Genomic DNA, 72,089 nt, shown 5'->3' on the forward strand with positions numbered 1-72,089 from the left:
GGAAGCCCCAGCACCACCGGATACGCAGGAGAGTCTATAAGATATAGCTGAATAGTCTCCTCATGACCCTCCTGCGTCCCCATCCTAAGTGGAGCTGTGACCTCCCTAATCAACCCCGATCCCAACGGACGGCTATCTAAAGCATGTACAGGGAAGGGACTACTGACTGGAAGGAGGGGAATCCCTAACTCAGCACAAAATCGCCGATCTATAAAATTCCCAGCTGCGCCTGAATCTACTAGCGCCTTATGCTGGGAATGAGGTGCAACCTGTGGGAAGCAAACAGGTATGGTTAGGTGATCAACAGAGAGCTCTGGGTAAGTGGGGCGCCTACTCACCTGGAAGGACTCCCCAGAGCGTGGCCTGCCGTCTCTCCCCGTAGGAGACCCCCCCCAGCACCTGGCCACAGTGTGTCCTCCACGGCCACAGTAGGTACAGGGGTTGGTTCCCCTGGGGCTCCTTCTCCTCTCCTCTCTAGCGCCAGCACCCCCGAGCTCCATAGGACTAGGCTCGGAGGTGCTGGAGGGTGGAATGGACGACCCCCACTCAGGACGTCCGCGTGTGGCCAACAGGGTGTCGAGGCGAATGGCCATGTCAACTAACGGTCAAACGTGAGGGTGGTGTCCCTGCAGGCCAACTCACGACGGACGTCCTCCCGTAGGCTGCAGCGGAAGTGATCTATGAGGGCCCGTTCATTCCACCCTGCGTCTGCCGCTAGAGTCCGGAACTCCAGTGCAAAATCCTGTGCGCTCCTCTTCCCCTGTCGGAGGTAGAATAGACGTTCTCCCGCCGCCTTCCCCTCAGGTGGATGGTCGAATACAGCCCTGAAGCGACGGGAGAACTCCGCATAGGTGATCGTCGCGGGGTCTATTCTCCTCCATTCGGCGTTGGCCCACTCCAACGCCTTGCCGGTGAGACAGGAGATGAGGGCGGAAACGCTCTTGTGTCCCGAGGGCACCGGGTGTACGGTGGCGAGGTAGAGTTCTACTTGTAGGAGGAAACCTTGACACCCGGCAGAGGTACCATCATACGCCCTCGGGAGCGAGAGCCGAATCCCACTGGGTTCCGGAGCGTGGACTAAGGGACTGACCGGTGCTGGTGGTACTGTGGGAGGAGGCGTGGGTGCCCAACTGGTCTCCAGGCGATGCAGGGTATTCATTACTCCTTGTAATGCGTTGGTGATCTGGGCTATCCTGTCATCCTGTCCGCGGACGCGCTCCTCCCATGACTCGGTCGCTGCTGCTGCTCCTGCTGATTCCATGAAGGGTGTGTAGTTCTGTCAAGGACGGGCGTAGGTGTGGTGTGGAATCAATTGCAGGATGCAGATGCAAGTCCAAAAACACTTTAATAAAGTCCACAGAAATAACGGCTACAAACAGAGCCAGTCGAACAAGGAAAAAATAAACGCACTCAGCGTAAAAGTACAACAAACGCACAACGTGCGGACTCTCTAATAACATAGAGCACAAACTGACTGGCAACACCTGCTGACATAGAACAACTACACACAACCACAAGACAGAAACAACGAGAACTTAAAGGACACATAATCAAGACGAAATGAGCAACAGGTGTAACAAATCAGACCAAACCAAACACACACAGAAACAACGAACGGTGGCAGCTAGTACTCCGGGGACGACGACCGCCGAAGCCTGCCCGAACAAGGAGAAGGAGCAGCCTCGGCCGAAACCGTGACACTCATTCAACAATTCGAGATGAAGTTGCGTGGAAAAAGGAATGGGGGGGGGGGGGGGGGGGGGGAATATACTTCTCCCATGGGCAAAGAAATTCAAAAGGGGTGATGATATTAATTAATAGTAATTTCGATCCGAATGTGCAAATTGTCCAAATAGATACGCAAGGTAGATGGATTATTTTAAATATGTTATTGGACCATAAACAGATATGGCTCATTAACCTTTACGGACCAAATAATGATGATCCACACTTCTTTGACAATATATATAATAAATTATCAACCCTGCAAGCAATTCAAGACAATATTATTATGGTGGGGGATTATAATACTGTTTTAAATAGCTCAATGGACCATAAAGGAAATCACACCACAAACAATCACCCACATGCTCTTAAGGAAATTGTGAATGTCATGGATACATTAGAACTAGTAGATAGAGCATGGCGTTTGCAACGCCAGGGTTGTGGGTTCGATTCCCACGGGGGACCAGTATGATTATTTTTTAAAAATAAAAACATGTATTCACTAACTGTAAGTCGCTCTGGATAAGAGCGTCTGCTAAATGACTAAAATGTAAAAATGTAAATAGAAATCCTATATGGATGGTGTTAAGAGATAGATGGGAGGTGTTGAATGGAGTTGAAGGATGGGACTAATAACAAATAACAACAAATAATAACTAATAATGTAAGCATACTGTGTCCATAATAAGTATATAGGTTGTATGTTGGGAGCTTTTGGGAAAGAGCACAGTATTATTTTTTTAATTTTCTATACTGGCCCCCCCGTGGGAATCGAACCCACAACCCTGGCGTTGCAAACGCCATGCTCTATCAACTGAACTACATCCCTGCCGGCCATTCCCTCCCCTACCCTGGACGACGCTGGGCCAATTGTGCGCCGCCCATGAGTCTCCCGGTCGCGGCCGGCTGCGACAGAGCCTGGATTCGAACCAGGATCTCTAGTGGCACAGTTAGCACTGCGATGCAGTGCCTTAGACCACTGCGCCACTCAGGAGACTACTTTTGAATGCTGGCGGGGCTTTCACTCTAGTGGTAGCATGAGACGGAGTCTACAACCCACACAAGTGGCTCAGGTAGTGCAGCTCATCCAGGATGGCACATCAATGCGAGCTGTGGCAAGAAGGTTTGCTGTGTCTGTCAGCGTAGTGTCCAGAGCATGGAGGCGTTACCTGGAGACAGGCCAGTACATCAGGAGATGTGGAGGAGGCCGTAGGAGGGCAACAACCCAGCAGCAGGACTGCTACCTCCGCCTTTGTGCAAGGAGGAGCAGGAGGAGCACTGCCAGAGCCCTGCAAAATGACCTCCAGCAGGCCACAAATGTGCATGTGTCTGCTCAAATGGTCAGAAACAGACTCCATGAGGGTGGTATGAGGGCCCGACGTCCACAGGTGGGGGTTGTGCTTACAGCCCAACACCGTGCAGGACGTTTGGCATTTGCCAGAGAACACCAAGATTGGCAAATTCGCCACTGGCGCCCTGTGCTCTTCACAGATGAAAGCAGGTTCACACTGAGCACATGACAGACGTGACAGAGTCTGGAGAAGCCGTGGAGAACGTTCTGCTGCCTGCAACATCCTCCAGCATGACCGGTTTGGTCATGGTGTGGGGTGGCATTTCTTTGGGGGGCCGCACAGCCCAACATGTGCTCGCCAGAGTTAGCCTGACTGCCATTAGGTACCGAGATGAGATCCTCAGCCCCCTTGTGAGACCATATGCTGGTGCGGTTGGCCCTGGGTTCCTCCTAATGCAAGACAATGCTAGACCTCATGTGGCTGGAGTGTGTCAGCAGTTCCTGCAAGAGGAAGGCATTGATGCTATGAACTGGCCCGCCCGTTCCCCAGACCTGAATCCAATTGAGCACATCTGGGACATCATGTCTCGCTCCATCCACCAACGCCACGTTGCACCACAGACTGTCCAGGAGTTGGCGGATGCTTTAGTCCAGGTCTGGGAGGAGATCCCTCAGGAGACCTTCCGCCACCTCATCAGGAGCATGCCCAGGCGTTGTAGGGAGGGCATACAGGCACGTGGAGGCCACACACACTACTGAGCCTCATTTTGACTTGTTTTAAGGACATTACATTGTCACGCCCTGACTCTGGGGACTCGTATTTGTTGAGTCAGGGTGTGTATTTTCTGTGTGGTATGTTCTATGTTGCATTTTCTATGTTTAGATCTAGATCGTGTAGATCTATGTTGGCCGGTGTGGTTCCCAATCAGAGGCAGCTGTCGCTCGTTGTCTCTGATTGGGGACCATACTTAGGTAGCCTATTGGCACTAGTGGGTTGTGGGATCTTGTTCCGTGTTAGGTATGTTGTTTGTGTACCTTGGACTTCACGTTTCGTTTGTTTATTGTTTTGTCGGTTGTTTATTCATTAAAAATAAACATGTACCCATATCACGCTGCGCCTTGGTCCGTCCCGTCTGTAAGCGATCGTGACAGAAGATCCCACCAAACGAGGACCAAGCAGCGTGTTCAGGAGCAAACGCCGGGAATTCAACAGGAGGTTACATTAGTAGATGTCCTCCTCGGTTGGGGGAGAATTACGGAGGAGGAGGCCGTCCGTTATCGGAAGGCGATGAAGGAGGATGCCCAGGTAGGAGAGGAGAAACGGCGCCAACAGTGCCGACGACGGAGACCCGAGAGGCAACCCCAATAAAAATTTTTGGGGGGGCACACGGTGTGGACGACGAGGCAGCAGGAGGCCGTTAAAGGGCGGATCTGCAGGTTAGGAGAGGAGGCCACCATGTTACGGGGGCTATTGGTTCAGAGGGAGCAGGAGTTATTCGGTCAGAGGGAGGCACTACAGGAGGCTATAAGGGAGAAGGAAAGTGTAGAGGCACGGCGAGAGGAGCTGGTTAGGCAGCAGAAGGAGCGGGGGTTAATAAAGGAACCCAGTCCCGCTCCTCGCACCAAGCAAGTGGTGCGTGTCGCCAGTCCGGCCCGGTCCGGCCCGTTCCTGCTTCCCGCACTAAGCCAGTGGTGCGTGTTCCCAGTACGGCCCGACCCCTTCCTGCCCCTCGCACCAAGCTTAGTGGTGCGCGTCGCCAGCCCGGTCCGGCCTGTTCCTGCCCCTCGCACCAAGCCAGTGGTGCGCGTCGCCAGTCCGGCCCGTCCTGTTCCTGCTTCCCGCACTAAGCCAGTGGTGCGTGTTCCCAGTACGGCCCGGCCTGTTCCTGCCCCTCGCACCAAGCCAGTGGTGCGCGTCGCCAGCCCGGTCCGGCCTGTTCCTGTCCCTCGCACCAAGCCAGTGGTGCGCGTCGCCAGCCCGGCCCGGCCTGTTCCTGCCCTCGCACCAAGCCAGTGGTGTGCGTCGCCAGCTCGGCCCGGCCTGTTCCTGCCCCTCGCACCAAGCCAGTGGTCAGCTGCTCCACTCCGGAGCCAGAGCAATCCGCTTCACCGGGGTCCAGTCCAGCTCCGATCAGCGGCTCCACTCCGGAGCCAGAGCAGTCCGCTCCACCGGTGCCTGATCCAGCTCCGGTCAGCTGCTCCACTCCGGAGCCAGAGCAGTCATGGTTTTATTTAAAGTAATGTTCTCAGAATATTAAGAAAACGTTCCATAATAACCACAAAACATTAGTAACGTTCTAAGAATGTTATTTAAAGGGCTAGCGCAGTCATGTCAGTTTGGTTATCTTAGAGATGAAATGATCAAAGACCAGTTAATTGAAAGAACCTCAAGCCCACTCTTGCGGGAGAGGCTTTAGCAAAAGCTGTAGCCATAGCTTCCCAAGTGTAATCAGTAGCTAACTGTGCAACTAAGGTCTCTGAGGCACAGACTCATGATTCCAGTGCCGTTCAAGCTGTGCAGCAGTCTAAGTGCTCATAGTGTAGCTGTCACTCAGACAGTGACATGAATGCCTCAGTGCAGTTGATGAGACCCCAGATGCGTCAACAGTGTGCCAACTGTGGTTCCAATAGACACAATGCATGTGCCCTGCTCATGGACATACAGTGGCGAAAAAAAGTATTTAGTCACCCACCAATTGTGCAAGTTCTCCCACTTAAAAAGATGAGAGAGGCCTGTAATTTTCATCATAGGTACACGTCAACTATGACAGACAAAATGAGGGGAAAAAATCCAGAAAATCACATTGTAGGATTTTTTATGAATTTATTTGCAAATTATGGTGGAAAATAAGTATTTGGTCACCTACAAACAAGCAAGATTTCTGGCTCTCACAGACCTGTAACTTCTTCTTTAAGAGGCTCCTCTGTCCTCCACTCGTTACCTGTATTAATTGCACCTGTTTGAACTTGTTATCAGTATAAAAGACACCTGTCCACAACCTCAAAGAGTCACACTCCAAACTCCACTATGGCCAAGACCAAAGAGCTGTCAAAGGACACCAGAAACAAAATTGTAGACCTGCACCAGGCTGGGAAGACTGAATCTGCAATAGGTAAGCAGTTTGGTTTGAAGAAATCAACTGTGGGAGCAATTATTAGGAAATGGAAGACATACAAGACCACTGACAATCTCCCTCGATCTGGGGCTCCACGCAAGATCTCACCCCGTGGGGTCAAAATGATCACAAGAACGGTGAGCAAAAATCCCAGAACCACACGGGGGGACCTAGTGAATGACCTGCAGAGAGCTGGGACCAAAGTAACAAAGCCTACCATCAGTAACACACTACGCCTCCAGGGACTCAAATCCTGCAGTGCCAGACGTGTCCCCCTGCTTAAGCCAGTACATGTCCAGGCCCGTCTGAAGTTTGCTAGAGTGCATTTGGATGATCCAGAAGAGGATTGGGAGAATGTCATATGGTCAGATGGAACCAAAATATAACTTTTTGGTAAAAACTCAACTCGTCGTGTTTGGAGAACAAAGAATGCTGAGTTGCATCCAAAGAACACCATACCTACTGTGAAGCATGGGGGTGGAAACATCATGCTTTGGGGCTGTTTTTCTGCAAAGGGACCAGGACGACTGATCCGTGTAAAGGAAAGAATGAATGGGGCCATGTATCGTGAGATTTTGAGTGAAAACCTCCTTCCATCAGCAAGGGCATTGAAGATGAAACGTGGCTGGGTCTTTCAGCATGACAATGATCCCAAACACACCGCCTGGGCAACGAAGGAGTGGCTTCGTAAGAAGCATTTCAAGGTCCTGGAGTGGCCTAGCCAGTCTCCAGATCTCAACCCCATAGAAAATCTTTGGAGGGAGTTGAAAGTCCGTGTTGCCCAGCGACAGCCCCAAAACATCACTGCTCTAGAGGAGATATGCATGGAGGAATGGGCCAAAATACCAGCAACAGTGTGTGAAAACCTTGTGAAGACTTACAGAAAACGTTTGACCTGTGTCATTGCCAACAAAGGGTATATAACAAAGTATTGAGAAACTTTTGTTATTGACCAAATACTTATTTTCCACCATATTTTGCAAATAAATTCATTTAAAATCCTACAATGTGATTTTCTGGATTTTTTTTCCTCATTTTGTCTGTCATAGTTGACGTGTACCCATGATGAAAATTACAGGCCTCTCTCATCTTTTTAAGTGGGAGAACTTGCACAATTGGTGGCTGACTAAATACTTTTTTCCCCCACTGTACATGTAGACGATGTCAAATACAAACCATTTTGCAAAGTGGTGTAGGTCAACTCCAGCCCCCTTTGCTCCAACGCTCAAGACCCATGGACACACTCCCTGCTGTCATTCACACTGTTGGTTCAAACCCGAATGTGTTTTCCACTTGCGCTGTATACCTGGGTAACTCCTGCATTCCTCTCGTGCTCCTCAACATGGCCACCAACGAGCAGTTCTTGTCCCACCTGTTCCCCCAGCCGCCCAGCCTTAGCCTGTACGGATATAGGCACAGTGATTGATGTCATCGGCTTTATACCCTCACCTGTGCAGTATGGCAACAAGGTCCTCACTCAGTTCCCCTTCCACATCAGGGCAGGACACTAATATCTTAGGTCTAGACCTGTTAACCAGCCTGGGGTTCTCTCTGTTGGACAACCGTGGCTGAACAACCGTGCATGTGGCCTCCCCATGGCAAGAGTAATGGCTCACCTTCTTCAACGGCGTAGGTGCCCTGACAACATTCACACCTAAGCCCCTCCTCGACCCTACGGTGACTCCAGTCATTCATCCTCTACGCCGTATTCCGCTGGCTTTAAGCGAGGAGGTCACTAAGGATCTACACAAGCAGCTGGAGGATGGATTCATTGAGAATGTGGATGCCTTCCCATGGGTGTCCAACTTGATCATCGCTAAAAAGATGTCTGGAGAGCTGCGGGTCTGCTTGGATCTGAGAACGGCCAACAAGGCCGTCATACCTGATCGGTACCCACTGCAGACCATGGAGGAACTGACCACTCACGTCTACAGGTCGACGGTCTTCACAAAGCTGGATCTTCGCAAGGGCTACCTCAAAGTTCCGCTACACCCAGAGAGTAGGAAGCTGACAGCCTTCGTCACTCATATCGGAGTATTCCGCTACACAAGGATGCCTTTTGGTCTCAGTTCGGCCCCCAGCTGTTTCCGGAAGATAATGTCCACCATCCTTGTCGGGGTCACTGGAGTGGCTGTCTACTTGGATGACATCGTCTTCCATGGCCCCAACACTGCTATCCATGACGAACATCTGCAAGCAGCCTTCACAGCGCTGAGTCAACACAACCTCACACTCAACACTGAGAAGTGCCTGTTCTCAGTGCCAGAGATCGACTTTGTCGGGTTCCACGTGTCAGCCCGAGGGCTCACACCGCTGCAGTCAAACATGAAAGCCATCCATCGTGTGCTGGAACCGATATCTGCTATACAACTCGCCTCATTTCTTGGAATGATGGGTTACTAAATGCGCTTCTTGCCCCAGTACTCAGCCATCACTTCCCCTCTGTGTCAGCTGTTGAAATAGGAGGTGTACTGGGCCTCTCAAAGAAATGCTGTCCACTTCAACCGTCCTGATCCACTTTAACCTCACCAACCCAACTCTGGTCACCTGTGACGCATCAGCTACAGCAGTGGGAGCAGTCCTCTCTCAGCTTCAGGACGGTGTTGAGAAGCCGGTGGCTTTCGAGTCTCGCACATTGAGCCCCACCGAACAGAAGTACTCTGTTGGAGAGAGGGAGGCCTGTCTGGGTCTGCGAGCGGTGGCACATTTACCTCAACGGACATTCTTTCACCTTGTGCACCGACCACCAGGCCCTCACAGCCTTGATGTCTACCTTCGGGTCGGGTCACAAGCCCCTCCACATGTACCGCTGGTCAGACCGCCTCCAGCAGTATAACTTTAAGCTGCAGTTTAGGCCGGGCAAGGACAATGTGGTGGCCTACCTCCTTTCGTGCTCAGTGTCCCCAGACTCCACCTGTGCCCAGGTTGACTCAGAGGAGGACCTCATCCAGCTCCTACACTCACCTCTCCAAGACACAGTGTCGCTCAAGGAGCTCACCCAAGAATCAGCCAACGACCCCATCTTCACGACCTTGCTGGAATACGTAGCCAATGGCTGGCCGGCACAGCCCCCGTCAGAACCATTTGCCAGATTCGAACATGAGCTGTCATGCTGGAATGACACGTCTGGCTTGCGGAAACTGCACAGTCATACCAAGCAGCCTCAGAGGACGAGTGTTGGCCATGGCTTATGAAGGCCACCTTGGCATTGTGAAGCTGAAGCAGTGCTGCCGGGACCTGGTGTGGTGGCCTGGAATCAATGATGATATCGAAGGGCTAGTACGTGACTGTGCTCCATGTCTTGTCAGTGGAAAGACAGGCCCACCTCCACCACCACTGCAGCCACTGGCATGGCCCTCCCGTCCATGGGAACATATCCAACTGGACATCTGCGGTGAACTCTACAATGTGCCACATCACCAACGCTTCCTTGTGGTTGCGTATGACCTACATTCAAAATGGCCAGAGGTCACACCCATAGGTTCTGTCACTTCAGGGGCCATCATAAACGTATGCTCTTTTCTTGCTGGGGACTGCCTGCAACTCGACCACGGACAACGGCCCTCAGCTGGGGGAGGGGAGGGGGGGTGAGGTTCAATCAAACCCTGTAAAACTGACAGAGCTCAACTAGCTCAGTGTTGCTCCTTCACTGAGTCCGTGTTGCAAACTCTGCTGCAATACAGAGCTGCTCACCACTCCACCACCCGAGTTTCTCCTGCCAAGCTGATGCTAGGACGTGAACTAGAGCTGCCCCTATACAGGCTCCGACGCTCTGTTGGCAACCCGACAGCCTCAACAATCAAATCAGCAAAGCAAGGCCAACAGTTTAAAAGTCAGGAGCGCTACAACAAAAGAAAGAGAGCACAGCTTCCTGGAATCCAAGTGAGGGATGGGGTCAGGGTGCAACAACCACACCGCGCAGACAAGCTCCGCACCTTCTGGTCAACACCGTGTCAAGTTCAACTTCAGCTGGGCCGAGCAACGTTTCAACTGACTGAGGGCTCTTGCTGGCATGCCAGCCGACTGAGGAAGATGCCACCTCCTGCATGTCCCCACTCTGCCATTGATGCCACCCTGAGTGGTTCACTACCAGTAGCACACACTCCCTTGGCCCCGCCTGAAGTACAAGTGCCAGCCCCACAGGCACCTATTGCTGCGCTGCAGCAACCATCCTGGGCCTGTAAGGGTGCGCTACCACCCTGCTTACCTTCAAGACTTTATCACCTCCTTTCATGCCTAGTTTAAAATAGGGGGGGAATGTTGTGTTTTGTTCAGCACTGATTGTTTAGCATACCATCCATGATTCGTATCATCGATTGGACAGTCTTTTTTGTTTTTATCGGAAATCACTAGGTGATTTGGTGGTTCAGTGTTAATTCAATTCACTTTTGTCTCAAGTCTGGGAATGCTCTCCTACTCTGGGTTTTTCTGAGCCTTGGAGAATGAGCGAGGCTTGCCTATTGTCAGAGAGACAAAGAGAGAGGATTTAGGTTTTATTTTAAGCTGAAAGGACATGTCTCCTTTGCTTCTCTGTCGTTCTGTAGCCGTCATCTCAAAATGAATATGTCCTGGTTGATTTAATTATGTAGGCTTAGAGTAATTATTCCAGTCTGACTGACGCATGTCTCAATGTGATAATCAGTGAAGAACAGTTTCTCACACACAAACACACAGGAAGTGGATACAAATGAGTGTGTCATATCCATGGTTACCATGTCCATATTCATTATGGTCAAATAAAAGATTTCAGAGACTATCCGAGAAAGAATAACACGCTTTGTTTGATACTTTTTCTTGATCACTAAAACATGATGTGAATTCAATGTAAATCCTTAATTAACAATAGATAATGGTGATTAGTTAGTTGTTATACTGCATTCTTACAAACACTGCTTCACTATATGAGTTCATTAGTCTTTCCTTTCCTTTATTTTCCTGTCATACTACTTCTACTCCATGGTTTGAATTCACCCTGGAATCCCAAGCACATTTGCACTTAAGACCGAATACATCAACGCAAACTGTGTTAGAAGCTCTCCTTCCTCCCTCTCAGTTTTTCTGTACGCCCTGCAAAACACTTGTCATTGCCAAGGGAAGCCTCTCTGTTCACAGTTCTTACACCAGTTTGCCAAAGCCTTATACTTATGCTATATCCTTGGTTCAGAGAAGTCTTCTCCAGCTCAGGAGTAGAGACTGCATTCACTGCCTGGTATGGCAAATGCACCGCCCTTGACCACAATGCGCTACAGAGGGTGGTGCGGACGGCCCAGTACATCACTGGGGCTGAGCTCCCTGCCATCAGTCTATGTCATGGAAAGAGCAGGTGTTCCTAATGTTTCCACAAATGTTCAATGGGATTCAAGTCTGGGCTTTGGCTAGGCCACAAAGACTTTCACATTCTTGTTCTGAAGCCATTTCAGCGTTGCTTTGGCTGTATGTTTGGGGTCATTGTCCTGTTGGAACATAAATCTTCACCCTAGTCTAAGGTCATTTGCTCTTTGAAGCAGGTTCTCTTCAAGGATTTGCCTGTATTTGGCTCTGTCTTTCACGTGCCTTTTTGCAAACTCCAGGCGTGCTGTCATGTGCCTTTTTCTCATCAGTGGCTTCTGGCTGGCCACTCTCCAATAAAAGCCAGATTGGTGAAGTGCTGTAGAGTAGGGTGACCACATTTAAAATACCCAAATGTGGGACAACAGGATGATTTTGCGGGACAGTGTAGCCTACATGAATAAAAACATTTGGCAGCATTTGCATATGCATTTAGATCTTCTTGAAATACTGTTTCGTGAGCAAATTAGAGCAGATGGCGTTAACAAACTACATAACCTTCCTGTATTTTGTTTAAATCAAAGCACATTCTGCCTAGTGGCGCGCGCTGTTGAGTTATTCTTTACTATTCAGCTAACAATCCTAAAATCGCATAAGAAATTAGGTGGTGTTTTTGGTGTAACAGTTACGTTATACTATGCTATAATATTTTATTCTGTTTTGTAGATTTGATTCTGTTATTTAGAATACTAATTCATCATTATGTGATCTTCCAAGACATCCAAGATTCAGATTTTATATAATAACTTTACTAAAGGAGCGGCGGGAGTGACACTCCTGTGTGCTCAAACAGCACTACGCCCCTGCAGTCCGTTGCATCGAACGAGCAATTGAAGTGTAGCCAACTCTTTTGCCTTGTGCAGAATTTGATGCAGAAACAAGAGACCACGTGTGGCTGTTTTATGGAGATCTGGGAATATTTGGCCATGGAAACCTTTCTGGTTGGGCTCAGGGAATGTAAAACAGTTCGGATGAGAGACTTTTAAAACAGGATTGAGTGAAGTAGCAGCAAATTTGAATGAGCAACTAATGAGCATGGAGAGCATGGAGAGATATACATTTTTTCATAAGCTTAACGTGACTGCAAGAGACAGGTTGGAATGTCTGATTGAAATAAGGGACAAATCAACTTTTTTTTTAAATTGGTGTTGTTTGAATTTGTTGATAAAATGCGGGACATGATTGTTTGGTTGCGGGACAAATGGCCAAAATGCGGGACTGTCCCGCACAATCCGGGACATGTGGTCACCATACTGTAGAGACTGTTGTCCTTCTGGAAGGTTCTCCCATCTCAGTCAAGGAACTCTGTAGTTCTGTCAGAGTGGTCATTGGGTTCTTTGGTCACCTCCTTGACCAAGCTCCTTCTTGCCAGGTTTGTTCGGATGGCCAAAGCTAGGCAGAGTCTGGGTAGTGTGTTATGTGTTAATAACATTAAGACTACGTTACCCAGCAAGCTATGCGAGGGTGGGAGAGTTGAAGTATGCTTTGCATAGCTATACAAGGATATTGCTAGCTGAAGTATCTGTTTATTAAAAGTAGTTAAACCTATGCCTCGGTTTGTCATTATACAAGGAACAAACACAACGGGTAGTTCCATATTTTTTCAATTTCACCAATGCTGTGCTCTTGGAAAATCTAGAAATTGATGCCTAATCACAATTCTATCTTGTAGATCTACTGATTCTTGGACTTCATGGTATAGTTTCTGCTCTGACATGCATTGTCAACAGTGGGACCTTATATAGACAGGTTTGTTTCTTTCTAAATCATGTCCAAACAATTGCATTGGCCACAGGTGGACTCCAATCAAGTTGTAGTGACATTTCAAGGATGATCAAAGGAGATTGGATGCACCTGAGCTCAATTTGGAGTGTCATAGCAAAAGGGTGTGAATACATACTGTATGTAAATGAGATATTTCAGTATTTCATTTTCAATATACATAATTCCACTTTGATGTTATGGGGTATTGTGTATAGGCAAGTGGCACAATTTAATCTATTTTGAATTCAGGCTGTAACACAACAAAATGTGGAATAAGTCAAGTGGAATGAATACTTTCTGAAGGCACTGTACACACACACACACACACACTTTCACACTCATCATATGGTGCTGCTACTCTGTTCTTTATTCTTACTCTTAATATGATCTATTCTGATGCCTTGTCGCTTTACCCTGCCTTTATGTACATATCTACCTCAAATACCTTGTACCCCTGCACATTGATCTGGTACTCCCTGTATATACAGTAGCTTCATTCTTGTGTATTTTATGCGTATTTTACTCTGCATCGTTTCGCGGTCAAATCTAGACCAGTTGTATTCGGCGCATGTGACAAATAAAATGAGATGAGATTTTGCTGTCCAGTATCAGTTAGGTAACTCCGGTCCTCTGGAGGATCCATGTTACACTTTAGCCGCAGCTCTAGCTAACAAACCTGACTTCAATAATCAATTCATCATGTTCTTCAGTTTAGACAGAGAGGAAGAGGCGGCGCGAGAGGTTTCACTCTCGCCAAAATCTGTCCAAAATAAGTCCAAATCGTTTCTATGGGCTTGTTTTGGACCTAAGCTTGTTGCCTGCCTTCCCGCATTTGGGACAATGACTCCCATTGTTAGGGTGTAGACATGAGCATCTCGTCATTATATACAGATCTCTGGTTTAGAATGCAACTACTTTAATCAGGTGTGTTGGCTAGGGATGTGGGAAAAAGTGAGACACCAATTTGGCCCATTGAGGACCTGTCACGATCGCTGAAGGATATAGAGGACCAAGGCGCAGCGTGGAAGGTGAACAGACTTATTTTTTAAATGATACACGAACAAAACAACAAATCGATACGTGACGTCCACAGGTGCAAAACACAAACCAACACGGAACAAGATCCCACAAACACTGTGGGAAAACCACCTGACTAAATATGGTTCCCAATCAGAGACAACCAGCAACAGCTGATACTCGTTGCCTCTGATTGAGAACCACTCTGGCCAACATAGATATACAAAAACTAGACACAACGAGCACAAAACATAAACTCTACACACCCTGGCTCAACTTAAAAGAGTCCCTAGAGCCAGGGCGTGACAGTACCCCCCCTTAAAGGCGCGGACTGCGACCGCGCCTAAACATCACCGAACAGGGGAGGGCTGGGTGGGCATTCCTCCTCGGAGGCGGTTCCGGCTCCGGGCTTGACCACCACCCTCTACTAACCCCCCCGTAGTGCCCCTGGTCTGGTCTAGCCCCACTGGCTGGAGCTGGACTGGACTTCGGTGGAGCGGATTGCTCAGGCTCCGGTGTGGAGCAGCTGACCGGTACCTGACCAGGCATCGGTGAAACGGGCACGGGCTGGCGATGCGCACCACAGGTTTGGTGCGGGGAGCAGGAACAGGCCGGACCAGGCTGGCGACGCGCACCATTGGCTTGGTGCGGGGAGCAGGAACAGGCCGGGCCGGGCTGGCGACGCGCACCACTAGCTTGGTGCGGGGAGCAGGAACAGGCCGGGCCGGGCTGGCGATGCGCACCACAGGTTTGGTGCGGGGAGCAGGAACGGGCCGGGCCGGGCTGGCGACGCGCACCATTGGCTTGGTGCGGGGAGCAGGAACAGGCCGGGCCGGGCTGGCGACGCGCACCATAGGCTTGGTGCGAGGGGCAGGATCAGGCCGGGCCGGGCTGGTGACGTGCACCATAGGCTTGGCGCGATGGACAGGAACAGGCCGGACCGTACTGGGAACACACACCACTGGCCTTACACGGGGATCAGGAACGGGCCGGACCGGACTGGCAACACACTTCAGTACCTCTCGCCGTGCCTCTACATTTTCCTTCCCTCTATACACCAATGGCTCCCGTAACCCGGTGGCCTTCTCTCCTCGTCCACCAACTCGCCCCTTATCTGCCTCCAGTGGCCCCGTCGTCCCTGCCATTTGCCCTCCCCTAAAAATTTCTTGGGGGTGCCCCTCGCCTGTCCGACGACTGCCCGGTTGGCGCCGCTTCTCCTCTCCTGCCTGGGCACGCTGCTTGGTCCTGTATTGGTGGGATCTTCTGTCACGATCGCTGAAGGATATAGAGGACCAAGGCGCAGCGTGGAAGGTGAACATACTTATTTATTAAATGATACACGAACAAAACAACAAATCGATACGTGACGTCCACAGGTGCAAAACACAAACCAACACGGAACAAGATCCTACAAACACTGTGGGAAAACCACCTGACTAAATATGGTTCCCAATCAGAGACAACCAGCAACAGCTGATACTCGTTGCCTCTGATTGAGAACCACTCTGGCCAACATAGATATACAAAAACTAGACACAACGAGCACAAAACATAAACTCTACACACCCTGGCTCAACTTAAAAGAGTCCCTAGAGCCAGGGCGTGACAGGACCAGAGTCCATCAATCTGTATTATGTCCTAACTGGTTGACACACACTGAGAGTGAGAAGATCCCATTGCATTATAGGATACGAATGGGAGTTATGCTTAGAGCAGCCCCATTTAATCATGTCATGTTTACTCTATGGCATGCAAGTGATAATACAAACATCTACTATTTATGCTACTGGACAGGTGCTCCACCCCACACTGTGGGTTGACCAAGGATAAGTACTGTAGCCTGTTGTGGTCTGGTCAAACTCTCTTAATTCACAAATCATGAATTATCAATGGTACGTTAACTAGGCTACCTGTTCATGTACTGTGTGGCCTTAAAGAGGTTATCTCCTTACATGGCTGCCATTTTAGTATAGCGGTGATGAACTTCAATGAAAGTGCAGAAGATAGAGGAAGCGTTTTTGGCAAAAAGCTAAATCTTGCTGGAATGAGAGGCTCTGAGGGAAATCTATTTATATCGCCTTCCCCATTTAGTCCCATTCTCAGCCTGAGCATTTAAAATGAATTCCTTTATTACACAAAGCATGAAATAGCCTGCTCGCTGAAGCAAAGGGATGGGGAAAATTTTAAATATGAGAGAGCGAGAGGGAGGGAGGGAGGGAGGGATTTGGGCAGATTTGTTTCACCACAGCCCTGATTCACAAATCTTTCATCTGGTAAAAGTATGTAGCTAGTTTGTTTAGTGTGTGTGGGCTGAGGGAAAAGGTGACACAGGTTTAGGAACAGAGGATCATTGTGTGTATATGTGTGTCTGTTGTGGATTGTGTGGATGGATTTGGAGGTTGGTAAAACATCAGACAGCAGAAAAGGACTGAAAAAGAGGCCACATTATGTTGTAATGTTTCTGCAGCGCAGAAAATGTGTATAGTATGTCATTTTTCATTTGCCAACTCCCAGCATGAAAGACACACGCACACATAGATGCGCACACACACACGGTATGCACTGATTGCCTGAGGGTTACAGTGTTCCTTTTCTTTCAGAAACACAGGCAGGTCTAGTGAAGAAATGAACTCATACAGTCACGAGTCATGCTGAGTCACACTAAACTCTAATGGCCACTGAAGGGCCGTAGAGATGGGAGAGAAGGGATGATATTTCCACCGGTTAATTCCTCTGTATTTCTACCTTTACATCAGCGAGACTATGAGCACCATGTAACATTATCATCAACATGATTGTTATCCAATATTGTGTCGCTGTCTGTTATGAGCAATATATAAGTGAATTAATATGTTCATTCTCATTCATTGGTTTACAAGCTATTAATGAAATCTCTGATGGCCACATTTGTTGACGCAATAAGATTAATTAAGGAGTAATGTGAAACAATTGTATGTGGTAAAACTCCTTCATAGAGCCTTAGAACCAGCAGTATGTCCAGGGCTGAGAGAGAGGTGGTTGGGTGGAGAGAGCGAGAAGACAGAAAGAGAAAGAGAGAGAGACAAAAAGAGTGAGTGAGTGAGTGAGTGAAAGAGGCATAGAGAGAGAGAGAGTGAGAGCAGCAGGCTTCTTTAATAAAGTCATTACCCGGGGGGGGAGGGATCGAGGAAGAAGGCCGACAAGGAGCTGATAGAAAACAGAGGCTGGTCAGGGGAGGGGACCCTGGCCTGGATCCTTAGGGATGGAGATGGAGAGTGGCTGGGAGTGCATGGAATGAAAAAGATGAGGTCAGGTTCATAAGTGAATGGCCAAGTGTGTGTGTTTGTGTGGAGGGGGTGGACGGGGGATTTGTGTTGAAATTGGTAAGATGAAAGAATGTTCCAGAACCACTATTCAACCCCTCCCTCCCTCCCGCCCCCATTTATTTATTTTAATTTGTCTTTCCATGGAGGTCGCCAAACATTCAGATGGTACCTGAATAAACACTCAACTGCTCCGCTTGACAGCTTGCTTGCGGGGAGATCGCCCGACACTCTGATTGCGGCAATGACCTACACCGTCATCGAGGGGAATCGTCATGGCAACTCGGACACCCCTCATCTCTCCTGAAATGTTGCGTGTAAAATTGTCCTTTGTGACACCCTTGATGGCCACACACCCACTCTGCCAATGAGTATGGGTGTATATGCTTATCACCTAATCACAACATTAATATTTTCCCTTGAAAATGTGAATATTGCAATAGCTCAATAGTTTGGAGCATGGTGCCGGAAACAGCAGGGTGGTAGGTTTGCACATCGACTCTGTACTTGTACTTCCTGTACACTGAGTGTACAAAACATTAAGGACACCTGATCTTTCCATGACATAGACTGACCGGGTGACTCCAGGTGAAAGCTATGATCCCTTATTGATGTCACTAGTTAAATCCACGTCAAATCAGTGTAGATGAAGGGGAGGAGACAGGTTAAAGAAGGATTTTTAAGCTTTAAGACAATTGAGACAAGGATTGTGTATGTGTGCCATTGAGGGTGAATGGGCAATACAAAATATTTAAGTGCCTTTGAATGGGGTATGGTAGTATGTGTCAGGCAATGTTCTCTCTAAGCTGTGCGCGTGCGCGAAGTAGCCCCGAGACTGCATAGCAGCTCCCCCAGGACTGCCTCGCAGAATAAATATCAGCCCATAGAGAGAAGCACGAGATTGAACTTCACTCAACTTTCTAGAGCAGTGGTCACCAACGATCTCCAAGGCATTCCTAGTCGATCTCCAAAAATTTCTGTAAAAAATCCAACGATAAAGCCGTGTTCCTTTTTTTTTTTATTCGTCTCGGGCTGTTGGTGGTAGGTGCACCCGATTCAGCTGCCCTGCGCGCCGGGTAGGCAAACTATTGCCATTTTGAACCATTTCATGTGTCTGAAGGTACAAACTCTGCCTTCCCAGCAGGCCCGGAGAGCAAATCAAGTGCACTATAGGCCTACCGCTGGCCAATCGGATGGCTCAGATTACCGTGTCTGCAGTAATGTAGCAGGCATAAAAGAAAGCTACAGCAAAGTTGATGCTGTGAGATTTCGAAACGTTTAAAACCACGACTAGAGAGAGACTGTCAATGAATACAGCAAAGAGCTGCTGTTTTTATGAGTTCATGTCTAAGTTCTTACTCAGCACTGTCAACACTTTATATTAAACACTTTCATAAGCCATAAAATGTGTGTTCTTCCTATTTGCACTCAGTGCTACAACAAGCACTGCAGCAGTAATAAATGAGCATCTATAGGCTTGCGTTGTTGTTATTATTAGCGTCTTGGGTCTTTTATCTAGGAATATTTCACTTTCTCTGTTCATAGAAGTAACAACATGAATTTGTGCATGAGGCAGAAATAATGCGGTGCGACTCGAGTTTCGCCATCAGCTAGAAGACAGTGTCCCTTTTTGGTCAGTGTCAGTGGAGGAAAGGGAGAGCAGAGGGATGTTGAGACTGACCATCAGAAGCAGGCACCATCAGCCCAGTAAAATACAAATAAAAAGCTAATTATTTAAATGTACGCTCACTCAGCTGTGCCTCACAAGTAATACAAAAATGGATCTATTACCGGTGTGATCATATAGCCTACTTCAAATTTTGAAATAATATAATTTTAAAAAATGTCCCGAACAACAATACATTGGCAGTGCAATTCAAGCAAAGCCAATATGCGGTGCTAATGTATTGGGCCTATAGCTTACTGCACAAATGTCATTGCTACAGTACTGTTTTTAATTGGTTAATGTTGCATAGGTTTACGTTTTTTAAGTAATGTTTTTAGTAGATCTCGGCTTGCATTTTGACTCAGAAAGTGATCTTGACTCAGAAAAGGTTGGTGACCACTGTTCTAGAGTTTTCACTGTTAACACTATCAACGTTTCCCTTTACTGTGGCAATAGTGATTGAATCAATGCAATATTAGCCACTTTCAATGCAACATACCGAAACAAAACAACTATACAAGAGATTTTGTTGTAGGCAGAACGCATCGGAGTAGGATTCTATTGCATTGACATGCATGACTCAGCCCGTACTCTACACAGACCGGTATGACACAACCAATCAGAGTTGCAGTAGGCCTATATGTAAATAGACCATTTTCATTTATGGATCTGTGCCATTTACTTTGAACTGGACTGTGTTTACAGCATAAGCAGTCGTGAGTAGATGCGCTTGTTTTGAGATCAAAGCGTAACCACGTGTTCACATTTTGTTAATATCCTTGGCCCCCCGTGTAGCGCAGTTGGTAGAGCATGGCGCTTGCAACGCCAGGGTTGTGGGTTAGATTCCCACGGGGGGCCAGTATGAAAAAAATTTATGCACTCACTAACTGTAAGTCGCTTTGGATAAAAGCGTCTGCTAAATGACTAAAATGTAAAATGTAAATGCTAGTTAGTGCGTTATTAGCCCAGTTATAGATAATTTGTAGTCAGCAATAGGGGAGTGAGTGCTTCCTACAAGAGTACATTTTTAGACATCTTTGAAAAGCAAGTCAGGTAAAGAGCTTTTTTTTGTCTTTAAAGGGGCAGTGTTGTATTTTGGGCTTGAATAAGCTAAGTAGCCAATAGGCAGAGGGCAGCATAATTGGTCTGATTCTCTGTAATAATGGTATGGGAATAATAATGCATTTTATTTTGTAAAGTGGTTTCTTACATCAAACAATACAACATTTTCAGTCACATCCTTGTCTGAAGGACAAGTGGATAAACAGGTTAATGTCAAGCTCTATGTCAATATAGGCCTACATTGAACACCACACATTGGCTGCTACTGTAGGCTGAATGATAGAACAGCTATTTCCATGTTAAAATGTTATGGGATGCATTTTCTCCATTGTTTTGGATGGTAGGCCACTCTGGTAGGCCTACATTATGATCAAATAGCCACAGTAGCCTTCTTGGCCACTGTTAAAACTGTAACTTAAAGCGAGTACAGCCTCAGTGTTCACAGTAACGAGACCGGAAGTTTGAAGTTGCACAGAATTTTCACAATGTTCAAGTTTGCAGATCTGAAATTTGCTTAGTGGCAAAGAAAAAACATATGGAAATGTCTGCTCTACCCAAAATTACAACCAAATAATTGCAGCATTACCGCAAAAATGGAAGAGGAAAGTGGAAGGGGGAAAAAGTAAGGAACTTGTCTGTCGGCCCTGCATTAAACAACAACATTGGTTAAAGAAAATTGTGATAAATAAAAAAGTATACCTGTTTCATTTAAGGACCAAAGGATTGACAGCCGTCCCATATAGATTGCAAAATAGTTGGGAAGAGATTTTTGACGTACCGATTTCATGGCATAGTGTTTATTAACTGATACGCAAAACGACACCGAATTCAAAACTTAGAATTTTTCAATTTAAATTATTATACAAAATTATTGCTACCAATATAATGTTATTTATATGGGCGATACAATCTTCCCAGCTCTGCAGATTTTGCTGCGAACAGAGACAGAATCATTAGATCATTTGTTTTGGTACTGTCCATTTGTGGCTTGTTTTTGGTCACAGGTTCAGGAATGGCTGAAGGATGGCAATATTTACCTGGAGCTAAGCCTGCAGATAACACTACTGTGTGATCTGAAAAGTAATAGTCAATCGATCAATAATATAATAATACTTAGCAAAAATGTTTATTTTCAATTTACAATCTGTAGAAACAATGAGAATAGAAGGGTTTAGAACTTTTGTGAAACATCACAGTACAGTTGAAAAATATATGGCAAATATAAATTATGGATGGATGGTGTTAAGAGATAGATGGGAGGTGTTGAATGGAGCTGAAGGATGGGACTAATAACAACTAACAACAACTAATAACAGCAAGATAACTAATATAGGGCATGCTGTGTCCGTAATAAGTACATAGGTTATAGGTTGAGAGCTTTTGTGAAGGAGCACAGTTGGAGAGATATACAGTGGGGAAAAAAAGTATTTAGTCAGCCACCAATTGTGCAAGTTCTCCCACTTAAAAAGATGAGAGAGGCCTGTAATTTTCATCATAGGTACACGTCAACTATGACAGACAAAATGAGAAAAAAAATTCCAGAAAATCACATTGTAGGATTTTTAATGAATTTATTGGCAAATGATGGTGGAAAATAAGTATTTGGTCAATAACAAAAGTTTCTCAATACTTTGTTATATACCCTTTGTTGGCAATGACACAGGTCAAACGTTTTCTGTAAGTCTTCACAAGGTTTTCACACACTGTTGCTTGTATTTTGGCCCATTCCTCCATGCAGATCTCCTCTAGAGCAGTGATGTTTTGGGGCTGTCGCTGGGCAACACAGACTTTCAACTCCCTCCAAAGATTTTCTATGGGGTTGAGATCTGGAGACTGGCTAGGCCACTCCAGGACCTTGAAATGCTTCTTACGAAGCCACTCCTTCGTTGCCCGGGCGGTGTGTTTGGGATCATTGTCATGCTGAAAGACCCAGCCACGTTTCATCTTCAATGCCCTTGCTGATGGAAGGAGGTTTTCACTCAAAATCTCACGATACATGGCCCCATTCATTCTTTCCTTTACACGGATCAGTCGTCCTGGTCCCTTTGCAGAAAAACAGCCCAAAAGCATGATGTTTCCACCCCCATGCTTCACAGTAGATATGGTGTTCTTTGGATGCAACTCAGCATTCTTTGTCCTCCAAACATGACGAGTTGAGTTTTTACCAAAAAGTTATATTTTGGTTTCATCTGACCATATGACATTCTCCCAATCCTCTTCTGGATCATCCAAATGCACTTCAGACGGGCCTGGACATGTACTGGCTTAAGCAGGGGGACACGTCTCGCACTGCAGGATTTGAGTCCCTGGCGGCGTAGTGTGTTACTGATGGTAGGCTTTGTTACTTTGGTCCCAGCTCTCTGCAGGTCATTCACTAGGTCCCCCCGTGTGGTTCTGGGATTTTTGCTCACCGTTCTTGTGATCATTTTGACCCCACGGGGTGAGATCTTGCGTGGAGCCCCAGATTGAGGGAGATTATCAGTGGTCTTGTATGTCTTCCATTTCCTAATATTTGCTCCCACAGTTGATTTCTTCAAACCAAGCTGCTTACCTATTGCAGATTCAGTCTTCCCAGCCTGGTGCAAGTCTACAATTTTGTTTCTGGTGTCCTTTGACAGCTCTTTGGTCTTGGCCATTGTGGAGTTTGGAGTGTGACTGTTTGAGGTTGTGGACAGGTGTCTTTTATACTGATAACAAGTTCAAACAGGTGCCATTAATACAGGTAACGAGTGGAGGACAGAGGAGCCTCTTAAAGAAGAAGTTACAGGTCTGTGAGAGCCAGAAATCTTGCTTGTTTGTAGGTGACCAAATACTTATTTTCCACCATAATTTGCAAATAAATTCATTAAAAATCCTACAATGGGATTTTCTGGATTTTTTTTCTCAATTTGTCTGTCATAGTTGACGTGTACCTATGATGAAAATTACAGGCCTCTCTCATCTTTTTAAGTGGGAGAACTTGCACAATTGGTGGCTGACTAAATACTTTTTTCCCCCACTGTATATATATATATATTTTTTTTTATTTATTTCACCTTTATTTAACCAGGTAAACCAGTTGAGAACAAGTTCTCATTTACAACTGCGACCTGGCCAAGATAAAGCAAAGCAGTGCGATAAAAACAACAACACAGAGTTACATATGGGGTAAAACAAAACAAAGTCAAAAATACAACAGAAATACATATATATACAGTGTGTGCAAATGTAGCAAGTTATGGAGGTAAGGCAATAAATAGGCTATAGTGCAAAATAATTACAATTAGTATTAACACTGGAATGATAGATGTGCAAGAGATGATGTGCAAATAGAGATACTGGGGTACAAATGAGCAAAATAAATAACAATATAGGGATTAGGTAGTTGGGCGGGCTAATTTCAGATGGGCTGTGTACAGGTGCAGTGATCGGTAAGGTGCTCTGACAACTGATGCTTAAAGTTAGTGAGGGAGATAAGTGTCTCCAGCTTCAGAGATTTTTGCAATTTGTTCCAATCATTGGCAGCAGAGAACTGGAAGGAATTGCGGCCAAAGGAGGTGTTGGCTTTGGGGATGACCAGTGAGATATACCTGCTGGAGCGCAGACTACGGGTGGGTGTTGCTATGGTGACCAATGAGCTAAGATAAGGCGGGGATTTGCCTAGCAGTGATTTATAGATGGCCTGGAGCCAGTGGGTTTGGCGACGAATATGTAGTGAGGACCAGCCAACAAGAGCGTACAGGTCACAGTGGTGGGTATTATATGGGGCTTTGGAGACAAAACGGATGGCACTGTGATAGACTACATCCAATTTGCTGAGTAGAGTGTTGGAGGCTATTTTGTAAATGACATCGCCGAAGTCAAGGATCGGTAGGATAGTCAGTTTTACGAGGGCATGTTTGGCAGCATGAGTGAAGGAGGCTTTGTTGCGAAATAGGAAACCGATTCTAGATTTAACTTTGGATTGGATATTCTTAATGTGAGTCTGGAAGGAGAGTTTACAGTCTAACCAGACACCTAGATATTTGTAGTTGTCCACATACTCTAGGTCAGACCCGTCGAGAGTAGTGATTCTAGTCGGGTGGGCGGGTGCAAGCAGCGTTCGGTTGAAGAGCATGCATTTAGTTTTACTAGTGTTTAAGAGCATATGGCATATAGAAGCAAACCGGATGGACATCATGAAAATGATCGGAAAGTTTGAGGGTAGAGGAAGTTCAGGAGTAAAAACAAACAAAATATGATTATTGTAGAATTTGACTGTGTCCATAAAATGTATATAGTATGTATAAGCTGGAAGTAGAGGCCTAAGCGTTGTTGTTCACTAGTTTACTCCAATTAGGGAAGGGGTGGTGGGGTTGGAAAGTAATAAAGGGAAATATATATTTTTTAAAGTTCATATGTATGTATGTGTATATATGTGTGTGTGTGTGTATGTATGTATGTATGTATGTATGTATGTATGTATGTATGTATGTATGTATGTATGTATGTATGTATGTATGTATGTATGTATGTATGTATGTATGTATATATATATATATATATATATATATATATATATATATATATATATATATATGTGTGTGTGTGTATGTACACTACCGTTCAAAAGTTTGAGGTCACTATTTTTGTGTCCATTAAAATAACATCAAATTGATCTGAAATACAGTGTAGACATTGTTAATGTTGTAAATGGCTATTGTAGCTGGAAACGGCTGATTTTTAATGGAATATCTACATAGGCGTACAGAGGCCCATTATCAGCAACCATCAGTCCTGTGTTCCAATGGCAGTTGTGTTTGCTAATCCAAGTTTATAATTTTAAAAGGCTAATTGATCATTAGAAAACCCTTTTGCAATTATGTTAGGACAGATGAAAACGGTTGTGCTGATTAAAGAAACAAAACTAGCCTTCTTGAGACTAGTTGAGTATCTGGAGCATCAGCATGGCCTCTAAACCTTCAAGCTGCATACTGGATCCTATTCCTACTAAACTGCTGAAGGAGCTGCTTCCTGTGCTTGGCCCTCCTATGTTGAACATAATAAACAGCTCTCTATCCACCGGATGTGTACCAAACTCACTAAAAGTGGCAGTGATAAAGCCTCTCTTGAAAAAGCCAAACCTTGACCCGGAAAATATAAAAAACTATCGGCCTATATCGAATCTTCCATTCCTCTCAAAAATTTTAGAAAAAGCTGTTGCGCAGCAACTCACTGCCTTTCTGAAGACAAACAATGTATACGAAATGCTTCAGTCTGGTTTTAGACCCCATCATAGCACTGAGACTGCACTTGTGAAGGTGGTAAATGACCTTTTAATGGCGTCAGACCGAGGCTCTGCATCTGTCCTCGTGCTACTAGACCTTAGTGCTGCCTTTGACACCATCGATCACCACATTCTTTTGGAGAGACTGGAAACCCAAATTGGTCTACACGGACAAGTTCTGGCCTGGTTTAGATCCTACCTGTCGGAAAGATATCAGTTTGTCTCTGTGAATGGTCTGTCCTCCGACAAATCAACTGTACATTTCGGTGTTCCTCAAGGTTCCGTTTTAGGACCACTATTGTTTTCACTATATATTTTACCTCTTAGGGATGTTATTCGAAAACATAATGTTAACTTTCACTGCTATGCGGATGACACACAGCTGTACATTTCAATGAAACATGGTGAAGCCCCAAAATTGCCCTCGCTAGAAGCCTGTGTTTCAGACATAAGGAAGTGGATGGCTGAAAACTTTTTACTTTTAAACTCGGACAAAACAGAGATGCTTGTTCTAGGTCCCAAGAAACAAAGAAATCTTCTGTTAAATCTGACAATTCATCTTGATGGTTGTAAAGTCGTCTCAAATAAAACTGTGAAGGACCTCGGCGTTACTCTTGACCCTGATCTCTCTTTTGACGAACATATCAAGACTGTTTCAAGGACAGCTTTTTTCCATCTACGTAACATTGCAAAAATCAGAAATTTTCTGTCCAAAAATGATGCAGAAAAATTAATCCATGCATTTGTTACTTCTAGGTTAGACTACTGCAATGCTCTATTTTCCGGCTACCCGGATAAAGCACTAAATAAACTTCAGTTAGTGCTAAATACGGCTGCTAGAATCCTGACTAGAACCAAGAAATTTGATCATATTACTCCAGTGCTAGCTTCCCTACACTGGCTTCCTGTTAAGGCAAGGGCTGATTTCAAGGTTTTACTGTTAACCTATAAAGCGTTACATGGGCTTGCTCCTACCTATCTTTCCGAGTTGGTCCTGCCGTACATACCAATACGTACGCTACGGTCACAAGACGCAGGCCTCCTAATTGTCCCTAGAATTTCTAAGCAAACAGCGGGAGGCAGGGCTTTCTCCTATAGATCTCCATTTTTATGGAACAGTCTGCCTACCCATGTGAGAGACGCAGACTCGGTCTCAACCTTTAAGTCTTTACTGAAGACTTATCTCTTCAGTAGGTCATATGATTGAGTGTAGTCTGGCCCAGGAGTGTGAAGGTGAACGGAAAGGCTGGAGCAACGAACAGCCCTTGCTGTCTCTGCCAGGCCGGTTCCCCTCTCCACTGGGGTTCTCTGCCTCTAACCCTGTTGCAGGGGCTGAGTCACTGGCTTGCTGGTGCTCTTTCATGCCGTCCCTGGGAGGGGTGTGTCACTTGAGTGGGTTGAGTTACTGACGTGATCTTCCTGTCTGGGTTGGCGCCCCCCCCTTGGTTTGTGCTGTGGTGGAGACCTCTGTGGGCTATACTCGGCCTTGTCTCAGGATTGTAAGTTGGTGGTTGGGGATATCCCTCTAGTGGTGCGGGGGCTGTGCTTTGGCGGAGTGGGTGGGGTTATATCCTTCCTGTTTGGCCCTGTCCGGGGGTTTCTTCGGATGGGGTCACAGTGTCTCCGGACCGCTCCTGTCTCAGCCTCCAGTATTTATGCTGCAGTAGTTTATGTGTCGGGGGGCTGGGGTTAGTTGGTTATACCTGGAGTACTTCTCCTGTCTTATCCAGTGTCCTGTGTGAATTTAAGTATGCTCTCTCTAATTCTCTCGTTCTCTCTTTCTCTCTGAGAACCTGAGCCCTAGGACCATACGTCAGGACTACCGGGCATGATGACACCTTGCTGTCCCCAGTCCGCCTGGCCTTGCTGCTATTCCAGTTTCAACTGTTCTGCCTGCGGCTACGAAACCCCTACCTGTCCCAGACCTGCTGTTTTCAACTCTTAATGATCGGCTATGAAAAGCCAACTGAGAGACCTGAGCCCTAGGACCATACGTCGGGACTACCGGCCGTGGTGACTCCTTGCTGTCCCCAGTCCGCCTGGCCTTGCTGCTATTCCAGTTTCAACTGTTCTGCCTGCGGTTATGGAACCCCTACCTGTCCCAGACCTGCTGTTTTCAACTCTTAATGATCGGCTATGAAAAGCCAACTGAGATTTATTCCTGATTATTATTTGACCATGCTTGTCACTTATGAACATTTTTGAACATCTTGGCATGGTTCTGTTATAATCTCCACCCGGCACAGCCAGAAGAGGACTGGCCACCCCTCATAGCCTGGTTCCTCTCTAGGTTTCTTCCTAGGTTTTCGCCTTTCTAGGGAGTTTTTCCTAGCCACCGTGCTTCTACACCTGCATTACTAGCTGTTTGGGGTTTTAGGCTGGGTTTCTGTACAGCACTTCGAGATATTAGCTGATGTAAGAAGGGCTATATAAAATAAAATTGATTGATTGATTGTTGGTTCGATTACAGGCTCAAAATGGCCAAAAACAAAGAACTTTCTTCTGAAAGTCGTCAGTCTATTCTTGTTCTGAGAAATGAAGGCTGTCAAACTGGCTGTCAAACTGTCTCTAACCAGAATAGAAAGAGGAGTGGGAGGCCCCGGTGCACAACTGAGCAAGAGGACAAATATATTTTTGAGAAACAGACGCCTCACAGGTCCTCAACTGGCAGCTTCATTAAATAGTACCCGCAAAACACCAGTCTCAACGTCAACAGTGAAGAGGCGACTCTGGGATGCCGTAGAGGGGGAAGAAAATAACTAAAGTCCTGTTGTAAATCAAGGGAGAAGATCCAGGCTCTCCCTCTCAAGATTCACGAAAGGAATGATCTTTGTTTCAACAGACTTTTTCCCGCTGAAACTCTTAACACGTTCAAAAGCGATTACTGGAACAATATTTCTAATGTAGAACGTGAGGAATGGGCAGAGGCAATCTATAGGACACTAAGGTCATTTTGTTTGTTATTTTGTGATGTCATAAACATTTTTATAAAGGAAATACTGTAACTTGGAAAGTATACCCACTAGATGTATGAAGAATGATGAAAGTATTTCTGTTAAGAGAGGGATGTGATTTGAGAAGCGATAAGAGATAATTGTTTTCCATGAACTTTGCACAGTGAATAGACACCGCCCCAAAGTGAGGTCAGAAAGCATGCCAGCCTGCCGGAACCACCCCTTTTGAACAGAATGTATAAATGATGGGTTACGAATTAACACATTAGACCAGAAAAGCGTGACGCGGCAGCTACATGTTTAAAATGGTTGGAACTTTGAATCTCAACACGAGGTGAAGAAAATAAACTCACCTCCCGGACAATCACTGGAACGGCTGATTAGCTGTACTAAGTAAGGTATCTTCGAAAGTGAATTTAAGTAGGACCATCTGCTGCTCTGCTCAAACCATCGTATTACGCTACTCTCATCACCCCACGGGGAACCATCGATACGACTGGCTAGCCTATCTTCAAAGAAGCAACTTCAAGAGCAAATGGAAGGAAAATCAATTATGTAGTTCTGTTCAGGACTACATGACAACTTATCGGATAAAGGACAACAGTAGAAGACTGTTGGAACTATTTCGGACAATCTGAGCCTTACCAGCGTGCCGCAAAAAGGCCCAACCCCCTTTCCAAGGCTGCCCTATTCAACGAGAGATCCCAGGCTAACTCAGGCATTTCACGTAAATACATTCATGATTTGTTACTCAAAGCAGGCGGTGGTTCGTGTGCCAAGTATATGGTTACTGTAGGTGAGAGTAGTTTCTGAATGTACCAATGTTAAGTGTTTCTGTCCCTCCCTCTCCATCTCTTCTTTAACTAGCAGCCATGTTGTTGTCATTCTGCTAGGGACCTGTTTTCTCCAGTCAATAACCGGTGCAGAGTGTGTATGTTTATCCTGTGTTCCCATTTAATTAGCTAGTAAATAAATAATTAAACCAATTGGTGTAGTACTGAATCATAAGTAAAGCTCTGGTTTTTGCAGATGCAAGGAGGTTACGACTGTTCAGAATGATGATATGATACGAGGTTATGATTAATAAGTTGACTGTTTATAGATGTGATAGGTAAATACCTTTTAGAGTTTAATTCTGGAGATGGTAACTCTTTAAAGAACCGCTCTCGTGGTGCCCCAGATCCCAATGAGTTAATTGTTACATGATTAATTTAATCGGGTAACAATTAAACCTAGTTAGTTAATTCGATGAAACAGTCTTCAGATGAATGTTAAAGTCAAGTCATGACAATGTAGATACACAAAAGTATGTGGACACCCCTTCAAATGAGTGCATTCGGCTATTTCAGCCACACCCGTTGCTGGTGTATAAAATTCGAGCACACAGCCATGCAATCTCCATTGACAAACATTGGCAGTAGAATGGCTTTACAGAAGAGCTCAGTGACTTTCAACGTGGCACTGTCATAGGATGCCACCTTTCCAACACGTCAGAGCTGCCCCGGTCAACTGTAAGTGCTGTTATTGTGAAGTGGAAACGTCTAGGAGCAACAACGGCTCAGCCGCAAAGTGGTAGGCCACATAAGCTCAGAGAACGGAACCGCTGAAGTGAGTAGCGCGTAAAAGTCGTCTGTCCTCAGTTGCAACACTCACTACCGAGTTCCAAACTACCTCTGGAAGCAACATCAACACAATAACTGTTCGTCGGGCGATTCATGAAATGGATTTCTATGGCAGAGAAGCTGCACACAAGCCACGCAGAAATGCGTGGCTAGCACATAATCCACTGGAGTTTGGGCTTGGCCTACCACAAAGTTCCATCATGGTTCAGCAGGGGACGAGAGACCCAGCACGGAATGTTAAGTGAATCTGAACGCTGATATTCATTGAAAAACACACAGAGAGAAAAAATGATTACCTGGCATTTATTTATTTGATTTATTCTCCTCCTGTCTGTGTGCATACTCATTTATTCATCTCTTCAGGCCGATAAGAATTTCAATTTAAAAGGACAGAGGAATTGGAGGGGAAAATGGCGCCGACAGAGAGGGCTGCCTTGCTTCTAGCTCTTAGGAAACTTTGCAGTATTTTGTTTTTTTATGTATTATTTCTTACGTTATTAGCCCAGAAAATTGTTTGTGTTATTACATACAGCTGGGAAGAACTATTGGATATCAGAGCGGTGGTAACTCACCAGCACTACCAGCATTATGACCAGGAATATGACTTTCCCGAAGCGGATCCTTTGTTCGCACCACCCAGAGCAATTGAACTGATTCCAGAGGCCGACCCAAAACAACGCCGGCGGAGGAGAGGTACTCGGAGCGGTCTTCTAGTCCGACTTAGGAGGCGTGCACACCACACACCGCTTCCGAGTATATTACTCGCTAATGTTCAGTCTCTGGATAATAAAGTTGATGAGCTCAGGGCGAGGGTTTCTTTCCAGAGAGACATCAGGGATTGTAACATACTCTGTTTCACGGAAACATGGCTCTCTCAGGATATACTGTCCAAGTCGGTCCAGCCAGTTGGGTTCTCAGTTCATCGCACAGACAGGAATAAATATCTCTCTGGGAAGCAGAAGGGCGGAGGTGTATGTTTTATGATTAGCAACTCATGGTGTAATTGTGATAACTTACAGGAACTCAAGTCCTTTTGTTCACCTGACCTAGAATACCTCACAAATTAAATGCCGACAGTTATCTCCCAAGATAACTTTCTTCGGTTATAGTCACGGCCGTGTATATCCCCCCTAAAGCCGATACCATGACGGCCCTCAAAGAACTTCACTGGACTTTATGCAAACTGGAAACCACATATCCTGAGGCTGCATTTATTGTAGCTGGGGATTTTAACAAAGCAAATTTGAGGAAAATGCTGGCGAATTAACTGTTATTTTTTTATTTAATTTTTTTTTTTTGGGGGGGGGTATTTTACCCCTTTTTCGTGGTATCTAATCGGAATCCACGGTTCAAGATTGTTTTGATCACGCGGACTGGGATATGTTCCAGGTAGCTTCAGAGAATAATATCGACGTATATACTGATACGGTGACTGAGTCTATCAGGAATTGTATAGGAGATGTTGTACCCACTGTGACTATTAAAACCTACCCTAACCAGAAGCCATGGATAGATGGCAGCGTTTGCTCAAAACTGAAAGCGCGAACCACCGCATTTAACCATGCAAGGTGACTGGGAATAAGGCAGAATAAAACAGTGTAGTTATTCCCTCCACAGGGCAATCAAACAGGCAAAACGTCAGTATAGGGACAAAGTGGAGTCGCAATTAATCGGCTCAGACACGAGATCTATGTGGCAGGGTCTACAGACAATCACGGACTACAAAAGGAAAATCAGCCACGTAGCGGACACCGACGTCTTGCTTCCGGACAAGCTAAACACCTTCTTTGCCCGCTTTGAGGATAATACAGTGCCACCGATGCAGCCTGCTACAAGGACTGTGGGCTCTCCTTCTCCGTGGCCGACGTGAGTAAGACGTTTAAGCGTGTTAACCCTCGCAAGGCTGCCGGCCCAGACAGCATCCCTAGCCGCGTCCTCAGAGCATGCGCAGACAGGCTGGCTGGTGTGTTTACAGACATATTCAATCTCTCCCTATCCCAGTCTGCTGTCCCCACATGCTTCAAGATGGCCACTATTGTACCTTTACCCAAGAAAGCAAAGGTAACTGAACTAAATGACTATCGCCCTGTAGCACTCACTTCTGTCATCATGAAGTGCTTTGAGAGACTAGTCAAGGATCATATCACCTCTACCTTACCTGCCACCCTAGACCCACTTCAATTTGCTTACCGCCCCAATAGATCAACAGATGATGCAATTGCCATCACACTGCACACTGTCTTATCCCATCTGGACAAGAGGAATACCTATGTAAGAATACTGTTAATTGACTGTAGCTCAGCATTCAACACCATAGTACCCTCCAAGCACATCATTAAGCTTGAGGCCCTGGGTCTGAACCCCACCCTGTGCAACTGGGTCCTGGACTTCCTGACGGACCGCCCCCAGGTGATGAAGGTAGGAAACAACATCTCCACTTCGCTGATCCTCAACGTGCTCAGCCCCCTCCTTTACTCCCTGTTCACCCATGACTTGATTACCAACAATGATGAGTCAGCCTACAGGGAGGAGGTGAGGGCTCTGGGAGTGTGGTGCCAGGAAAATAACCTCTCACTCGAAGAAAACAAAACAAAGGAGATGATCGTGGACTTCAGGAAACAGCAGAGGGAGCACCCCCCTATCCACATCGACGGGACCGCAGTGGGGAAGGTGGAAAGCTTCAAGTTCCTCGGCGTACACATCACCGGGGGCAAACTACCAGCCCTCCAGGACACCTACAGCACCCGATGTCACAGGAAGGCCAAAAAGATCATCAAGGACATCAACCACCCGAGCCACTGACTGTTCACCCTGTCATCATCCAGAAGGCGAGGTCAGTACAGGTGCATCAAAGCTGGGACCGAGACACTGAAAAACAGCTTCTATCTCAAGGCCATCAGACTGTTAAATAGCCTTCACTAGCACATTAGATGCTGCTGCCTATATACAGTACATAGATTAGAAATCACTGGCCACTTAAATAAATTGAACACTAGTTACTTTAATAATGTTTACATATCTTGCATTACTCATCTCATATGTATATACTGTATTCTATACTATTCTACTGTATCTTAGTCTATGCCACTCTGACATTGCTCATCAATATATTTATTTATATATTCTTAATTCCATTGCTTTACTTAGATTTGTGTGTATTGGGTATATGTTGTGAAATTGTTAGATATTACTTGTTAGATATTACTGCACTGTCGGAGCTAGAAACACAAGCATTTCGCTACACCCGGCTTAACATCTGCTAAGCACGTGTATGTGACCAATAAAATGTGATTTGATTTGTACGTTTCAGCCTTGTAGATTCAATTTGAAGATGACCATGCACAGCTATTCTCAGTGAGAGCATGGCTAGCTATAGCACCTGCGGCCAACTCCACATGCATGGCACACACTATCTCTATCTATAGGGACTAGAATAGAATAGATATGCCTAATAGCCAGGACATTTAGTGGTGCACAGTGTCCTACATTACTGAAATGTATGCAATACATCTTGCCAAAAGTGCGTCGCCCTATTTGATTAGCTTAGTGTCATACTGTACACAGTACAATGTGATAAAAAGTTAATATATGTATACCATCTCTATTGGATGTGATTCTACAACAATACCAGTACTGAGGGTGATCAGGAGTGTACAGGGGCATACGAGGAGAGGGTGTGTGTGTGTGTGTGTGTGTGTGTGTGTGTGTGTGTGTGTAGGGCTGTTGCTGTGACCGTATTACTGCCACACCGGTAGTCATGACCGCAGTAAAATTCCACTTGACCGAGTCACTGTAATCTCATTTTATGCACTCAGGACATGCGTTGGTAGTATCCAACTTGCTAATGGCCTGGTATTCAGGGCTCTATTGTCCCTTTAACCACTCTGACATCAATGCAATCGAAATCACATCAAACACTTATCATCAAAACAGTATTGTACTTTTAAAACTCACCTCACTGTGATCGATGAATTTGAAGAAAGAAGTTAAACAACAGGTTGGAACTGAGTGGAAAACATGATCATTATGGATGTTGTTTCAAAGCGTGATTAAAATAATGATTTTGCCGTTCATTATACAATACATATCCTACTGCATATTATGCCCCGCAGAAAAACATAAAAAACACTGATTTAAGATGTATTTAATTTAGTGTAGCCTATATTCCAAAATTAAACAAATTCTAGTAGTCGCCTTTGAGTGTGGACTGTATTATTATGCATTCTGGATGGACTGGTTACCTTATGCTACACTACAAAGTTTCTATTCATGAGAATAAAATTCAGTTACAGTAACCGAAAAAGGTTGGTTACCACTGGCCTAGGCGATGCTGTTGCTTAGGCGATGCTGTTGCTTAGGCGATGCTGTTGCTTAGGCGATGCTGTTGCTTCATTGATTATGCAGGGCGTCTTACAGAGTTAGCTTACAATAGTGAATTTGTATTTGATTTTGAATAGCCTAGTAATAGGGATTTTTTTACAATTTCATAATTAATAGGGTGACACATTAGGTTACCTTTAGCTACATTACGTTCTCAAGCATGCAGAGAGAGGAGCTCTCAACAGTTTAATGAAATATGTTTCGTTGTGAAAACAACATGTTACTTTGGATGTTCCCGAACAGATTTCACGTGGTTTCCCAAATTAAGCACTGGGTAGCTTCAGAAACAGGGTTGGGGAGCCCATGGCATACAGAGTTTGGGTGGAATATCATCTATCGCGCAGCGAGAGCATGCTCCTCTGACAGTGGTTGATGCGTGGAGTGAAATAACTGGAGTAGCCTACCCGAACGAACAGGCGGGAAAGCAGCTTCCATTCGCTATTCGAGTGCATAATGGGCCATTCTTAATCGAAACTAGTTTAGCATATTAGTAAAGACAAATTAAATTGAGAATAGTCTGATGGGTGATAATATGATCACTTGAGAGAGAACAGTGTGTGCAGCCTGAGGCAAGGAACAGAGCGCAAACTTTTTTTGCACTTTCTCAAATCATCAATAGCCTATTGTCGCATCATTCAGCCCATGTATGTTTTTATTTCTAAGGCATTCTAAGGTTTGTCACATTACCAACTAAAGTTGCCAAATAACTCTAAATCTAGCATATAGGACCTGTTTCAAATGTTCACTTTTACGCTCAACATAGCCACTTCATATGTGCACTCACTCCAGTTCAATTATATTCTTCTTACTATAAAATCATATAACATAAAATAATGACACGGGACTTATAATCCTATCTTGTCTACTAAATGAACAAACCACAGTCTACTATGGCATACCACATAGCCAGATAACATACAGTAGTAATAGGCCAATTCATATTCTGTTCTTCTGAAATACATTTTCAAATAAAATCAAATCAAATTGTATTTGTCACATGCGCCGAATACAACAGGTGCAGACCTTACAGTGAAATGCTTACTTACAAGCCTTTAACCAACAATGCCGTTTTAAGAAAAATAAGTGTTAAGTAAACAACAGTTAAGTAAAAAATAAAAGCAGTGTATTAACAGTAGTGAGGCTATATACGGGGTATAGGTACACAGTCAATGTGAGGGGGCACCGGTTAGTCGAGGAAAGAGGTAACATGTACATATAGTTATAGTTAAAGTGACTATGCATAGATAATAAACAGAGAGTAGCAGCAGCGTATAATATAATGTTTCATGTTACAGGAGAGGGTCGCAGTTCTGGAGCGACCCACTAGGTGTCATCCTCCGACAATCTTAGGCACCTCCTCATTCACAGTCTGGACTAATCAGTATCCTATTGGTGTGACCTGTGTCTACCTGTTCACCTGTGTATTTATGCCCTCACTTCCCTGTGTTCCCTTGCTCAGTTTTCTCTGCTAGTTTCTCTATGTCCAGCAGTACTACTCAGTGTCTGATCGGAGACCTATGTACAGGTACCTGAGAAGTGTTCTCCCTGTTTCGTTATTTGTTTCAGTCGTAGTTAGTATTTCGTATTTTGGCTGTCAGACGGTTTTTGGAGACTTATTTGCTCCGCCTTTTATCGTGATAAGTCCGTTATTTGGTATTCTGGCTTCGGGACCACCAGTAAAGATCCTTGTTTCACCATCTCTGCCTACTGTATATCCTGCACCGCACCTGGGTCACACCTCACACCAACCCGTACAGTTTCATATAAAAATGTTTCTTTAGACATGACTAAAATAAATAATAGTCTTATTATTATGGTGTATATTAAATTGATGTATTAGACTTGTTAAAATGTAAATGTACCAAAGGCATGCATCAGCAGCTTGCTAAACCTGTTTATGTTAATTAATGGTACATTACCATTAGACCGGCAGTCTTGTGCATGACAATAACCTGTTGACAAAATGTCATGACCGCTACAGCTCTACACACGTGTGTGTGTGCCTGTCTCCCTGGCCGGCAGCCCCTCTCTCTTGGTAGTGTGGTGAGGAGGATGACAATGCAAAGGATAGTTTCCCGGCTCTCTGCGGTGTGGAGCGGAATGCTAAACAGGAGGATTATTCACAGAGAGCATCCTCTCTGAGCTCTTCTCTTTGATCAATTTCACACAAACACCCATTTATCAGAGCAGGGGGCTTTCACCACCACGTACAGATCGAAGCCACCGCGCAGCCTACCCCACAGCCACAGAAATAAAATCTGCATTCAGAAATTCTATTTAGATGTGATTCGTTTGGTTTGGTGGATTTCACAAGGCAGGCTAAATGAGGCATTCTACCTTTCAATCAGCTGTGTGTGAGGGAGTTGATGTGTATCTGTGTATAAACGTGTGCAAGCATGTGTGAGTGCAGCCTATGTGCTGAGTGTGTGTGTGTGTGTGTGTGTGTGTGTGTGTGTGTGTGTGTGTGTGTGTGTGTGTGTGTGTGTGTGTGTGTGTGTGTGTGTGTGTGTGTGTGTGCGCGCGTGCCTGCATGTGTCGTTGTGATTCATAGTGCATGGTCTGTTTCACACAGGACCACTAATGGTGTATCTAACTGCAGGAAGCAGAGAGCTTGTTCTCCCACAGAAATGTGTGCATGTAACAGCTGCGGGAAATCAATTTGTTTGTGTGTGCGTGCATGGGTGTGTGTGTGTGTGTGTGTGTGTGTGAGAGAGAAGGCGTGTATATATTTATTTGTGTGTCAGTGTGAACATGCATGTAGGTGCTAAATCTGACTGGGCCATATGCATCCGTCCATGTGGGAGTGCTATAAAATACCAATACCAATACGGTTAGGCTACAGAGAATCTACGAGACCTGTGTGTTAAAGGATGCTAGGAGGTAGAGGGAGTTCAATAAAATTATAAAAGGTGGCTACCTTGCTGTTGGAGCATATTGTAACTGAGTGCAGGCCACATGCCACTTGAGTCATCATAATTGATTATGGTGAGCATTTATATTCTAGTGCTCTGGTTTGGCTCCCATACAGTAGAGCAGTGGTATTCAAACTTTTTCAGTGGGGACCCCATTTTTTCCGCTATAATTTCTCGCAACCCACCCCAAATCTAATGAGACAAATTGTCACGAATTCACACCTCGTCACACAAATGTTAAAATCTATAACCTTCAATTCATTACATTTTCATCTCTTATCGAAATGAAAAGAAACCAATAAATATATTTACTCAAGAAAATTGTATTTTTCAAATGATCTTTCTCAAAAACGCTTGCATATTGTCCCATACAATAATCTGCACTCTTAACCCCACTAGGGGTCTTTGAATGGACTTTGAATACCACTGCAGTAGAGAAATATTATCCACATCAAAGCCAGTGTGTTGCCATCTTTATCTGTGTGTGTATGTGTGTGTAATCACTCCCTTGTGTACCCTATCTTTCTCTGTGTGTGTGCGTCCTGTACAGTGTATGTACTATGTCTAATAGAACTATGACTGTGATTGCCAGTGTCAGCGGTGTAGAGTTGTAGCTGTCCTGAGACCAGCGTTATAAGGTTGCTGTGTGCCCCTGCCTGCCTGCCACGGGATGCTTGACTGATCGAGTGACGCCTTAATGTATGGTCGATGTCGCCAGCTCCGCTGGTGCCAGTGTCACGAGAATGCGTCCCAAATGGCAACCTATTGAACAACCCGACTACACAGCAACACTTGACAGGTGTGCTTTGAATGGGTAATGTTGTACAAGGGAGCTTGATGACGCTGAACTGTAAGGAGTAGTTAGAGTTAAAGTTCGGGGTTGCAATCCAACCCTGGTTTTCCCTTTTTTTTTTTTTAATATACTGTTACAGTATGTACTGTAGTTGATGAAAATAGGTGTCATGACTAAACGTGCATTTGTTGAATAGCCTATTGAAACTACTTTGGGGCCTTGTGTATGGCTCTATTTGGGCCTCTGTGTGCTACAGACTGAGGAAAAGATGGCAGTGAAAGTCCTAGCAATGGCAGTATAATATCCAGCAATGATAAGGATTAAAACAAAAGACACGCACAGCCATGAGACACGAGAGAGAGAGAGAGAGAGAGAGCACACACCATTAGCCTAGTGCAGGAACCTACCCAGCTGTGAACAATAGAGAAAGAGCAGTTAGAAGAACAGGGGACCCAGCTATACAGTATGACAGCACAATGTACGGCTAGCTACCACTAGCACTTTCCTTTCACACATCAGCTTTAATTGGTGACCCCTGAATCTAACCTCCTGTATTAGCCAGCTGAAGAGAAGGGGGATGTTAGCACGGTCGGAGTCATTAACTTCCTGCGCAACACTGATAAATGACCACCAGGAAACGAACGCCGGAGCGGCTCTGTAAACACTGAAAAAAAGCTGTTCCGTTGGTGGAAAATGTGTTTTTCACGTCGTCTTTGCTGAGTAATTATGAGATGCCTGCGTTATTATAGCAAGGCGTGGCGCGGTGTTAGCATCAGTCCGGACGTCTATGAGTCTACGTGGTTGTATTCTGCTCCTCGACAGCTCACAAAGAGCTGCTCTGCCCGCTCTGCCCACTCACGGACCCACCCGGTTAATGGGTAAATGTACAAAGCATAACAGGCTAACAGGCCCAAAGCATCGTGAGCCTCTCTCTGCTTCTCTGGTTCTCCTGCTGTCCACAGATGAGAGAGCGGGAGGGAGCTCAGAAACGGTTGTGAGTCCTTCTTACAGCCCCGGAGCTCTTTCATTCTCATTTCCTCAAGCACTTTGGGTGAGTCAGGGTAAAAGCTTTTAGGTTTAGAATGAGTCACCATCCTCCCCCTCTCCTTCCCCCTCCCCCCTCCCACTTACTTATTTACCTGAGCAGTGTGACCGCTTGGTAGCAGTTTGGGTGGCAGCCACCTTTGTGAGCTGCTTTAGCTTAATGCGCTCCTCTGTATGTGTAATAACACACCCACTACTGGTAATAAATGGAATAAACCCAGGTGTTCTTTTGATGAGATCCCCCGTGTACCACATTTATGTCCCTCTTCTTCTACAGCATCTGGAGACAGAGAGAATGCCAGACAATCCCTGATCTTTTTAACAGAAAGCTAAACCTTTCAAAACTGCTAGGGCTTGAGTGAGTGTGTGCGTGTGTGTGTGTGTTTGCATGTGTGTGTGTTTGCACGTGTACTGTGTGCGTACATGAGTGTGAGTTCTGTGTTCAATACTGTCAGGAACTGCATTGGAAAGTATAACACTAAGGAAAATAAGGAAGAGACAGCAGTCAACTGTTACAAGGCGAAAACAGTTTTAAGGCTTCCCTTATTTACCCTGCTACTTCTCCGACAGGCTTTGTTGTAGATAGATTGTCAAAGCAGTCTCAACAAATACCACCCAACTCAGAGCAGTGAATAGCCTCGCACTGTACATTACTCTTTTATTATTTGTTTTCCTGCAAACATTTCTATAGGAAGACATGTTTGGAGGGCCACAAAACAATCACCAGCTTGACAACAGTCTTTCCACATTGGATGAAAATGACACGGTTTTCGGTTTTAGTTTGGCTCGGGGACTTGCAGGAATGTGCAGCTGTTCCTTTGCACAAGCTGAGCATGACGTTGTAGATTACTGAATTTAAAGATTATTATAATATTTTTTAACATGAAGAAAGTACAGTAAGCACAGTGCTTGAGTTAATAATGGATCCTTTGTTAAAAATGGATGCATGCAGACACATGGCAAACATATTGTTTACATTAGGTGTGACTGATTTCATTGTTTACTTTAGGTGGGACTGTAAGTGGATAGGACAAAGTGAGGCACATGTCTGTGTAAGTGGACAGCGCCATGGTGCTGAAATGGCTCATGGGGCTGAAAGGGACAGCTCTATGGTGCTGAAATGGCTCAAGCACGGTAGAAGCTTCCGGACAGCCTGCAAAAAAACGTATGCACTTTAGCCTGCTTTCTATGTGTTGAACCCCTCATTATAGCACTTTGCTCCAGCCGCCTGGTTGGTTTGAGGCTCCTGTGGGCTTTGTAGCCTTTTACCTGCTGGGGTAGCGCTTACAGTGAAGAGGGCAAACTGTTATGAGAGCTGCCAGGAGACATTTAACATCATTAGACCAGATGAGACTGCATTAAGTGCACACGCACGCACAGCTTCCCTAAGTCTGCTCCATGTGAAGATCACTAGGTGAAGTCTGGCTCGCAGGGCCCTGAGTAGATGTGAATTTGGAGACAGTAACTTCAGATCTAAGGTGTGGGGGTGGATGAGAGAGATTTCGTGACATTCACATGTAGCTGAAAGCAAATGTCTCATACTGACTTGGGCTGTCGCAAAATAGGTCTATCCCTACAACGAATACTTGTGTCAAACTCCCATGAAACAACTGAAGCAAATTAAGCAAATTATTGGCCGGAACTACTGTGGTTCTCTTTGATCCACATTTATGCTTTTCCCAGATCACATCAGTTATGAATGAAAAGATTCAGTGATACTGACCAAACACCCAAATATCTTGTTCACAGTCTGTAGAAGAGTTGTAAACCTGGTTTGCGAGGCTCCATGGTTTGACCAGATAGTTGCAAATGTCCGCTGCTAATGTCAACTTGTTTAATGTCCCATGTTCTCTCTACACAGCCATAACAAGGATGGTAGTAGGATTCCTGCTGAACGGGAACACTTTCAGAGGCTATGTAAGGCTCCTGTAGATTTAGGTGTATAGACTATGGATGTCTCGTGAATAGATAGAACTCCATTGTCATGTATAGATCTAGTCCTATAGTTACCCATAACACCTATAGAACTTCTTTGTCATGTAGGCATCTTTAGATATGTAAAAAACTCTAGGTCCCATCTAAACAGAAGGGATGTTATATTTGAAATTAATTTGATTCCTGTTGTTTTTCTTCAGGGTTCCTATTGGGAGTCCTAAACCTGGGATGCAGGCTGGCTATGGAGGGATGGCTGGAGGAATGGGTGGAGGAGGAGGTCAGAGACTGGCCAACCAAGAAAGCCACAGGCCGATGCAGCAGTCTAGCCCAGGCCCTGTCCATGGCTCAGGCCCAGGCCACGGGGGTCATGGGCCAGGGATGGGTGCTGGGATGGGTGGTGGTCCCGGTCAGCGTGGCCAGAGCCCCGGTCAGCCCGGTCAGCACGCCTCCAGACGGAACCTCCAGGTGGACTTCAGCGGTTCGGGGGGCCGGTCGGGTCGCTCCTCCTCGATGTCTCCGGACCGGGGGATCACCCCCACCTCACCCTACTCGGTTCCCCAGATCGCCCCCATGCCCGTCAGCAAGCTGTGCCCACTATGCTCCACCACGGAGCTAACCAATCCACCGGCCCTGCCAAACTACGACACCTGCACACAGTGCCGCTCCACCGTCTGCAACCAGTGTGGCTTCAACCCCAACCCCCACCTCACAGAGGTAAGCAACAAGCACTGCCTGTTAACATGCTGACTCTAATACAGCTAGAGGTGCCATTGGCTCCAGTCCAGAGCACTGGTCTAGGATCAGTGTTCTCCATACTTAGGGAATGAAACCAGTCTACTAAACAAAACTGACTCCAGATCAGCTCTTAAGGGGCACCTTACCCCTTCATTTAGACACAAAAATAGGCACATCCTTTTATATCTAGAGACCTTGAAGAGGCCTGGTGTGAGAAGTAAGTACGTTTCTATAGACTCTAGTCTCTCTCATGCAGATATGCACAGTCATTTTGACTTCTCCAATCTCTGAGTCCCAAACATAGAAAAGGCCCTTCCTTAATGAGTGTGAAGCGCTCCCATCTCCGGTGTCTCCCATTTCTCTGACCTCTCTTTCTCTGAGGGAGCCCGCCAGAGCCTGCTGTCATTAGGGTGTCCCTCCAGGCCATCTTAGCGTCTCCGTTGGTCTCGCTCCCTGACTTGTCAGCTTCTGTTTTGACAGCAGCCATTGTCAGGAGAGTGACGGGGGGGACGTCTCTCTGTCCTTCCCCTGAACTAGCGGGCAGGCAGGCTGGCAGCACCAGGCAGGCGGGTTTTAGAGAATGAAGTGAGGGAGGAGATGATGTTGCGTATTTTGTGCCCCGAGGATGCGGACAAAGCAGTGTTCTCTCTGGAGCGGAGATAGCCACCGAGGCACAGAGCTAACTCCACCGCAGTGTTGAGATGAGTTCTGGTCGGCCTGCCATCATGTCTTATTGTGAGGGTCATTTGGGTGCATTATATTCTGGGAGTGGGACCAGGGAGAGAGAGAATGTAGGGAAATGATGAAGAGAGGGTGGGAAGTGGAGTGTTTAAGAAACATGGCCGAGAGAGAGAGAGAGGAGGGAGAAAGAGGGAGTGAAAATATAGTATACAATTTGAAGAGCATGTCCGTTCATGTATAAAATATGTATGTGCATGTTTACGCTATGTTAGTGATGTGTACTGTACAGTATGTAGGCCATATTTGTGATACAGTGTGCGTCTTTGTGTGTGTGTGTCTCTTGGTAAGTGACAGTAATTCCTCTCGAGACGATGACAGAATCTCCATTAGTCTACTGAGGCAGGGTGGAGTGTATAGGGTGTAGGGTAAATACCCAGAGGTGCACTTAGATGTAAGGGATGGATAGAAATGTACAGAATGGGTACCTGTAGGAAAATGGGGGAGGGTCATGTTTTTTCAATTTCAGTCAAGGGGAGGGTTTAGTATTAAAAAAAGAAATCTAGTCCAGGGGAGGGTCATGCTTGGAGAAGCACGGAACAACGTTATATTTCTGTGACGAGTACTGAGGATACGAAGAGACAGGACGCAGACACAGAAATTAACAAGGTCAAGGTTTACTCAAACAATGACAAAGAGAATAAACAAAGAGTACATGACATGAAGCAAAACAATCACACACGACATCCTACAGAACAGTCCAGTGCTAAATAGGGGTAGTGATGAGGTGCAGGTGCACTGGAGGTGATTAGGGTGTGTTGGGTTTCCATTCCGGTGTTGCCGAGGTGGTGCACTCAGACCGGTGGCTCAGTAGACCGGCGAAGCAGCGCGCCGGAGGGGAGCAACGGGAGGAGATGTGACAGTACCCCCCCCCCCCCCCCCCGAACACGCGGCTCCAGCCGTTGGACGTCGCCGGCCAGGAGGACGACCCCGACGACTAGGAGCAGGCCGATCAGCAACGGTGGAAGTCCCAAATTAGGTTGGGGTCCAGAACGTCCCCAGCCGGAACCCAGCTCCTCTCCTCAGGACCATACCCCTCCCAGTCCACCAGGTAATGGAGCCGTCCGCCACGGAACCTGGATTCCAGCAGAACCCTCACCACATACACCGGACTCCCGTCAATGTCCAGGGGTGGAGGAGGCGTACCCGGGAGACGGCATCCGCCAGAAGACCAGGAACCACCGGCCTAAGGAGAGACACATGAAAGTGGGTGAAACACAGTAGTGAGGGGGAAGGAGCAGCCGGTACGATACCTCATTTATCTGCCAGAGGACCTTAAACGGCCCCACAAACCAGGGGCTCAGTTTCTTGCAGGGCAGGTGGAGAGGGAGGTTTTTTGTGGACAGCCAGACACGATCCCCAGGCTGGAATACAGGGGCCTCACTGCGGTGGCGGTCGGCTTAGTCCTTCTGCCGACGAATGGCTCTCTGGAGATGGGCATGGGTTGTGTCCCAGACCTGTCCAGCCCTGTGGAACCACTCGTCGACAGCGGGCGCATCGGTCTGGCTGGGTGTCCAAGGGGCCAGGGCCGGCTTGTACCCCAGGACACACTGGAAGGGAGTGAGCCCCGTGGAGGATTGAACGAGGGAGTTCTGGGCATATTCTGCCCAGGGAAGAAACCTTGCCCACTCACCCTGCCGGTCCTGACAGTGGCAGCGAAGAAACCTCCCCAGCTCCTGGTTCATACGCTCCACCTGCCCATTCGACTGAGGCCTATACCCAGAAGTGAAGCTGGCCGTGGCCCAGATCTTCTCCAGGAAAGCCTTCCACACTCGGGAGGTGAATTGGGGGCCACGGTCTGAGACGATGTCCTCCGGAAGTCCATAATGCCGGAAGACCTGTTGGAACAGGACCTCAGCGACCTGGAGAGCAGAAGGAAAACCAGTTAGTGGCAAAAAACAGCATGATTTGGAGAACCGATCTACGACCACCATGACTGTGGTGAAGCCGTCAGAACGTGGAAGGTCGGTGACAAAGTCTATGGATAGGTGTGACCAAGGTCGCTGAGGCACTGGGAGGGGAACTAGTTTGCCTGCCGGGGCGTTCCGAGTTGTCTTCGTTTGGGCACATACGGAACAGGAGTTGACATAGCGGGACACATCAGAAGCCAAGGTGGGCCACCAGTACTTTTGTACTAGAGAATGCAGGGTGGGCGTAATACCGGAGTGCCCTGCCGTAAGGGTGGTGTGCGCCCAGAACAGCAGGCGGTCCCAGACACTGGTGGGTACATACATGCACCCCGGAGGGGCGTTGGCAGGCGCCGGGTCCTCCTGAGCCGCCAGGCGGAGGTCTTTATCTACATCCCAAATGACAGGTGCAACGATGAGAGACGAGGGCAGGATAGGGCCTCCCAGATCCTTCCTTTCTCCGGTATGGTGCATCCTGGAGAGTGCGTCAGCTTTCACATTCTGGGATCCTGGGCAGTAGGACAGAATTAATTGAAATCGAGTAAGATATTGGGCCCACCTGGCTTGATGAGAGATCTTCCGTTTCGCTGCCCGTATGTGCTCCAAATTCCGGTGGTCAGTAAGAATCCGGAATGGATGGACTGCGCCCTCCAGCCAGTGTCTCTATTCCTCCAGAGCGAGGACCACCGCCAACAGCTCCCTGTCTCCAACTCCATAGTTCCTCTCTGCGGGGGTAAGCTTTTTTGAGAAAAAGGCACAGGGATACATTTTCTCTGGCTTACCGTGCCGCTGGGAGAGGACCGCACCCACGCCCTCCTCCGATGCGTCCACCTCCAGGATGAAAGGACGAGAGGGATCTGGGTGTTTTAGGATGGGCGCTGTGGTGAACCTCTCCTTCAGCCTCTTGAAGGCATCGTCAGCCTTAGGGTTCCAGGTCAGCTTCTGAGGTCCACCCTTAAGGAGAGTGGTGAGCGGGCGGCTATGGAGCTGAAGGACCTGATGAAACGGCAGTAGAAATTGGAGAAGCCCAGGAAGCTCTGTAGTCCCTTGATGGTGGTGGGAATTGGCCATGACCTGACGGCGTCAGTCTTCACTCTTTCCATGAACACCCCCTGAGGACTGATCATGTATCCTAGGAAGGAGATGGCCTGTTGGTGGAATTCACATTTCTCCCCTTTCACCAACAGGCTGTGTTCCCGGAGGTGGAGTAGGACAGCTCGGACGTCCCTGACGTGCTCCTCGAACGTAGCCGAGTAGATCAGGATATCGTCGATGTACACCACCACCTGTCTACTCAGCATGACCCTGAACACGTCATTGACGAAGGACTGGAACACAGATGGTGCGTTGGCGAGGCCGTAGGGCATGACGCAGTATTCATATTGGCCTAAGGTAGTGCTGAATGCCGTCTTCCACTCGTCTCCTTCCCGGATTCGGATCAGGTTGTAGGCACTCCTCAGGTCCAACTTGGTAAAGTACCGGGCCCCTCGTAGCTGCTCGATGGCCGACGGAACCAGAGGGAGGGGGTACCGGTACTTGGTGGTGACTGCGTTCAGCTCCCTGTAGTCAATGCATGGTCTCAGTCCTCCGTCTCCTGCCTCCGCCATGAAGAAGAAGCTGGCGGAGGCAGGAGAGGTAGAGCATCTGATGAACCCCTGTGTCAAGGTCTCTGCCACATACTTCTCCATGGCCTCAGTCTCCGCCATGGAAAGGGGGTAAATGCGACTCTTCGGGGGGTGTTGTCCCTCCAGCAGGTCATTGGCGCAGTCCCAGGGCCTGTGAGGAGGGAGACACGTAGCCTTAGATGAAGAGAAGACATCGGAGATATTTGCGTACTCACATGGAATGTTGGGCTGGAGGGTGGACTCTGGACTCTCCACTGACGTGGGACAACAAACCACCGGCAGGCAGGTCTTCCTGCATGAGGTAGACCAGGCTGTGATCCTCTTGGTGATCCAATTGATGGTGGGGTTGTGTAGTCTGAGCCAGGGCAATCCCAAGACGATCCAGTGAAGGGGTGACGTGGTGATGTGGAATGACAGCTCCTTGTGGTGCTCCGGTAGTGTGGGAATGGTGATTGTGATGGGGAGAGTGACGTGCATAATGGTGCCTGACCCAAGGGGTTGATTGTCCAATGAGGTGACGTGTAGCGGAGATGGCAGTGGCACGGTGGGCAACCCCCATTCAGAAACCAGCTCCCTATCTATAAGGTTCCCCGCTGATCTGGAATCTATCATTGCAGTAGAAATGGAAGAGAAGGAATAACCAGTCACCGTTATGGGAACTAAAAACAATGGTTTTGTGATAGGAGATGTCGTCACACTCACGGAGCAGCGACGGGAGTCATACCGCCTAGATAGGGAGCCGCCAGGAGATCTGTGTGCCGTGGTGGTGTAGGGGGTGCTGCCCACCTCCATGGGTGAGGACTCGGAATCAGGGTGGCTTCCATAGCTTAGATGGGGTGTGCGTCGAAGCTCCGGGAGGTGTTGGGAACGCTGTCTCTCTCGCAACATTTCGTCAAGACGGATGGACGTGGTGATAAGGGTAAGGTCCATCTCTTCGTCCCGACATGCAAGTTCCGTCTTAATGTCCTCCCGTAAGCCTCTCCTGAATGCTGTACGCAGAGCACGCTCATTCCAGCCGGAAGACGCCGCCACCGTGCGAAAGCTCAGAGCGTACTCGGACGCGGGCCCCTCTCTCTGTTGTAGATGGTGGAGACGCTCACCCCCGTCCTTTCCCTCCGTGGGATGATCAAACACCGCCCTGAACTGAGCGAGGAAGGTGGGGTAGGGTAGTGCCACTGCCTCCTCTCCTTCCCAGACTGCCGTGGCCCAATCCAGCGCCTTCCCCTTTAGAAGCCAAATCACCAGCGCTATTCTGGCTTGGTCAGATGGATATGCCCCAGGCTGACGCGCCAGATAAAGTGAAACCTGTAGCAGGAAGCCTCTATTTTTTGTAATTTTACCGTCAAAGTGCTCCAGTAGGGCGAGGGTTCCCGCAGAAGTGGGTGATAGCCTGGGGACAGGTGGATTGGAGGCACTCGCCGCTCCCTGAGGTAGAACCGGCGCGCTGGGCAGATTATGCAGAGTTTGGAGCACTTCCTGCATGGCGGCGTTCAACTGGGCAAGCTGCTGCTGGTGCTGGTCGAGGCACTGGGAAACTCCTGCTGCATCCATTTTTGTTTGGTGTGTGATTCTGTGACGAGTACTGAGGATATGAAGAGGCAGGACACAGACGCAGGAATTAACAAGGTCAAGGTTTACTCAAACAATGACAAAGAATATAAACAAAGATAGAGTACATGACACGAAGCAAAACAATCACACACAACATCCTACAGAACAGTCCAGGGCTAAATAGGGGTAGTGATGAGATGATGAGGTGCAGGTGCGCTGGATTTGATTAGGGTGTGTTGGGTTTCCATTCCGGTGTTGCCGAGGTGGTGCGCTCAGACCGGTGGCCCAGTAGACCGGCGAATCAGCGCGCCGGAGGGATGAATACACCCCTGATAACCGCAAACACAGTTCACTTTCATAGCAGTCACATACAAACCGCATGATCATTTGTTCGTTGTATAATTTCTTCTTGCATCTACGCGCTCTCCTCCTTACACCTTTTCCCTTCGCTTGTGGACTTCAGTGCACAATACAACAGCTGAAAAAACTATATCTTGCACCTGGACTAGCCTATAGCCTATGTTCTGTTCAGTTTGAGAAGGAAAGCGCTAAGATGAGGAGGACCGGAGGTCAACTTTAATAGCTTACTACTACTATTATTGATTTCAATAAAAACAATGTGTTTCTTGCCCATTATGTATTTATCAGAGTTATTGACCTCACAATAAGCCAGGTAACTTACATTGTGGTGCTGAAACTTGAAGCAGCAGTTGCGGCACAATCAATCGGAAATGGACAGCTCATGGTGCTGAAAGTAGGCAAATTCCATTTGGCATAATTTATTTAAACCGTCTTAATTTTAATTGGACTAACAACAAGAGGGCTTTGTGTTGGAGCCTGTTTCTTCCTAAGAAATAAGAGGTAGGTCTTTGACAGAAGAAATGTGGCTATAGGCTGCTATATATATATATATATATATATATATATATATATATATATATATATATATATATATATATATATTTGTCTGCCAATTCCTCCACCCACCATGCACTCTTTAAATATCCTAACTCCATTTCAGTGAAGGGCTGTTAAGTTAAAACCAAGACTCGAATTGAGGGGGTATGAGAGGGTATGCCATAAGCCTACCTTTTATTAAAGAAAATGGCAAAAAGCACAGGTCTACCCATTGTTAGTTTAAGATTTGGAAGAAAATAAAACAGATCAGATTATATAAAGTGATCTATAAGTGCGTTTTGGTCTGCAATACTTTATGCTAAAAACAAGCTGTAAAATACTCGGGAAAGACTTGACTCTGATGCATATTGGAATATCATTGTTTAGTTTCTTTGACATTCAGAGGCTGAGCTACAACCTTCTATAGCCGAGGAGACATAACATGGACTTTGCTTGGGAAGTAACCTAATTCTGTCACTATCAATTGATTAAGCTATTCACTTTCTGTACAGTAGAAGATGTTTAAACCCAGTCAGCTTTTAGGGAAACACTTGTGACCTCTCGTTGGGTTAAGTCACGGAAGAAGAGTAGCCAGCAGTTAAAGCTTATATTTTTCTGCGTTGGTAGGCCTACTGTCTGGGGTGGAAAGGTAGGCCTAGCTTTTGAAAGTAGCCTACTATGCTCAGATTCCTAATGACGTCTCAGATTTAATTATTTGCAAACAGGGACAGTTACGTTGCAAACAAGACTCAATGAGTACGTTTACATGCACACTAATAAGTCGATATTAAATGGATTATGGCAGTAGGCATAGACTATGCAATTGTCATGTAAACACCTTATTCTGTTTATCTTCATCGCCGTGAGGTCAAAATCAAAGTAAGTGTAAGCTGATTAAAACACCTGGTTTTCTGAGTAATCTTTCGAATTATTAGGACATGTAAACACCTTAATCAGCATAACAGCAGTGTATTTGATTTGCACATGTGCTAGCACCAGCCGAGCAAGCCTCCTTCTTTAGCACGAGTGAAGTGAGTTCAGAACAATGGAATGTATGTATCTTAGAAGTAGTTTTCACATACAAACTTTATATGTCGGAACTCCGAATCAAAATTTGCTTCCCAAAAATAACATGTTCGGTAGAACGTTTATTTTGATTGCCGATTTTCTGCATTTATCCGAGTGCCATCAGGTAGCCTTTTCAGATGTGTCCATTTGGGGAATCGTTCTACTCGCTAATTAATTAATTAATGAAACTATTATATTAATCTGACTATCCACAATAATCGCATGGATGTGTGCATGTAACCGTACTCACTGATTTGGCATTGGAGAAATATGATAAGATGAACACATAGCCCTGTCTCTCTGTCCTTTCTCAGCCTGTCATTTTGGTAATTTGTTGTGGTATTAAAAAAGGTTCTGCTAATATGTAAAATAACGTAGAATTGCATGAAATGTTTATAAAAGGCCATTTTCTCTCGGACCTGCAAATACGATGATAGATTCATGCAATACCTTTACTATAAAGGAGATCGTTCCACCCTTACTCTTGTCCACAGTGGTCTGGCCAGCATCCATGTGTGCTATCAACATTCCTGTAAAATATATTTTGCTTAAGTGAGGGCCATCCATTTTCATTTCAGAGAGGTCCGATTTTCTCCCTGTAACCCTTATTATAAATAACGTTCTCTCCCTAATGTGAAGAAAGGGGCAGCAGAACTGAGAGGTGGCGGAGAACACACCCCTCACTGCTGAGGAGGAGGGAGGGGGAGGGGTAGAAAGGGTAAAGGAAAAAGAGAGATAGAGAAGAGGAGGATGGAAAAGAGGACAAAGAAGAGGAGGAGGGAAAGGAGAGGAAAAGAGGAGGAGTTAGAGGAAGGAGTGAGGAGGGGAAAAGAGGAGGAGTTAGAGGAAGGAGTGAGGAGGGGAAAATAGGAGGAGTTAGAGGAAGGATTGAGAAGAAGAAAAGAGGAGGAGTTAGAGGAAGGAGTGAGGAGGGGAAAAGAGGAGGAGTTAGAGGAAGGAGTGAGGAGGGGAGAAGAGGTAGGGCAGGATTTCAAATTGAGGGATTAGGAAGAGGGAAGGGGAGAGGAGAGGGAGTTGTAAGGGGAAGCGGGGGAGAATGAAAAGACAAGGTGTAGAGTCTTACTCTGAGCAAATAGGAGTCAATCCCTGTTACCTTTAAGCAACCCTTCTCCCAGTGTTCACCCTGTATGGATATAGGAGACATATCTAACATTCATTCATCCTCTTACCACATTGATTATTACCGTTAAGTAAATCAGTGGGGGTAGAGAATATTCATTTGGAGTGGTGACCTGAAGTAAAGATAGAGGGGAGGAATATGAGGGTGGGTGTGTCCCAAATTACACCCTATTCTCTATAGTGCACTACTTTTCACCAGAACCCATACACCCTATTCCCTATATAGTGCACTTTATAGGGAATAGAGTACCATTTGGGACGCAATCAGAGTCTTCTTGAACCAGTCAATTGCAGGAAATGAAAGAAGTTGGACTCGGAGCAGAGCTTCCCCCTCACCAATCATACGTGTATAAACGCTGCCACCCTGTATGTTGTGTGTGTGTGAAAATAACTATTCACCACCATATTGTGGATGCCATTTACCACCCTCTGACTGTATGGACTTGGCGTGACTGGCAGTGAACTGTTCTAATCCTACTCTCTGTCTCTCACCTCTCAAATGTTCACCCATGACCTTTTGTTCTCTCTGGGTCAGCTCACTTCAAGACATTGAAAGCAACATCAGGCAAATCGTAGATGAACATACGTATCTCCATTTGAAATGAAAAAGATACCCACATTACTGATACTTTCAATAATAACGCTGCATAATAATTTGATTATATTATTATAGCTATTCTAATGGTGCATAAAGCTCTGTACACCCATGTAGGAATCCATCTCCTGTCAGTGTGTGTGTGTGTTTGTGGGTTTGTGTGTGTATGTGTGCCTGTGTGTTTGTGTGCGTGCCTGTGTGTGTGTGTGTGTGTGTGTGTGTGTGTGTGTGTGTGTGTGTGTGTGTGTGTGTGTGTGTGTGTGTGTGTGTGTGTGTGTGTGTGTGCGTGCGTGTGTGCGTGCGTGCGTGCGTGCGTGCGTGCGTGCGTGCGTGCGTGCGTGCCTGTGCCTGTGCGTGCGCGTGTGCGCGTGTGCCTGTGTGTGTGTGTGTGTGTGTGTGTGTGTGTGTGTGTGTGTGTGTGTGTGTGTGCGTGCCAGCCTACAGGCTCTATCACCGTGCTCCAGTATGTTGGTGGCTGATAGGCTGGCTAGCTCTAACTATACAGGTTAATGATGTAGCTGAATGAAATGAAGTGATGTGTTCATTAAAAGCCCCATGCCATGGGAGGGGGATGTCCGTCTACCTACACTCTTAGAAGTTATGTGTTAAAAAACAACAAACATTGTTTCTTCTTAGATCTGTAACACGTGTGGATTCCAACACAAAATGTGTACAATAATTCTTTACAGTTTGACATAGTACATGTGTTTGACAATTTTACACAGTTCATGTGTTTGACAGTTTCACAAAGTTCATGTGTTCTTTTCAGAGGTAAAGAATCCAACAATATTACACTAGGCTAAATCAAATAGGCCTAATATAAATACTTTCTGGAGATGCCCTTTGGTAATAGTGGGGCCCTAACCAGACGCTTCTGTTCGTTTGTTTTAAGATTAAAATATAACATTTTATAATGTAGCCAGATGTTTGCAAAGTATAATTAAGATTGGAAAAGAGCAACAATAGCTTCCCTGTAGAGCAGTGGGATTCAAACGTTTTCAGCTGGGAACCCATTTGAATCTCCAAAATGTCCAGTGACTCCACTAACCAGCAGCCACTACTCCATCCCTCCACACAGAGGAGAGAGGAACAGACTTGATCAATCTGCCACTGATGAGCCGTTTAACAATAGATTTGATTGAAACTGACAGTATACTGTATTTACAGCATACTTAGAATCCTGATTTAAAACTGATTGTAAATTGTGATTTCCAATTTTTCTTTAGCAGTCCTTGAATTGGGAGACTCATTGTCACGTTCGTTGAAGGACGGGTCAGACCAAGGCGCAGCGTGAAATGCGTACATGTTTATTTAAATAATAATGAAGTCCTAAGGCTGAACACTAAACAAGCCTCCACACGGAACAAGATCCCACAACTAACTAGTGCCAATAGGCTGCCTAAGTATGATCCCCAATCAGAGACAACGAGCGACAGCTGTCTCTGATTGGGAATCACACCCGGCCAAACATAGATATACAACACCTAGACATCAACATAGAAAACACAACATAGAATATTCCCACCCTGACTCAACATATGAGAGTCCCCTGAGTCAGGGCGTGACACTCATGGACCCCTGAAACAAGTCATTCATATCTGTGCTCCCCTTGGCTGGCCTTGTGTAATTCATGGCATCTTTTGTAATGAAATTTGGCTTTGAATTAATTGAAGGAATCACTAGGTCTTTTCTGCGACTAGGCAACAGCTGTTAATGTGTTCCTGTCTTCCTTCCTCTCTTCCACCAGATCTCTCCATCACCCCTCTGGCTTGTTCACAGATCAAATCAATGGTACTTCTCACCATGATCTCATATGCGCTCAACCTGAATGGGTTCTTATTTCTTTTGCATCCACTATTAGCTATTTGTGCGACTTAAAATGCCATTGACAGAGATTATAAGGCCAAAGATGCTTATGAGGCAGACTTTATGTTAGATCCACTACACAGTGTTTGACATTTAGTGTAATGTATAGTAACACATGTTCATGTCCACTCTTGGCTTGTGCAGTGTTTTGTATCTTTTTGATACAGTCATTTAGTGTAATTTAGAATGTTTAACAATGGCTCTTTGTTGCAGTGTTTGCAATCATAAATGAGTGATTGAGGACACTTTGTTACACTGAGTAAATCCAGAAATCTACAGTGCATTTGGAAAGTTTTCAGACCCCTTGACTTTTTTGACATTTTTTTACGTTACAGCCTTATTCTAAAATGGATTAAATTTGTCCCTCATCAATCTACACACAATACCTCATAATGACAAAGCAAAAACAGGTTTTTAGAAATCTTTGCAAATGTATAAAAAATAATAAACTGAAATATCACATTTACATAAGTATTCAAACCCTTTACTCAGTACTTTGTTGAAGCACCTTTTGCAGCGATTGCAGCTTCAGGTCTTCTTGGGTATGACACTACAAGCTTAGCACACCTGTATTTGGGGAGTTTCTCCCATTCTTCTCTGCAGATCTTCTCAAGCTCTGTCAGATTGGATGGGGAGCGTCGCTGCACAGCTATTTTCAGGTCTCTCCAGAGATGTTCGATCAGGTTCAAGTCCGGGCTCTGGCTGTCTCGAAGCCACTCCTGCGCTGTCTTGGCTGTGTGCTTAGGATCGTTGTCCTGTTGGAAGGTGAACCTTCGCCCCAGTCTGAGGTCCTGAGCGCTCTGGAGCAGGCTTTCATCAAGGATCTCTCTGTACTTTGCTCCGTTCATCTTTCCCTCGATCCTGACTAGTCTCCCAGTCCCTGCCGCTGAAAAACATCCCCCACAGCATGATGCTGCCACTACCATTCTTCACCGTAGGGATGGTGCCAGGTTTCCTCCAGACGTGACACTTGGCATTCAGGCCAAAGAGTTCAATCTTGGTTTCATCAGACCAGATAATCTTTTTTCTCATAGTCTGAGAGTCTTTGGGGCCTTTTGGAAAACTCCAAACGGGATGTCATGTGCCTTTTACTGAGGAGTGGCTTCCGTCTGGCCACTCTACCATAAAGGCCTGATTGGTGGAGTGCTGCAGAGATGGTTGTCCTTCTGGAAGGTTCTCCCATCTCCACAGAGGAACTCTGGAGCTCTGTCAGAGTGACCATCGGGTTTTTGGTCACCTCCCTAACTAAGGCCCTTCTCCCCCGTTTGCTCAGTTTAGCCGGGCAACCAGCTCCAGGAAGAGTCGTGGTGGTTCCAAACTTCTTCCCTTTAAAATGATGGAGGCCACTGTGTTCTTGGGGTCATTTCAATGCTGCAGAAATTTCTTGGTACCCTTCCCCAGATTTCTGCCTCAACACAATCCTGTCTTGGAGGTCCACGGCGGTTCCTTAAACCTCATGGCTTTGTTTTTGCTCTAACATGCACTGTCAACTGTGGGACCTTATATAGACAGGTGTGTGCCTTTCCAAATCATGTCCAATCAATTGAATTTACCACAGGTGGACTCCAATCAAGTTTTAGAAACATCTCAAGGATGATCAATGGAAACAGGATGCACCTGAGCTCAATTTAGAGTCTCATTGCAAAGCGTCTGAATACTTATGTAAATAAGGTATTTCTGTTTTTAATTTGTAATACATTTGCAAAGAATTCTGAAAATGTGTTTTCACTTTGTCGTTATGGGTTATTGTGTGTAGATTGATGAGAAAATACATGTATTTAATCCATTTTGGAATAAGGCTGTAACGTAACAAAATGTGGAAAAAGTCAAGGGGTCTGAATACGTTCCAAATGCACTGTAAGTATGTTCTCGCCATATCTCGTATAAGACGTATACAGCCCCACCCTTCTCCACCTCAAAGAACCTGTGTTTGTAAGACCTCCCCTCATTCAAATTAGCTCTTTCTGCTCTCTTGCCATTCTATGTTTGGCGTGACAATGACTGTCAAGGAGTTGGCAAGAGAGGACAAACGGATTTGGGACTAGGTTACATCTAAATCACCTTGAACCACAAAATCTCAGGACCAGTGATATCAATGTAATGAAGCACCTGCCGTACAGCTCCTCCCTCCTGCCTAATGTTTGTTGTTATTTGTGGCTGGGTGCTAATTTTAGACGCAGCATGCACACAATGTAGTTAATAGAGGTGTGTGTTCAGAGTCATTAGCTTCCAGTAGAAGTCAGCAGCTAGTCTCTCTCTCTCTCTCTCTCTCTCTCTCTCTCTCTCTCTCTCTCTCTCTCTCTCTCTCTCTCTCTCTCTCTCTCTCTCTCTCTCTCTCTCTCTCTCTCTCTCTCTCTCTCTCTCTCTCTCTCTCTCATTCAAAGGGCTTTATTGGCATGGGAAACATTCAGTTGAAGTTGGAAGTTTACATACACCTTAGCCAAATACATTTAAACTCATTTTTTCACAATTCCTGACATTTAATCCTGCTAAAAATTCCCTGTCTTAGGTCAGTTAGGATCACCACTTTATTTTAAGAATGTGAAATGTCAGAATAATAGTAGAGAAAATGATTTATTTGGACACACATTCCCAGTGGGTCAGATGTTTACATACACTCAATTAGTATTTGGTAGCATTGCCTTTAAATTGTTTAACTTGGGTCAAATGTTTCGGGTAGCCTTCCACAAGCTTCCCACAAAAAGTTGGGTGAATTTTGGCCCATTCCTCCTGACAGAGCTGGTATAACTGAGTCAGGTTTGTAGGCCTCATTGCTCACACACGCTTTTTCAGTCCTGCCCACAAAATTTCTATAGGATTGAGGTCAGGGCTTTATGATAGCCACTACAGCACCTTGACTTTGTTGTCCTTAAGCCATTTTGCCACAACTTTGGAAGTATGCTTGGGGTCATTGTCCATTTGGAAGACCCATTTGCGACCAGGCTTTAACTTCCTGACTGACGTCTTGAGATGTTGCTTCAATATATCCACATAATTTTCCTTCCTCATGATGCCATCTATTTTGTGAAGTGCACCATACCCTCCAGCAGCAAAACACCCCCACAGCATGATGCTGCCACCCCCGTGCTTCACGGTTGGGATGGTGTTCTTCGGCTTGCAAGCAGCCCCCTTTTTCCTCCAAACATTACGATGGTCATTATGTCCAAACAGTTCTATTTTTGTTTGATCAGACCAGAGTACATTTCTCCAAAAAGTACGATCTTTGTCCCCATGTGCAGTTGCAAACTGTAGTCTGGCTTTTTTATGGCGGTTTTGGAGCAGTGGCTTCTTCCTTGCTGAGCGGCCTTTCAGGTTATGTTGATATAGGACTCATTTTACTGTGGATATAGATACTTTTGTACTTGTTTCCTCCAGCATCTTCACAAGGTCCTTTGCTGTTGTTCTGGGATTGATTTGCACTTTTCGCACCAAAGTACGTTAATCTCTAGGAGACAAAACGCGTCTCCTTCCTGAGCGGTATGATGGCTGTGTGGTCCCATGGTGTTTATACTTGCGTACTATTGTTTGTACAGATGAACGTGGTACCTTCAGGCATTTGGACATTTCTACCAAGGATGAACTTGACTTGTGGAGGTCTACAATTTTTTTTTTGAGGTCTTGGCTGATTTCTTTTGATTTTCCCCTGATGTCAAGCAAAGAGTCACTGAGTTTGAAGGTAGGCCTTGAAATACATCCACAGGTACACCTCCAATTGACTCAAATTATGTCAATTAGCCTATCAGAAGCTTCTAAAGCAATGACATCATTTTCTGTAATTTTCCAAGCTGTTTAAAGGCACAGTCAACTTAGTGTATGTAGACTTCTGACCCACTGGAATTGTGATAAAGTGAATTATAAGTGAAATAATCTGTCTGTAAACAATTGTTGGAAAAATTACTTGTGTCATGCACAAAGTAGATGTCCTAACCGACTTGCCAAAACTATAGTTTGTTAACAAGACATTTGTGGAGTGGTTGAAAACGAGTTTTAATGACTCCAACCTAAGTGTGTGTAAACTTCTGACTTCAACTATATGTTTAAATTGCCAAATCAATTGAAATAGATAATAAACAAAAGTGAAATAAACCATCAAAAAGGAAGAGTAAACCTTACGCTCACAAAGGTTTCAAAATAATAGAGACATTTCAAATGTTATATTATGCTTATGTACAGTGTTATAACAATGTGCAAATAGTTGAAATACTCTCTCCCTCCCTCTCGCTCTCCATCTCTCTCTCCCTCTCCATATCTCTCTCCCTATCTCTCTCTCTCTCTCCTTCCTCTCTCTCTCTGTGTCCCTTCATCCCTCTCCCTCCCGGTCCCTCCCTCTCTCCTGCCTGTCATGTCTGAGCCTGACCGCAGTACAGCATAGAGCTGCAGAGGTATTGCCTTTCATCAGCAGGTCAGCGCTGCACGGCAGCTCTCAGTCACTACCCCCCTGACAAGGTCACTGTCGAGAGAGAGAGAGAGAGAGAGAGAGAGAGAGGGAGAGAGAGAGAGAGAGTTTTAAAAAATCTTTATTGGGTCTGGGAGCCCACCACACAATAAAAATAAATACTCATACAAAACCGTAGTTACACATCAATTAAAAACACAACTTCAATTCCTCCTCCACAGTAACTAAACACAACAGCCTCTGAATACCCCATATACTCATAAACAGATCAATATTGTTGACAAGTTTATAATAGGCAAACTCAACCCTTAGTCTCGCTGCCAGCATTCCCATCACATCCACAGACCCCTGTCCCTGAATACTGTTCTTTCGGGTCTTCCATATCGCTAATTTTGCTGCCCCTAACACAAAATTAAGCAACACAACTACACCTTTTTGACTAAACCTGTACTTTGGCCCAAATACACTGCTCAAAAAAATAAAGGGAACACTAAAATAACACATCCTAGATCTGAATGAATGAAATAATCTTATTAAATACTTGTTTCTTTACATAGTTGAATGTGCTGACAACAAAATCATACAAAAATTATCAATGGAAATCAAATTTATCAACCCATGGTCTGGATTTGGAGTCACCCTCAAAATTTAAGTGGAAAACCACACTACAGGCTGATCCAACTTTGATGTAATGTCCTTAAAACAAGTCAAAATGAGGCTCAGTAGTGTGTGTGGCCTCCACGTGCCTGTATGACCTCCCTACAACGCCTGGGCATGCTCCTGATGAAGTGGCGGATGGTCTCCTGAGGGATCCCCTCCCAGACCTGGACTAAAGCATCCGCCAACTCCTGGACAGTCTGTGGTGCAACGTGGCGTTGGTGGATGGAGCGAGACATGATGTCCCAGATGTGCTCAATTGGATTCAGGTCTGGGGAACGGGCGGGCCAGTCCATAGCATCAATGCCTTCCTCTTGCAGGAACTGCTGACACACTCCAGCCACATGAGGTCTAGCATTGTCTTGCATTAGGAGGAACCCAGGGCCAACCGCACCAGCATATGGTCTCACAAGGGGTCTGAGGATCTCATCTCGGTACCTAATGGCAGTCAGGCTAACTCTGGCGAGCACGTGCGGCCCCCCAAATAAATGCCACCCCACACCATGACTGACCCACCGCCAAACCGGTCATGCTGGAGGATGTTGCAGGCAGCAGAACGTTCTCCACGGCGTCTCCAGACTCTGTCACATCTGTCATGTGCTCAGTGTGAACCTGCTTTCATCTGTGAAGAGCACAGGGCGCCAGTGGCGAATTTGCCAATCTTGGTGTTCTCTGGCAAATGCCAAACGTCCTTCACGGTGTTGGGCTGTAAGCACAACCCCCACCTGTGGACGTCGGGCCCTCATACCACCCTCATGGAGTCTGTTTCTGACCGTTTGAGCAGACACATGCACATTTGTGGCCTGCTGGAGGTCATTTTGCAGGGCTCTGGCAGTGCTCCTCCTGCTCCTCCTTGCACAAAGGCGGAGGTAGCAGTCCTGCTGCTGGGTTGTTGCCCTCCTACGGCCTCCTCCACGTCTCCTGATGTACTGGCCTGTCTCCTGGTAGCGCCTCCATGCTCTGGACACTACGCTGACAGACACAGCAAACCTTCTTGCCACAGCTCGCATTGATGTGCCATCCTGGATGAGCTGCACTACCTGAGCCACTTGTGTGGGTTGTATACTCCGTCTCATGCTACCACTAGAGTGAAAGCACCGCCAGCATTCAAAGGTGACCAAAATATCAGCCAGGAAGCATAGGAACTGAGAAGTGGTCTGTGGTCACCACCTGCAAAACCAGTCCTTTATTGGGGGTGTCTTGCTAATTGCCTATAATTTCCACCTGTTGTCTATTCCATTTGCACAACAGAATGTGCAATTTATTGTCAATCAGTGTTGCTTCCTAAGTGGACAATTTGATTGACTTGGAGTTACATTGTGTGATTTAAGTGTTCCCTTTATTTTTTTGAGCAGTGTATATACAGTTGGGAAGAGAAAACCTCTCCCAACGTTGAGAACCAATTAGTGATCAGGTGAATCATCCCGACCAACCAGGGACACTGTAAAAACAGATGTGCCAGAGTATCAGACTCAGCACAGAATGGACACCCCTCCCCAACAGTAAGATCCAGGTGTACCAGATACATGTTGGTGGCTATGGCTCCATGTATTATCCTCCATTGGAGGTCAGCTGTCCTCTTATCAATAGGCAGTTTGTATAATGATCGCCAACAGCCTTTTGGGGAGGCACCTGGACCAAGCACACCCGCCCACCTCGTCGATTTTACCCCTTCCAGGGAAGAGGCATGGGACACCTTTACACATATTCTGTACATGGCCTTCTTTCCCACCTCCTTGAACTCCCCCAGCTCCGCGGTATCGAAGGAAAGCAGCATCCCCACGTCCTCCTCGAATGCCCCTGCCGCAGCACTAACAATCAGTGCAGGGAACACATAATCCAGACCCTCCTTCCACCGATCAGAATTGGAAGTGTCAGTCACATACTGCAGATGAAGTACTGGCAAGGAGTCACAGACCTCAGCGACGACCTTCCTCAGTAAGCGAGACGATCGGATCCCCGCTCTTTCTCCCAGCTCCTCCAACGACCTATTCCTGTTCCGCATCAGATGACCCAGCTTAGTACACCCCACGCCTAACAGGCATGAACGTAGGCTATCTGAACCCAGAACACGGGACTGGATGGCAGTGTTGTGAAAAAGAGGCTCTTCAAAAAGCCACATCCCTGGTGTCGTGCAGGCCTTAAGGGACTTGATCAGAAATATCCAAGCCTGCATAACAGACTCATAAAAAGGAGTCAGGCCAGACAACTCACCCCCTCCAGCTTTAAGAGGAAAATGTGCTTGTCTAAGCCCAAACAGCACGCTCTCCTCATCAATGTGTAGGCTGTGTCAACCCAGCTAGAACCGTCACTGTACAACAGTCTCTGGGCTGCTTGAAGCCGGAAAGCCATGATCCTAGAGAAAATGTCCACCAGGCCTTGCCCACCCTCGTGCAGTGGCAGGTACAGGGCTGCAGCTTTAATCCAGTGTTGTCCAGACCAGAAGAAATTGACAAGGGTCCTCTGAAGCTCTTGTATCAGACCCTTTGGTGGCTGCAAAATCATTAGTCTGTGCCACAGGGTAGAGGCAGCAAGATTATTAGCTACCAGTACCCTTCCCTTATAAGACAGCTGGGGCAGCACCCATTTCCATCTTGACAGTCTGGCACACACTTTCTCCACTACACCCTCCCAATTCTTTTTCTGAAAGACATCAAAGCCTAGAAAAATCCCCAAAGTCTTCATCCCATCTCTGCCCCACTGAAGCCCCCCTGGTATCCGTGGAGCAGACCCCATCTGAAGCTGACCTGCCCACAGCGCTTCACTCTTTCCCCAATTGACGCTAGCTGAGGAGGCCCCCTCATACACCTTTAAAGCGTTTGAGAGAACCTTAACATCCTCACCCCCTGTAATAAAAACTGTCACGTCGTCTGCATACGCAGACAGTGCTATCGTGGGACCCTTCATTACACCTGGCACAGAGAAACCAGTAAGCTTCGCTCTTAAAAAACAAAGCATTGGTTCAATCGCCAGACTATATAACTGCCCTGAAATTGGGCATCTCTGTCAGTAGGTGCTGTAGGTGGGTGTGGTGCAGGAATCAGGCGCAGGACGCAGAAAATAAGTCTAAAAGACTTTAGTGAAAGCACACTCAAATACACGAGCCAAGAGCCCGGAGGCGAGAAAATCCGCACACAGGCGTAAACAAAAGAGCGCACTAAACATGTGCGATATTCCCCTCCTTAACAGAGGAGGAAAGCTACAAAGAGCAAACGGTCAACAGTAGCGCACAAACACGACAGCGAAACAATCACACACAACACCTGACAAACACAACAAGAACTTATAGGACACTAATTAGCTCTAAACGAAAACAGGTGTACATAATCAAGACAAAACCAAACGAACATAGAAACATTCAACGGTGGCAGCTAGTACTCCGGAGACGACGACCGCTGAAGCCTGCCCGAGCAAGGAAGAGAGGCAGCCTCGGCCGAAACCGTGACAGTACCCCCCCCCCTTGACGCGCGGCTCCAGACGTGCGCCGACTCCGGCCTCGGGGACGACGCGGCGCAGGGCGTGTCGGGTGACTACGGTGGAATTCTGTCAGGAGAGACGGGTCCAAAATGTCTCTCCTCGGCACCCAGCACCGTTCCTCCGGGCCGTACCCCTCCCACTCCACCAGATATTGGAGACCCCCCATCCGACGTCTCGAATCCAAGATGGACCGCACGGAGTACGCCGGTGCCCCCTCGATGTCCAATGGGGGCGGAGGAGTCTCCCTGATCTCATTTTCCTGGAGTGGGCCAGCTACCACCGGCCTGAGAAGAGACACATGGAACGAGGGGTTAATATTTTTATACTCAATAGGCAGTTGTAATCTGTAACACACCTCGTTCAATCTTCTCAGGACTTTAAACGGCCCCACAAACCGCCGACCCAGTTTCCGACAGGGCAGGCGGAGGGGCAGGTTTCTGGTAGAGAGCCAGACTCGATCACCAGGTGCGTACACCGGCCCCTCACTACGGTGGAGATCGGCGCTCGCCTTTTGACGACGGAGGGCCCGCTGCAGGTGGACGTGTGCAGCGTTCCACGTCTCCTCCGAGCGCCGCACCCACTCATCCACCGCAGGAGCCTCGATCTGGCTCTGCTGCCAAGGTGCCAGAACCGGCTGGTAACCCAACACACATTGGAATGGGGTTAGGTTAGTTGAGGAATGGCGTAGGGAATTCTGGGCCATTTCTGCCCAGGGAACGTACCGTGCCCACTCCTCCGGCCGGTCCTGTCAGTATGATCTAAGAAACCTACCCACATCCTGGTTCACACGTTCCACCTGCCCATTACTCTCAGGATGGTAACCCGAGGTGAGGCTCACCGAGACCCCCAAACGCTCCATAAAGGCTCTCCAGACTCTGGAGGTGAATTGGGGACCTCGATCAGACACAATATCCTCGGGTACCCCGTAGTGCCGGAAAACATGGGTGAATAGAGCTTCGGCGGTCTGTAGGGCAGTAGGAAGGCCCGGCATAGGGAGCAAACGACAGGCCTTAGAGAACCGGTCCACAACGACCAGTATAGTAGTATTCCCCTGTGAGGAGGGAAGGTCAGTGATGAAGTCCACCGAGAGGTGAGACCATGGTCGTTGTGGAACGGGCAGGGGTTGTAACTTACCCCTAGGCAGATGTCTAGGCGCCTTACACTGGGTGCACACCGAGCAGGAGGAGACATAAACCCTCACATCCCTCGCCAACGTGGGCCACCAGTACTTAGCACTAAGGCAGTGCACTGTCCGGCCTATACCAGGATGTCCAGAGGTGGGTGACGTGTGAGCCCAATAGATCAATCGATCCCGAACCTCGAGCGGAACGTACGTCCGACCCTCCGGGCATTGAGGAGGACTAGGGTCGGTGCGCAACGCCCGCTCGATTTCAGCATCGACCTCCCACACTACCGGTGCCACCAGACAAGACTCCGGCAGTATGGGAGTGGGCTCCACGGACCTCTCCTCCGTGTCATACCGCCGAGAGTGCGTCTGCCTTACCGTTCTGTGACCCAGGGATGTACGTGATCTTAAATACGAACCGGGTCAAAAACAAGTTCCACCGCGCCTGGCGAGGGTTCAGTCTCCTAGCTTCCCGGATGTACTCCAGGTTACGGTGGTCAGTCAAAATGAGGAAAGGGTGTTGAGCCCCCTCAAGCCAGTGCCTCCACACCTTTAGGGCCTGTACCACGGCTAACAGCTCCCTGTCCCCTACGTCATAATTTCGCTCCGCCGGACTGAGCTTTTTGGAATAAAAGGCACAGGGGCGGAGTTTAGGTGGCGTGCCGGACCGTTGCGAAAGCACGGCTCCTATACCGGCCTCTGATGCGTCCACCTCTACCTGAAATGGTAAAGAGGGATCCGGATGCGCCAGCACCGGAGCCGAAGTAAACAGGTCCTTCAGCCTCCCAAAAGCCCTGTCCGCCTCGGCTGACCACTGCAAACGCACTGGACCCCCCTTCAAAAGAGACGTTATGGGAGCTGCCACCTGTCCAAAACCCCGGATAAACCTCCGGTAGTAATTCGCAAACCCCAAAAACTGCTGCACCTCTTTAACAGTGGTTGGCGTTTGCCAATTACGCACGGCTGACACCCGGTCAACCTCCATCTTCACCCCTGACGCAGACAACTGATAACCCAAAAAGGAGATCGACTCCTGGAAAAACAGACACTTCTCTGCCTTGACATACAGGTCGTGCTCCAACAGCCTCCTCAACACTCGGCGCACCAGAGCCACATGCTCGACTCGGGTAGACGAGTACACGAGAATGTCATCTATGTACACGACCACCCCCTGCCCCTGCATGTCCCTGAATATCTCATCCACGAATGATTGGAAAACTGAAGGAGCGTTCATCAACCCGTATGGCATGACAAGATACTCGTAATGCCCCGAGGTGGTACTAAATGCTGTCTTCCATTCATCGCCCTCCCTAATGCGCACCAAGTTGTACGCGCTCCTGAGATCTAATTTAGTGAAAAAACGCGCCCCGTGCAATGACTCCGTCATGGTCGCAATCAGAGGAAGTGGATAACTGTACTTCACCGTGATCTGATTGAGACTACGGTAATCAATGCACGGGCGTAACCCTCCATCCTTTTTCTTCACAAAAAAGAAACTTGAGGACGCAGGGGAAGTGGATGGCCGTATGTATCCTTGTCTCAGAGATTCGTCTATGTAAGTCTCCATAGCTCTCTTCTCCTCCTGAGACAGAGGATACACATGGCTCCGTGGGAGCGCAGCTCCTGCCTGGAGGTCTATCGCACAATCTCCCTGCCTATGGGGAGGCAACTGCGTCGCCCTCGACTTACTGAACACAATAGCCAAATCCTCATACTCCGGGGGAATGTGCAATGCGGGCACCTGGTTTGGACTCTCCACCGAGGTAGCCCCCACGGAAACGCCTAAACATCGACCCACACACTGGGCAGACCACTCCATCAGAGCCCTCTCCTGCCACGAAATAGACGGGTTATGGATACTCAACCAGGGCATGCCCAGCACCACCGGATACGCAGGCGAGTCGATCAGAAATAGCTGGATAATCTCCTCATGACCCCCCTGCGCACACATCCTAAGTGGCGCCGTGACCTCCCTGATCAAGCCCGATCCCAACGGACGGCTATCTAGGGCATGAACGGGGAATGGGACGTCAACAGGAAGAAGGGGAATCCCTAATTCTAAACAAAATGTTCTATCAACAAAATTCCCAGCCGCGCCTGAATCTACCAGCGCCTTATGCTGGGAATGAGGTGCTACCTGTGGAAAACGCACAGGTATACAGAAGTGCGCAACAGAGAGCTCTGGGTAAGTGGGGCGCCTACTCACCTGGAAAGACTCCCCAGTGCGGAGCCTGTCGTCTTCTCCCCTAGGAGACCATCCCCAGCACCTAGCCGCGGTGTGTCCTCCACGGCCACAGTTGGTGCAGGAGACGGGCCCCCTCGTACTCCGACCCCTCCTCTCTCTAGCGCCAGCGCCCCCAAGCTCCATAGGGCTCGGCTCGGAGGCGCTGGAGGATGAAATGGACGGACCCCCCTCGGAACGTCCGCGGGTAGCCAGCAGGGTGTCCAGCCTGATGGACATGTCCACTAACTGATCGAAAGAGAGGCTGGTATCCCTGCAGGCCAGCTCCCGACGGACGTCCTCTCGTAGACTACAGCGGTAGTGATCGATGAGGGCCCGCTCATTCCACCCTGCATCCGCCGCTAGAGTACGGAATTCTAAAGCGAACTCCTGGGCGCTCCTCCTCCCCTGCCGGAGGTAGAACAGACGCTCCCCCGCCGCTTTCCCCTCAGGTGGATGGTCAAACACCGCCCTGAAGCGGCGGGAGAACTCAGAGTATGTGATGGTGGTGGCGTCTATTCTCCTCCACTCAGCGTTGGCCCATTCCAACGCCCTGCCGGTAAGACAGGAGATGAGGGCGGACACGCTCTCGTGTCCAGAGGGCGCCGGGTGCACAGTGGCCAGGTATAGCTCCACCTGTAGAAGGAAGCCCTGACACCCGGCAGCGGTCCCATCATAGGCCCTTGGGAGCGAGAGTTGAATTCCCCTGGGTTCCGGAGCTTGAATGGGCTGACTGGCCGATGGTGATGGCAGGGGAGATGGAGTTGGAGGTGTCCCTCTGGTCTCCCAGCGTTGAAGGGTGTTAATAACGTCCTGCAGGGCGGTCCCGATACGAAGGATCTGGTCATTCTGCTCACGGACCCGATCCTCCAGAGACTCATGTGCTGCTGCGGCTCTTGCTGATTCCATCCTTCAGGTGTGTGATTCTGTCAGTAGGTGCTGTAGGTGGGTGTGGTGCAGGAATCAGGCGCAGGACGCAGAAAATAAGTCCAAAAGACTTTAGTGAAAGCACACTCAAATACACGAGCCAAGAGCCCGGAGGCGAGAAAATCCGCACACAGGCGTAAACAAAAGAGCGCACTAAACATGTGCAATATTCCCCTCCTTAACAGAGGAGGAAAGCTACAAAGAGCAAACGGTCAACAGTAGCGCACAAACACGACAGCGAAACAATCACACACAACACCTGACAAACACAACGAGAACTTATAGGACACTAATTAGCTCTAAACGAAAACAGGTGTACATAATCAAGACAAAACCAAACGAACATAGAAACATTCAACGGTGGCAGCTAGTACTCCGGAGACGACGACCGTCGAAGCCTGCCCGAGCAAGGAAGAGAGGCAGCCTCGGCCGAAACCGTGACAATCTCTGCCTGATGCCCCTTTGGACAGGGATGGGGCAACTCAAACCACCCCCCACCTTCACCATACACGAGGCCCCAGCATACAGTAAATTCATCCAAGACAAAAAAACATCCCCAAACCCAAAGGCTTTCATTGTTTTAAACAAGTAATGGTGGTCTACACGATCAAAAGCCTTCTCCTGATCCAAAGAAAGTAAACCCACATTTACATCAGACAGTTTACAAATGTCTAAAACATATCTTATTAGAAACAAGTTGTCAACAATAGAGCGATCAGGTACACAGTAGGACTGGTCCTTGTGGACCAACAATCCCAGATACTCTTTCAACCTGTTTGAGAGACATTTAGAAACAATTTTAATATTCTGCACACAGCAAAGCAACAGGTCTCCAATTTTTTATGAGAGCCAAATCCCCCTTTTTTGGCAACAGTGAAAGTACCGCACGTTGACAAGATACAGTTAGAGAGCCCTCATGAAAAGATTCACACACCACTTCATAAAAATCCTCCCCAATAGACCCCCAAAAGTGCTTATAAAACTCAGATGGTAAACCATCAATGCCAGCGGCTCGGCCTGTTGAGAGCTGCATAACTGCTGTGGACAGCTCTTGCAGTGTAATGTCAGAGTCCAATACGACTCTTTGCTCAGGTCCCAATTGAGGAAGACCGTGTAACAACTGTTCAGTACACAGAGAGTCACAATCCTCCGCCTTATAGAGGGCAGAGTAGAAATCCACGGCATGTTGACGCATTTCACTGTCATCCGTGGTCACCTTCCCATCAGGGAGACGAAGGCAGACCATCTGTTTACGTTGCAATGTCGACTGTCCTAGGTTAAAAAAAAAAACGCTAGGAGCATCCATATCCTTGAGGGAAGCGAAACGAGACCTAATCAAGGCACCCTTCACTCTTTCATGCAGAAACGACCTCAGTTCATGTTTCTTGTCCTGTTGTCATGACTAGTCTGGGGTCATTCTGAGTGAGCAACTTCAATTCAATAGATTTGATGTCCTGTTCAAGGGCCCTGATAGTCTCTTTAACTTAAATTCAAAACAGAGCAGTATACTGTTGACAAAATAATCGTATTTGGGCCTTCCCAACCTCCCACCATTGTCTCAAGGACTCAAAATTCCCTTTTGTAACCCTCCATTTTTCCCAAAACAACAAAAACCTTTCCCAAAACATGACATTATGTAACAATTTGACATTAAAATACCAATAAGATGATGACCTTCGTGGACAGGACAAGTGAATATCAACAGTGACAATGGTGATCAGAGAAACCCACAGGAGTAATGTCACACCTTCCAACCCTACTACAGTATTGCTCAGATACATACAACCTGTCTAACCTTGCTGCACTGACATGACCTTCATTAACTTTTAGCCATGTGTACTGCCTAACTTTTGCATTCCTTACTCTCCACACATCAGAAAGCTCAAACTCAGTTAACAGACCAGACAGGCAAGTGGCTGACCGCAGGTGAGGTTCTTCAGCGGTGCGATCAACAGTATAATCCACTGTACAGTTCCAGTCCCCTCCTAAAACCATACACCCCTCTTGGTCACACTATCTTAAGGTTTCCTTTATTTTATCAAAACCAACAATACGCTCTGTACCCTCATTAGGAGCATAAACATTATTATTATTTTTTTTTTTTCAAACATAACATCCACCTTGACCAATAAAACCCGACCCTTGACAATCTCTGTTGTAGATACCACAGTCACCCCTAAGCCTGAAGAAAACAAGATTGCCACCCCAGCACTGAAATTAGTACCATGACTGAGTATATGCTGCCCCTCCCACCACATACCCCAGTCAACCTCATTTTCCTCATCACTATGTGTCTCCTGTAGGAAAACTACATTAAGCCTTTTCTGTTTAATTACTTCTAATACCCAAGCCTTCTTATTCCTGTCCCTTCCTCCATTAATATTGAGAGAACCTACCCTTAGTATCTCCATATAAAAAATAAAAAGGAAAATCAGAAGATACCACAGAGAAACCAGATAAAGAGAATAAAACACTCTATGAGGCATAATCATCATTATTAAAAAAAATTCTTAACCTGACCACGTTTCCCACCACCTTTTGCTGCTGCAACAGCAGTAACACATTTCCTCAAGCGAAACCGCTTCTTCTCACTCAACAGGTCTAACCCCACCGTCTTCTGTAACATCACAGCTGACCTCACAAACTTATCAACATCAAAATTTGACAGATTTCCCAAAAGTCTGATCCAGAAACCCATTTACCTCCTCTAGATCATATATTGAGTCCTCACCAGCTGATATCGTATCAAGAGAGATATCCATATCCTTCTCCTGATCCTCCTCAACTGAGGCCACAGACCACTGACTGCCCTCTACCACATCCCTTTCAACACTCCCCACTTGCACCCCATCACTCGTACCAGGCATCTCCTCCACTACCTGGGAGACTAGCCCCACATGAACCCCATTACTCGTAGTGGGCATCTCCTCCACTACCTGGGAGCCTAGCTCCACATGAACCCCCTCCTGTACCCTATTACTCGTAGTGGGCATCTCCTCCACTGCCTGGGAGCTCCACATGAACCCCCTCCTGTACCCCAGCACTCATAGTGGGCATCTCCTCCACTACCTAGGAGATTAGCTCCACATGAACCCCCTCCTGTACCCCAGCACTCATAGTGGGCATCTCCTCCACTACCTAGGAGATTAGCTCCACATGAACCCCCTCCTGTAACCCATTACTTGTAGTGGGCATCTCCTCCACTACCTGGGAGATTAGCTCCACATGAACCCCCTCCTGTAACCCATTACTTGTAGTGGGCATCTCCTCCACTACCTGAGAGATTAGCTCCACATGAACCCCCTCCTGCACCCCAGCACTCGTACTGGGCACCTCCTCACCAGTCTGAGGAAATGGCTCTTCAGATCCATCCTTACCTTCTACAACAATATTTTTCTGCTGCATAACATTTCCCTCTGGTACAAGTTGCAACTCTGTGCCCTCAACACGGACAACTTGTTCCTCAGCAACAGATGCTTGTGGCTGCACTACCGCTGTCAGCCCACCTCTCCCTACATCAGTGGGCCCAGGCGTTACGAGGACCACCTGCGCCCCTCCCTCTGCCTTCTCCCTTTTCGGGCAAGCATATCGCTTATGACCAACATCCCCACACTCAAAACACTGTTGACTACCCGTACTAGCATAAGCCATATACAGTCTATTATCATACTTGACTTTAAACGATAACTACAAAGTCTGCTCCGGTGAGTCCAAAAACATAAACACCTGTCGCCGAAACGACATAACCTGTTTCAACGCTGGGTGTTTGCAACGCAACGCGACAACCTTAATTGAACTTGAACACTTCCCAAAGTGCAATAACTCGCGCTCCAATAGCTCATTTGGAATAAACGGCGGTACATTTGAAATTTTTACCCTTGTTGACGGAGAAAAAAGCGGCGTAACTTGAATAAACATTCCTTTAAGAAGTACGCCATGCTCAACCATACGATCAACAAGGCGTTCTTCTTTAAGAAATACCACCACCGCTTTATTCATCCATGATGCATAAGCAACATTCTCATATCCTACCTTCTCTCCTACGGCGACCAGAAACTCCTCCACCGTGACAGTAGCTTCAGTAACACACCTAAAGCCGTGCCGAAGTGACAGGGACGGCGTCCCCATTCGGGCCGCCATCCCCACCAAAATCAGGGTAATTTCGACACGAAAAACAATATACTTAATTATACCACAACAAGAAAATAGAAATAATAACCTTAATCATGCATAGAAGAAAAAAGGATATCACCAAGAAAAGGAAAACCGAAAGAAAACCCAGGATATCTAACTCTACACAACACTTGCACTTAGCACTCACTCAAACAATTCCCAGCATGAACCAAACGAGAGAGAGAGAGAGAGAGAGAGAGAGAGAGAGAGAGAGAGAGAGAGAGAGAGGAGAGAGAGAGAGAGAGAGAGAGAGAGAGAGAGAGAGAGAGAGAGAGAGAGAGAGAGACTTCTCCCTCTGGCTGCTTTCAAGACTAGAGGACTAGAACGATAGATTTTTATTGGCTAAATACAATTAGTATCATCACACACAGCAGTTGGAGAGATTGTCACTGGAGGCTCTAGTCTCTTCATCCTTTTCCCTGTGGTGGAACTGATTTTTCGCAAGCATATTTCTCCCCCTTTGAAACAGAGTCCTTTGCCAGGGCTGTTGTTGTTATCAAACATGATGCTATCAAAATGAATCACAACAGAGGGGCTATTAGTTCTAACACATGCCCCACACATCCAGCATCACATATGTTCAGCATCGATGCTACATGGAGAACACACACACACACACAAACACATAGCCCTGTATATACTGTGACCTTCAGCACCAGCACCACGTTAGTCTCCATGGCAACAGCCTTGCACTAATGTCAATGTGTGTGAACTCAGGGGTCATGTGTGAAGAGCGCAGAACACCAACCACACATACACCCACCCACATAAACATACACACACATCAACACTGAACGAAACACACTTTACGAGGACAGAGAGAAGAAGGCTGGAAGATCAAAGAGGTGTATGAGAGACACGTGGAGGGAAGAGAAGAAGATGAAGATGAAGAAGAAGAAAGAGACTCAAAGCAGATAGAGGGAGAAAGAGAGAGAGACCTCAGTCAGTACAGCAGTAGAGATATTTCAGAGTGAAATATGGGTTTATGTTTGCGGCTAGCATGGGATGTCACTGTGACTGGAGGGTCTAAATGGGATTTCTTCCTGTTTCACAGTGGTTTGTGCCGACATCGGGGCTTTTGATTCGTCCTCCTCTCACTGGCATGACAGTCTTGATCTAACGCTGGCTCTGGGGCTGCAAACCGGAGATACTGTCTAATCTACAGCCTGGGAGGAGGACACGTGAGACAGAAGACTACCTACCGACCAACCGTGCTAATGTTAGCACTCAAAATTACCATGATTATAATTGTTAGTCATCATCATTAGGGTGATAAATATACACATTGTCATTATCCTGTCACCATCATGAGCATCATGGCCATCCCCATTGTCATCATCATAATTATTCTCTTTTATAAACTATATTGTTGCATATTGCTCCTAGAGAACCTTTGTGAATCATCCAGATTCTGAGCTAAATATATAAAACATACATATACACCGTGCCTTCAGAAAGTATTCACACCCCTTTACTTTTTCCACATTTTGTTGTATTACAGCCCAAATGTATTATCTATTCAATTTAGATTTTGTGTCACACAATACCCCATAATGTCAAAGTGAAATTGTGTTTTTAGTAAATATTTAAAATTAATGAAAGATTCAAAGCTAAAATGTCTTGAGTCAATAAGTATTCAACCCCTTTGTTATGGCAAGCCTAAATAAGTTCAGGAGTAAAAATGTGCTTAACAAGTCACATAATAAGCCGCATAATAAGCTGCATGGACGCATAATAACCTGACAGACCTTGGGAGGATCTGCAGAGAAGAATGGGAGAAACTCCCCAAATACAGTTGTGCCAAGCTTGTAGTGTCATACCCAAGAAGACTCAG

The sequence above is a fragment of the Coregonus lavaretus genome (assembly GCF_964263955.1).
Source record: "Coregonus lavaretus genome assembly, contig: HAP1_SCAFFOLD_826, whole genome shotgun sequence".
Lineage (NCBI taxonomy): Eukaryota > Metazoa > Chordata > Actinopteri > Salmoniformes > Salmonidae > Coregonus > Coregonus lavaretus.